Here is a 72,089-nt window from a genome sequence, read left to right as displayed (position 1 = left end):
CTTCTTTGTGAAGAAATATATTGATTTCAAATACAAATACACTTAAAATGATGTCATCAAAATGCTGGACTTTTTGATAGACAACATATTTGTTGATATTCAATAGAAAGTTGGCATTCCCATGGGTACTTATTGTTCAACCCTATTGGCCGATTTGTTTTTATACTCATATAAAGCGGACTTTAAACAGACATTTCTTAAAGACCAGAACATAAAAGGTATCTTTTTTAAAATCAGATATATTTATGATGTCCTGTCACTTAATAAACCACTTTTCAGCGAGTGCTTGCATCGAAAATATCTCAGTGAACACAAGATTAATGATACTATAGGGAAACTGTCTTTTATATCTTGATATTTTCTTCACTATTGACACAGATAGAAGAATTCAAACTAGTATATTGAATTACAAATGTGTCAATTTCATCTTTCAAAATGTCAACTTCCAAGTTGTCAGCAATAGGATAACTTCTCTCCCACATGGTACGACGTTAACATAACGAAAAGAGAGACGAAAGATACCAGACGGACAGTAAAACTCATAAATCGAACATAAAATGCGATGTCACGACTAAAAAAAAGAAAAATACAAACAGACAATAATACTACACTAGACACAACAAAAACTGGGAGTGGTAAGTTAGTTGCTCCAGAAGGGTAAGCAGATCCTGCTCCACATGTGGAACCCGTCGTGTTCATGTTGTTACAACCCCGTTTAATAGTCTAATTCGGTAGGTCACATTCGTGAAAAGGGAACAGGATTGTAGTTACGACACAAGGAACATATTCAATACATCTGTGAAACGGATATATTACATAACGGTCAACCAACTCGTGATGGCGTCCGTAAATAGTTATCAAAGGTACCAGGATTATAAATTAGTACGCCAGACGCGCGTTTTGTCTACATAAGACTCATCAGTGACGTTCATATCAAAATATTTATAAAGCCAAACAAGTACGAAGTTGAAGATCATTGAGGATCCAAAATTTACGAAGGGATGGTTTCAACTTCACCATTTGAATCTCTTGGTTTACTATCTTCCATGTGAGCAGCAATCCTCTGTCACGGAAATTTTGATAGGAAATATATTCCCGGGAATATCGTATCAATTGGAAGATATACTAGTATATATACTCCGTATGCAGGCGCTGCTGGAATGATACTACATAGAAATGGAAAGTTCACAACTAGTTAGCTGTTTTGGTTTTGTCGAAAAGTTTTGTTTTTTTGACCGACCCTCATTGCTATTTTGGATGTAAGGCATGATATGAGACAGACCTCACTGAATATGTTGTATCCTTTATCTCTATTTCGATAGGAAAACATCTGTATTTCGGAAAGTAAAGTTAAAGGATATTGCTAACTTATTTTCTTTCTTCCTAATAAGTTCCTGCATGAAGTTTGCCTCATAATAATAAAGAAACAAGTCGGCAGGAATAGGGACACAATTGGTTCGCATGGAAATGTCAAGAGTTTGTTGAAAAAACACGTCCTCATAACGTAACAAATATGTTGTTAATCAAGAAATCATGCACGGATCTTGATAATGTCAGTTTCAAACAATTTTTGTTTGAATCTGAGTGATTCTTTATAAAGTAGGTTTGCTCCCTCCCTTAGACAAGATACTTGTATCTACGTTGACCATTCTTTTTTTATGAAGCAAAGCAATACCAACTCTTTCAATTTGTCTTTTAGGTTGGAATGAGGAATAATTGTGTAAAGTTCAGAAAATACAAATGTTTCAATACTATTGCAAGAGTCTTAGATTGTATATACTCTAAAAGGTCTTTATATATTTTTTTAGTACGGAGTGTCTATTCGTCCGGCTAACCGGACGAATAGTTAAAAATCTCTATTCGTCCGGCCATTCGTCTGCGGATGCGCAAATTTTTAATAGCAACAAAAATGTCATGTGACGCGGAAAGCGTCCCGGATGAGGTGTCGGATAATACATGCGCGTATGCAATGGACGTTTTGAGAAGTGGAGATCGTGATTTATATTTAAAGATGTCATAGAGAAAACCAGTGAGAATGTGATTGCTTTAAAGAAATGTTTATAGGAGTGATTCCAGAACAATAGCGTATACATGTTACTAGTATAACTGTGAGGAATAAGCCTGAAATCAAAGTGGAATTGATGATTTACCTCCGTTTACCTTATGGAGGCAAAACGCATTTGGAAAAAATACTATATTAAACTTGCTTGGATGCATTATTTTCAATTTATATTACAACGGAGATCTATGAAAATACTGATATGCCTGGACTGGGAATGAGACACCAGGGTTGGGGTATCCCCCTTTTTTCTGTTGTATCTAATATACATTTTTTCTAAAAAAAATCTTAACGAAAACACAACCCTATTTTTGGGGACAGGTAACACATGCCTGTCCTTTTCTCTTATTTCCTATGAATTAAAATTCGTCGAACAATTTAAATGAAGAATCGTGCATAATCATATGAGGGGCCTTACTTTAACCAAACTTCATAGAAACAATAAATTCGGGATCTTTTGGAATCATAGATGAAGCCAATAATGATTGGCCCGACTATTTACCTTACAGAAAATTCATAGACAGAACAACAAAAGAAAAAACCATTACCCCCCCCCCCCCCCCCAAAATAAATACCCAAAATCCTTTAGAATATTAGAATTAAAAAAATCTGAATCAAATGTATAGTTTATTTATTTTATTATTTTTTTATTAGAATGAGTTCTTTTTCATAAAACGATGTTAGACAATATATTTCAAAACAACTCGTGCTTTATTTAAAACCTTTAAAACACGATGATATATCTTCATCATTATATTTTTGGCCGAACAAATAGCGAAAAACCGTAAAAATGCCGGATGAATAGACATTTTTGACTATTTGTCCGGCTAGCCGGACGAATAGCCACTGCCTTTTTAGTATCCACTTCTGATTCACAGCACCTTTAAATTATGCAGTTTTACAATAAATGTGAAGCCCTGCTTTGATTGTTGATAAAATAGATGTTAATAAATTAGAAAGAGTTACGTGGAGCACTTGAAAGACCCAGCAGCAATATACCGTTGTTTGTAAGGGCACGTATGAAGTTTAGATATCCAATACAGTGAGGGAAAGGTCAAGTTTTTTTTATCTTTGGTAAAATTTCCGAAGAACATAAAACAGACCTATGATAATCCAGGATTTCCTCTTTGGTACTTGTCGTGAGGGTATGTGTTGAGTTTTAAGTGAACACCTATAATTCATTTATTAAGCAGTTTATGTAATAAGATTTACATACAAAAACAATGTTTTGGCGCTTTATTTTCCAGGGACAACGACATGTTTGTGATGGAAGTAGAACAATAGTTATCAAAGGTACCAGGATTATTATTTAGTACACCAGACGCGCGTTTCGTCTACATAAGACTCATAAGTGACGCTCATATCAAAATATTTATAAAGCCAAACAAGTACAAATTTGAAGAGCAATGAGGACCCAACATTCCAAAATATTGTGCCAAATACGGCTAAGGTAATCAATGACTGGGATAAGAAAGTCCTTAGTGTCTTGCAACATTTGAGTCTTTAAAGTTGACGTAACATGGGGATAAGACCTATCCAGTTTCTTCATTCTGATTTGTATCAACCTTGCAGCCTTTAAGTTAAAAATACTAGTAATGTAATATGCTTGTGCTCGTTCTTAATATACGATTTTTTTTTTAAAGATGTTCTCCCTACAGAAAAACTGCATGAATTTACACTATACATAAATTTTTACGGCCACCATCATGAATTGGTTGACTGATACGTTGTGTAAATATTCACTCACTTGTGACAGGTTTTCGCGGTCTTATATCTTCAAATAGCAGATCGGTCTCTGTATTGTTATCGATTTTGACATTTTGATTGTGTGTGGATTTACATGGCGGGTATAAAAGAGGGACGAAAGATACCAAAGGGACAGTCAAACTCATAAATCTAAAACAAACTGACAACGCCATGGCTAAAAATGAAAAGGACAAACAAACAAGAGCACACACGACACAACATAAAAAACTAAAGAATAAACAACACGAACCCCACCAAAAAACTAGGGGTAATCTCAGGTGCTCCGGAAGGGTAAGCAGATCCTGCTCCACATGTGGCACCCGTCGTGTTGCTTATGTAATATCAAATACGGTAAATAGTCTAATTCGGTAGGTCATATTCATGAAAGGGAAGGGGATTGTAGTTACGATTCCATAACGGTCAACCAACTCGTGATGGCGTCTGTAAAATTAACGAAGGGATGATTTCAACTTCACCATTTGGAACTCTCGGTTTAATAGCTTCCTTGTGAGCAGCAAACTTCTATCGAGAAAATCATGATAGGAAATGCAAGCACGGGAATATCGTATCAATTGGGAGATATATACCCCGTATGCAGGTGCTGCTGGAATGTTGCTACTTAGAAATGGAAAGTTCACAATTGGAAAGCTGAAATCATCTCTTTTGTCGTAAAGTTTTGTTTTCAACCGACCCTCATTGTCAATTTCTATATGCAAGTCAAGATATTAGGCCGACTTAACTGTAGTATCCTTTATCTCTAGCTCGATTGGATAGATGCGTTCCACATAGTCACCAAATTTTGAATTATTTAGTGAAAGAACATCAAAAGCATATATAGGTATCGATTAACTAATCCAAAATTGGTACAACTTTCGGATTTTTTGGATATTAATGCTCTTCAACGTAACTGATTTGGCTTTCCAACTATTTTTATTCTAGGGCCACCGATGAGTGTTATGTACACGAAATTCACGAACTTTCGCGAGTAGACAAATAACGCGAATAGTAATCGTCGCAATTAGTATAACTTAGATCTTTCCTTATTAAACAACATCAAGTAAATCAAAAAGTCGCGAAATTGAATAGCCGCAAAGTGGATTAGAAAGGGAGAAACGCCTTTTAAAAATCAGGGGATTCCTTCAGTTTGTGTTTTTACCTTGTATTTTACCGAATTGAAAAGATCGGAAAACTAATGTTTGCCTAAATGTGCTCCTTTCGACCTTAGAACATGTATATTTGAACATCAAGGAAGGTATAGAAAACATAATAAACGTATTTAACGTTTCGTTCAACGGTTGATATTTACCGTTTATCAAAAAGAGTTCAAACAGTCTTCATATTGTGTCGAGCAGCTGATATGATATTTAACACTATTAATTTGACGTACGTGTTTTTTTAATAATATAAAAATTATTTGTATTTGTTTCAAGACTGGGATTACATGTTAAATTCAGTTCTTCTTTGTATAGGAGACCAGAAAATCTCGTTGGTTTTGTAGGTATTTAATCTTGTCTAAATTTTTTGGTCATTTGTTATTTTGTTACACATGATGAGTCGAGAATCTTTTCGTCTTGTTTGTAAGCTTGTCCATCCTAGTTCATTTATCTTGTTCGTGTTGCTTGATAAGTCTTTAGTTTTCTATGTTGTTTTTGTCATGTTTTTTTTTTCTAAGCGGAATTGTCAGTTTGTTGTCTACTTATGCTTTAGGTTATTCCTTGTGTATCTTTTGCCTCTTTTTGTTGACATGTGATCTATTTTTATGTCTGTTGGTTATATATCTTGCATTTCACTTTTATATATTTTCGCCTCATTTTAGTGACACTTGGTCTAATGCTATGTCTGTTGGTTAAATATCGTGCATCTCGTACTTTTTCGAATTTAGTCATGTCGTTTTGCTGGTATGGGTCTAATACTGTCGTGGAGTATTCATTTTGTGGTCTTACTTATATTTTAAATGCATGCTCTTTGGTGGCTTTTGAGCTAATGTGAAAGTTTCGATGTAAGAAAGCCAAGGCTTCAGGTGGTGTTGTTAATGTGTTATCCCCAATTCCGATCATTTGCAATGGTGCAGTTCAGGTATTAAGTCGATGTTCCGTGAAGCTTGTAGGCCCACTTCATTACATTTTGTTCTTGTGACTGTGATGATGAAGCATTTTTATGGTGGAAGTGCATTTTCCACAGTATTTCCAATTTTGATGAAACTTATCACACGTCCGGTCAAACATTATGAGATCTTTGGTAACCCAGATTTGTTTTCCGTCAATCGATTTATGACTTTTGAACAGCGAAATACTACTGTTGCCTTTATTTGGTCGGTTCGGATCAAAATTTTGAACAGAACAGCAAGTATATTCGACATCACCAAGTCATGGTATGAAATTTAATGAGAGCTTAGCGGCGAGAATGTTTTTTTTTGTAATATATATTTTTATTATTTTCATATCATTTTCAAATCTCATCTACAAATAAAGATGCACAAACAAATTATTCTGCTATAAATCCTAAACATATAGTTAACCATACTTGTTATAAATTATAAAATACAAAGTCAGTAACAGAATACAGAGTACATCTGCATTGAGCTCTATTTCTTAATAATATTATCAATGCTTGACCATTTTTCTTTTAATCTTATTGCTTTACTGGTAGAGCACAAGTTCATAGAGACCAGCGGCGAGAATGTTAGGCACGGGAAGATGTGAAGTTTTTGTATTTCTTATACACATTGCAGATGGTTCGTATATTATACTCAGTCATAATTATTCTCAGAATAATTGTATGAAACAACAAAAAAAAGATATCTTACCAACGCGGATGTAGTAACAACTGACTGTTAACCATATCAGGAGGGACAATTGTAATTACAACTGATTCGTGAACATTACAGCCAATCGATATATCTACAATAAGATATAATTATGATGAAAATGAACACTTCTGTGAGATATAATATTAAATCATGTTGATGACACATTGTCCATATATAGATTCATTAAGAAATGAGGCAAGAATTATTGACATGATCAATCCTAATATTGTATAACGTTTTATTTGTTTGTCCGTTATTACACGAGAATTACCACTCGTTTGATGGTGGGGATACCAGCAACTTTATTAATGTCATACATAAAACATAGTATGATTATATGTTAAATTGCGTTAGAACAACATCTATTGGTCTATTTCAAACAAGAATAATGTCCAAAAACATATGTTTTTCATATTCTAAACTCATATGGTTGATGTCTGCCATCAAAGTGATCTCGAAATTTAACAAAGGCAATTAAGGGCTAGTATTAAATCACATACAATTTTGTAATAATTAGTGTCAGTCATATATGGTTTGACAAAAGTACTTCCTTAGTACTTAATTTATTATGAAAGTGTCTGTATTCCCTTTTCTACATGCTGACGTAAAGATGAGGTTAAAACGGACAATCATGATAAAAACATATTCCTTATATACACAAAACTTAATGATTGTTCACCATTACATTGAATAACCATAAAAATAGGTCCGCATTTATATTGCATGGCTGTGAAAGGTCAGACTATGCATGATTCAACTTTTGTACAAATGATTATAAGTTACAGAAACTGGTCACTAAAATATAAAATCGTAAAGTCGTTTATAATGTCCCTTATGGTTTCGATAGTCCACAAAGCAACACACAGAAAAAAAACAATAAGTATCATGTACTTCACTCAATATAGTTGAGAACTCAGATGTTCCTGAAAAGTAGACAATTCCTGCTTCAGTGGCAGACACCGTGTGACTCTTGTTAAAGTAATATTTAACTATAAGTCATATCAAATTATTGTTTAGACATGGATTTGTTTATCTATTGGGCGTATATCCCACACCTCATATATAATATATGCTACAATAGATATTACCAAATTCAGAATCATCTGGTCATGTAAATGTTCTGGCGTATAAAATTATAATCCTGGTACCTTTGAAAACTATTTACACCACTGAGTCGATGCTACTGCTGGTAGACGTTTCGTCCCCGAGGGTATCACCAGCCCAGTAGTCAGCACTTCGGTGTTGACATGAATTTCAATAATATGGTCATTTAAGTGAATTTCCTGTTGACAAAACTTTTTTATTTTTCGTAAAAATATAAGGATTTTCTTATCCCAGGAATAGTATTTGGCATAACTTTTTGGAGTTTTGGGTCCTCAAATGCTCTGCAACTTTGTACTTGTTTTGGCTTTATAACTATTTAGATCTGAGTGTCACTGGTGAGTCTTATGAAGACAAAACGCGCGTCTGGCGTATCAAATTATGATCCAGGTACCTTTGAAAACTATTCTAACAATGCACCTGGTCAAAATGTTCCCATGTAAAAAGAAAACAAAGTTTTTCAGAACAAAGAATTAACAAAACGTTGCCTTTGATAACTATTTACCGTTCGAAAAAGAAAAAACAGACATTGAAAAATAAAATAGGTCAAAACAAAACACTTAAAACTAAGGAAAGGTTACATCGTAAATATGAGAATTTGAGTCAAATAAATGCACATGAACTTGACAGATAATGTAGTTATACCTCGTCAGTAGCTTTCTTGTGTCTTTTTTTTTAATTGAATAGAGGGTTTTTCATTTTAGTTTTTCTGTAAGGTTTTGTAATCATTTCAACTAACTGGAGAGTCGTTATCTATTAGATAGAAATTTACTAAGTAATCTTGCAAAAACGTTTACAGTGATAAGTGGTATTTGGTGAAGTCACAATAGATGAAAAGAAGACGGGAATTTGACAACGTCGGGCGGAGTATTTTCTTGATTATACAGATATATTCTATAAATATCAACCAAAGGAATGAAGTGTCCGTTAAATCTTAGAAGATGAGGGATCCGAAAATCGACATCGATAGAATTACTTCAACTTTATTATTTGCAAACCTTTCGATAACTAGCTCCCTTGTAAGCACTAATTCTTATAAAGGCAAATCGCGCGACAGTCATGGAAAAGTATAAGAAATAGGAGACATACATGTATACTCAGGCGCTGGAACAAAGTGGGACAATTTACAATGGGTAAATTGAAATCATCTCCTTTGTTGTAAACTTAAGCTCTAAAAAAAAAAAAAAAAAAAAAAAACAAACGGAAAGTCCCTAATCTAAACCGACCTCGTTTGTCATTTATTTAGATGCAAATCCTGGAATGAAGCAGATCTGAATGTTTCGGTTGTATCTTTTATTCAAAGTCCAAAGCATTACATAGATGCGATCAACGTAAATACATGTATAGTCGTACCAACTTGAAATTATCGTTTATGGCAGCTTCTTTTCATTTTTCTGTGGAGTCTGCCTCATATAATGACAAAGGAACAAGTAGGCATTAAGTGGAGCACGATTGAACCAATATAAGAGGAATGTCGATTTGCTCTTTGAAATACATGGGTAAAAAAGTCATATGTTTTATAATGTTGCACGATGAAAGGGACATAGATTGTATGTTCTTTAACATATCTCTGGAATTTTTTGTATCTTTATACAAGTCATGCACCTCTATGGAAAAGTTAGTCTTACAGTAACTCTGAAGCCCAGTTTTCATTGTTGAAATAGATATCGTTGTAAATAATTTAGAAAGATATTACGTTAAGCAGATATATATAAAGTTTAACTATTATAGAAAAACAGAAACTGTAAATATGAAAATTATCATCAATAGTCTGTTGCAAAGAGTTAATTTAAGTGGCGGTTCCAATAATCCTCTCGCATAGAATGATTCCATTTATTTTATCTATTGCATAATTCTTGGTATGATGATTTTGAGGGGATGGAATTGGTAACAATATGTGTTGTTTTCTTTGCAGCAGAGAATTTTATCACTTAAAGAAAGCACTAAGACGAATAAGTTATTGGTTATCTTTCGCTTTTAGTTTTACTTTAGCGATTTTGATTTGTCACAAGAAGGAATTGACACACTGAGTATGTCCCTTATCTGATAGAATTTATTGAGAAGAAAGTACTAGAACTTCCAGAACATTCTTGCTTGGTGATAATAATTCCACAGTTAATAAAAAGGTCTATAAAATACTGCTATCTTGAATCAAATGCGAAGAGACATGTTATTCAGATGTCATCATGAAGGTATCAAATGCACAAAAAAACCTTCAAAGACTTGTTTTTTACTATGTTAACAACTTAGTTGATATTAAATATCTCTTTATGCATATCTAAAATACTTCCAATTACAACAACAAAAATTTATAATCCCACTTTTTCAGTTTGTTTTTACGCAGTTGTAAAAAACTGTCTGTGAAAATGAGAAGCTATGAAGTATTTGAAAATGGTATCTTGGTCTTGAATACCAATTAATCAATTCAAAAGCTGTTTTCTTAAATGATTTAAATGCTAAATGTCGTATGTAAATTGCGCAGAACTATCTAAGCTTCGTCCATAAATAAAACAGCCAATGGAAGCTTTATCTCAAATGTTTCATTTATATAACAAAACGTAAATGTCATGTTAATTAAAGTTAAGAATTATTTGAAATATGTGTACTGTTACGAGTTTCTTCTTTTCTTTTAAGTGGATATTGCACTTAAAGAAAACACAAGCTTTTCTAAGTTGTTATTCGTTTCATATAGTTTCCTATTTCATAATAGTTACCTTCTCATTGAATATTGTTTGTACCTAATTGCGACTTACACGAATGACAATTGATTTGAACTACCAAGTGACGTCCCTCACTGAATACACGTTATGAAATACTATGAGGATTAATTTCGTTTTATTGCTGTAGTAGATTATTGTCGAAGTACACCGCTCGTAAAATCAAATCAGTTATAGCAAAAAGTTCAGGCTAAGAAAAACGTGGACAGCATGACAAAATATTTATCAAAACTGGAAAGCGACAAGACTAAAAAATCAGGACGTCTTCTAAATGGAAAAAGTTGACCCCTTTGGGTGGTGTCATCGTGTAAAATGAAAAGATAGCAATCTTTCTTATTATATTATTACTGAGAGATGATCGCTTCGATCTTTTTATCGCCCTATAACGAGGGTCTATGTTTATGACAACAGATGAAATTGATACCTTTGACATAATCAATTTGAATTGAACTTTCAATGGACCATGTAATTGGTATCATTTGTACCTGTACTTACACACAGGTAACACAAGACAGTTTAGGTTGGTTTTGTTGTTAAATTGACGAGATAATCAGTCCTACTCAGTTCATAGTACTGTATAGTACTTAAAATAGAAAGAAATGTATGACTATTTGTACTTTTCAGTGTGTAGATTGGTTTTGTTTTTAAATTCAAGTTGACAATACAATCATCCCAGTGCTTAGTTTATAGTACTGTATAGTACTTATGAACAGAGAGAAAATGTGTTTGTACTTTTCAGTTTAAGTTGGTTTTGTTTTTAAATTGACGACATAATCAGTCCTGTACTGAGTTCATAGTACTGTATAATACTTATATAGAGAAACAAATATATGACCGTTTGTACTTTTTAACACGCAATGTTACACTTATGTATCCGGGATTTTGGTTGATAGTTTGTCACTTGTACCGATGTTTATATGTCATACTGACAAAGCAAATTAGCACTGTCATTAATATTATGAAAACTGACATTTATAATTTACTTTAAAATGTTTCAAATATTCGTCATCATACATAATTCATCATGTGAATTTCTGACCGGAAATTTGGTCAATTTAATCATACAATGTAAAACTTTCAAAAATTGTTTCGTTTATTTTGTTTCAAATGGGATAGACCTGCATGAATATATTACATGTGTGATACACGTTTGCATGTTTTAATACTAATTTGAGACGGGTACAAGATTATTTTTACAACTAATTATTTCGTATTGATAGCAAATGAAACAAACATTTTCTATTTTGACATAATCCGGAATAATTTATTTCTAGCTTGTATATTCAGTTACACGGGTACTCTCTTATTGAAATGCAAATCAAAGTAATGAGTTGGAAGGATGCAAAGAAGAAACATTAATTAATTCCCTTATACCTGCAATATGCGTGGCATTATCACGGGATAATACTATTGCGAATATGCATTTCATACCGAGGTTTCTTAGGGCACATAATACCTAAACAACAAAAACTTCCTTTTGATACAAAATATGCTTTTAGTAATCCAATTAAAAGAAATATAATTGAAAATCTGGAAAACAGAATCTATTCAATGCATTGAATTTGATATGAAATGAAATGAAAGATTTTTTTTCAATGTAAGATTGCACGGGGTATCTTCTTTCTTAGGAAATATTAGATTTATAATTTCAATATATTCTGGATAAAGCTGGTATATATATCTGTCAGTGTTTAGACGCATAGTACTCAATTAAAAATTTATCATGTTCGATAAAAAAAAGGGATATATTGTGTCATTTTGGTTTTTTGTGGATAGTTGTCTCATTGGCAATCATACCACATCTTCTTTTTTATATTATATGCTATTTATTTTATTCATCCATACGAACTTATACATTTTCATAAACACACTAAATTAAAAAAAAAAGATCATAGATATATTACGGGAATTCAATGCATAATTAAACATATTTACTGTAAAAAAAATAAAACGCGATATGTTCATATGTTTTTCAACCGTGTATTATTGACCCTCTAAACTGAATTTTCAGTCTAATGGCAAAAGAAAATGGAAATCACACCCATATATATTGAAATATTTTAAAGGTGAAATAATATATGGTTGGTCATGTATTATGGCCTTGTTAGTCGTACCTGTACTTGCCTTGTCCCACCCACATTTCTCACTTAATGATTTAAGCTCCGTATTAATGAACAACCACCAGCAGGGACCGTATTGTGACTTTTGATATAGAGGATTAGATCATGTTGTGTTGAAACGCTTCATTATTCAATTTCACATGTAATACACATAAGACCATTTTAATGAAGATTAAATATGTTATTACACAGATTTTGGTTTGAAAATATTTGCGGTTCGTAATTGGGAAGGAATTCGTATTGATTGCATCCAATATGCATGTGTTCAAATTATAGAACCTCTTGTTTAACAACTCTTTGAGGTCTCTGTATAGGAAAGGCAACTTGTACACTCATTTCCCAGTTTCCCACAGGAAGTCCAAACTTTCCCGCCTTCCATCCCAAGCAGTTCGCTCACTGTTGTTACTCCTACTTTTAATTTATTGATATTTTTTTCTCGTTCTGAATCAGAATATTTGTTATTTCAACCAAGGGCCGTTGATGGGCAGCATGACATGTACACATGAAACAAGATTTGTAACAGAAAAAAAACATTTTTTTTAAGCATTTAAATTAAATATTAAAAGTATATAAACAGAATATGAATAAAATATTTGCCACTGAATTTTAAGCAAGCAACAACTTCATCCAATCAATCAAGGAATTGTATATTTAAATATACATTTCCTTGAATCAATCAATCGATCAATCAAGGGGTATAATCAGAACATCAAGCTATTTCTAATGTTCAACACACAGGCGGCGGCCAGGGGCAACATGGTTTCCAGTCACTAATGTCATAATACACATTTCCAAAGCTGTGAAAATGCATAGTGACAACAAGACAAAAATCTGTCATCCCGTATCGTGCTGAGAGCCTATGAATAATGACCATTCCGTCCAGGCTCCCAGAGAATTATTTCAGCATGTCAATTTAGTAAATGTCAGGTTGCATAGCTATGTGTTTAATAACATATCCATCATACTTTGGAATGGATAACAACAATGACTGTATATATCTCTTTCAACAGGTCGCATGGATTTTGTTGATATCTAAAATTAAAATTAATATCGTCTGAGAACCGAGACTCACCGTATCAACGCCTCATCTTGGTTTCATTAGTATCACTCTGCAAATAGGAATTGCATAATTCACAACTTCTTGGCTATAACTTTAGACAAATATGCTGGAATGTCAGAAACCATGAAAATTTTGTGCATAAATGCTAGTGTATAATTGTTTGTCATATATAATATATTTGTCAAATATGACAAATCACAGTATAAAAGATTATGTTTACAGTCATTTTTTATCAATGGTTTCCAATATTCATTGTTTGAATTTTCTTAGCTAAGGAACTAAACTTGATCTGTATAATTCTGGCCAGACTACTTCATTATTTGATGTGGCGGATACTTTTGTATAATATTCATAACCAAAATGGTTTAGAATGTATATATATTGGCACTCACACCACATATTCTTATATCTATATAAGATTGTTTATCAGTATTTTCAATTCAGTATATAGTTGTATGTAACAAATGAAAAATTCCTCATATGTTACAAAAATGTTTATCGACAACTATTTACTATATAACATATGTACTCAATCTCGTGTCCCTCCTCCTTAGTCAGCCTTTGGAACAAATTAAAACCCTGCCTCCCGCAACATCCCCACAAAAAGGCCATTAGAACTTTAAACATTATATTGCAACCCCCTTTTCATGCTTTTCATAATTCTGTTTGTCGTAGATTCTTAAATAATCTTAATTTAATTTAAAACTCGGTAAAGATGTTTAGTTCATTTAACGCCGATCAATACCGTGTTAATTTCGTGAACGATCTAGGTTGTCTGTAGATAGGTAATTGAAGATTCAATACATTATTTGCTTGGATGCTTTATGTATACATTGACACGCGAACAGCTGGAAATAAGTCTAAACTTTCTGAGGGATTGAAAAATTGAAACCCTTTATTTGACAATGATGCTTTGTCTGTAATTTTATTACTAATTTGTTTCAGTACAAATTTGCAATTCGTTCGTCCCTCATATATTTCGTTAGACATACATATGTATATTATATATATCCGAAACGTTTACCCAAACTGTTAAATATCAACTTCTTGTATATATATATATATAAGTACGTCTGAAACCAGTGACAACTCTACAACAGATTTATCCATCGGATCACTAGCAGTGATGGTGATACATGGCCGCTGTGTACATTCTGTTATACAACTCGTCTAAACATCAACCCAACAATGTTAGATCTGTAAATTTGTTTTCGCAAATTTTTCAAGTTGTTCTTCCCTCATATATATATATACAAGGTTAACAAGAATATATAGTTAATATACATGTATATATGTAGGCAGTTGAGGTTCTCGTTTTATGATTTCAATCTATTAGGATTTTTTTTAAATAATAAAGGCACCGAAAATGTGCTAATGAAAAGCGTGCAAGGTTTTCCTCATATTTTCCCAAAATAATTAGATATTCTGAACTTAGATGTACTATATACAGACATTTATTAACCAACTTACTACAATATGTATAGAAATGCCCATGCTTTATAAAGGGAAAATTTCAACATCTGGTCATTATGAACGGAAAAATTGCTACAGCCAGTCATTACGAAATCTCAGTCATGCATTACGAAATATCAGTCATGCATTACGAAATCACACCCGTGCATTACGAAATCACAGTCATGCATTATGAACAGATGAAACGGGACATCGATTAAATCAAAATGTCGTTTATTTCTTTAAATAAGTGTGACATTTTTTTATTTTTTTTTAAACTTAATATCATAAAAACAAGTTTAAATGATGTTCATTCACATTGTTTTGTAACGACTTGAAACGGAAATATTTCACAGCCTTTTTCGAGTACGACTTTCGATTATTATCACTGTTTCATTTCCGTTGTTCAATCCTCAGATTGCAGACTATAGAATAGTTAAACTGTCTGATTTATTCTTCCCAGCTACTTTTTATTTGCTAGATGAAATGAATTTTAATAGCATAAAATTAAGTACTTGGATGAGAAATCAGAAATTACATCTGACAGTCACAATGTTGACCAAAATTCCATGCGAAATTGAATGCGAAAAGACAAGTAGAAGTTCAGCTATGAAAACAATTTCCTGTATCTTCTTCACGGTAAGTTTCCTACTCTTTGTTTAATCGAAGAATTAAAACAATTTAATAAAAATGTTATGAAACGGGCTTTTCTGTATTGGTCCTGTTGTAGTTTGTGGATAGCTGTATAATATTTTGGATCCGAGACTCGAAGACTGTTCTTGAATGAAGATGCCTTTATAGTTGGTTAATAAAAGTATCAATATATGGACTTTTTCATATTGGCCCTGTAACATGCCCTTGATATTAATAATGGCCTCGGACAGTTGTAATGGCCCTCGGCGTTGCCTCAGGGCCATTACAACCATCCTTGGCCATTATTAACACCTCGGGCATGTTACAGGGCCAATATGAAAAAGTCCATACATTAATACTATAGTTATGAGTATTTTGATTTGTATGTATACAGAGTTATAATATAATCTTTGGTTTTTTTTACTTTGGTTTTTACAATGGTAAGAAAAATTATCATGATATTTTGGTACATGCATATGTTCACATTTTTGTGAATATCATAAAAGCAAATGATCTGGAAGAGAACATTTTATGTCATTTGAAAGATGTTTAATAAAAAATGTCACAGTGCCTCAGAAAACTTAAGAAATCTTCAGAAACTGTATTCTGCATTTTTTGTATTACATATTATTCGTCCGACTTACAGCAATACGATTCAGTCTATGACCTTAAAGTAACATTTTCAACCGACGGTTATACTAATAGATGTCGGATATTCCAATGGCCCGTTTTACGAAATTTCAGGGTTAAGTTATAATAGCTAGGTTAATTTCTAGAGTTCCCAACTCATTTATTTATCATGTCCTCCTGTCATTAAATTATCAAAATTTCAAAAAATAAACCTGATTTGCTGTTTTTTCTGATTCTCATGTGTATGAGAACTTTCATAACAAGTTTAACTTTTAACACAACTCCTTAACTTTTAATGCAAGTGCGTACCACTTTAGCACATGAAAATATGTAATAATGAGTGTAATCTTGAAAAAAACTGTTGCTGTAAGTTGATATATACCGTACGCTTGTTTTAACCGTGTTCATTTACATGGAAATGAATTACATAACAATAATGCATATGTATTCTATAAGACTTTAACGTGTGAAATTTCATGCGAATTATCAAGTTTTAAGATAAACATTTATAAAAAATAATACATTGTTATTGATTCAAGAATTTTTATTTATTTTACATGCAGACCATATTTCTTTTTATTCAATGCAGTGTCGAGTCACATATTTATCTTCAAAATCTATATTTGAAGTCTTATCAAACATGACCTTCGTCATGAATGAGAACAATTAAATGCATTGACACTGCAATTGCAGGTTTTAACGTCTTAGTTATAAAGATATGGAAGCTTCTTCACTATAACAGCATGACATTTACTTTGAAATTATAAAAAAAAGTAAATAGCATTATCGAAATTTAACTTGTTCAAATTGATTTCACTTGTCAAAAAAGATATCTTAAAATCAATTTTCTGTGTCAGCATGTTTCTGTGTATTTTGAAAGTCTTAAGCCGGATGTCAGACATATTTCATTTCACTTATATTAGTAAATTATTAGAATTTATTTCTATCCCAGCAGCTGTCATCCGCTTTGACCGGTGACTAAAGGTTGCTGATAAAATACAGTCCCTTTTGAGTCTATAGAATATTATAATCAAAACCCATATCCACATGACTGCAAATACACAAATAATTAATTTCCTTTTAGAGATGTTAAATAAGTTCTATAATATAAATCACGGTTGTATAAATGTTGTCGGGCTTGTCAACGGCAATACAATTCCCTTCAAAAGACACATCGATGTATTAACCAATTCGATGATTTCTTCAAGTTATGAAGTAAAATCAATCCCACATAATATAAACTTCATATCTAATAAAGAGAGAAAATATCAGACGCTGATTAGATTTATTTGCCTTTTTTGTGTTTGTTGTAATATGAATATTTATTTCATATTTGAAATATTAACTATGACGTTATTTTAATTACAGATTTTATCAAAAGTGTATTTTAGTATATACAATTACTGTATCCTTTACTCATGGTTTTAAATATCAAACTTTTGTATTCCCTTTACTAAATCGTGTACATATAGGATCAACTTGACAGACGTTTCCTTATTGTTATCTAACAAATATATAGCTAGCATTTCAGACGAAGAAAAATATGGATTTCGATGGACGCCACTTTGAATTTTCCGTCTTCCCATAGAAATGTTAATATTATTACGTTATCATGAACCTGGCAAGAATGATCTTCCTCCAACCAAGGAGGTTATATTACCTCCTTGCTCCAACTTTCTACCTTGATTAAAACAAATTAAACGTTGGTACTATAGTTATATATCCTCACTAAAATAAAAACAGTGTCTTGCATTAGTTTTAACATGTTTTCTTTTTCTATCATTGTTTTCTTAGACTTCTAGTTCAATAGCCCCTATTGAATATTCCCCCCTTTTTTTTAAACTATAAAAATAAAAAAAAAATAAAATACTAATTAAAAAGTTATGCTTAAAACTTCCTTTTTTGTCTTTCTTTTTATGAAGTGTCCAAATGCTAGATAAAAAAATACATGAAATACAAATTACCATACTTGTGTTATTATTGTCCCCACTCCTGCTTCAATATATGACATGCAATAATGGTAATATTTCTATTGAGGCATATTATTTGTTTGTTCTGGTGCTGACCAAATCGTAGCTCTCCATATTAGATATGACACTCGTTACGCTCTTCATTAGAGATGATGTCAAATGCCATTAGAATTCGGCGAAAACAGACGACTTCGCGTAGTAATCAAATTTGTCACAAATTGAAATTTCCCCCATTGTCAGCTGCTAAAACTATCAGGAAATGGGGATAAAGAATGAGGATTTTTCCCTCCTTATGTCCTGATGAGCTCAGTAATTGAAAATTGATGTCAGGTGCCGAAGGCGCTTTATAATTTTTTTTCTTCTTTCTTCTCAAGTTGCTAGATCTTGAGACGTTATTAATTTGTATAAAATTACGATGCCCAGTTTTTACCATTAGAATCTTAGCGCGACAGTTGACGCTTGTATCTGTTGTTTTACCAACTGCTGTTAAGGCAGAATGTTACAAAAATAATTTTGAGAATTAATGCCTTTAGCATCCGTTTAGAAAGTTGAAAAAGCAACTTGAAGAATTGTAATCAGTATCGATACGCTGATTGGATAAATGAAGGAATCTATATTCATAAGAACCGATGCGTGATTCATTGCAGTAACACTCTGTCACACGAATGCATTCAATGTGGTTGGCTAGTACCTATGATGATACACAGTGTTACATTTCGTTGTAGATATCAGCTGATTTGACGGTGTATCAATTGACATATTCTCCGCTCGATGTTCCGCCTTCCTATACACATATAATATCTACATTGGAAAATAGAGAAATGGATCGTAAAACATGAAGATAATTAGCGCCACAAAGCATCACCGATCATTATTTAGAAACTAATCAAAACTGCTTCACTGGACTAATTTGTGAAATAGCCTTAGGAGGAGATACAGGGCCGCATCAAGTCCACGTGTGTATTTTAATGTATAGGTTCATTGGTTTAATTTCAACGAAGCGTACAGGATCAACCATTGTAATAAAATACGAAGAAGATTTAGTCACCCAGATTTAAATATTTCATTGTTGTCTTTCGTGTGTGACGGTCTTATTTTTCACAACGAAATGTTACCGATAGAATGTGACCAAACTTAAAATAATGGTGTAAACAAATATACTTGGATTTATTTACAAAAATACTTTTAATGCACTGAAACCAAAGTAAATGATGGAGGTTTATATATTGACATTGTGGAATATTTACCCTTTATTTCTGTTATTTATAACTGTGGGTGAGTACAAACAGCATCTTTTATTACAATGTCATGTTTTATTTACATCGTGCACTCGCTTGACATTTCTTTCAAAGGAACAATGCTAATTAGAATTTAATTACATGTAATTAAATTTCACAGGCCGTTATCCCTCTGATGAATTATTAATGTTTATTTTTATTAAAACAAAAGATAGCGATGATGTAGTCATGAAGAAAAATTACTATAAAGCAAAACTTTATAAAAAAAAAATTGTACACAGTTCACTTCTGATAATAAATTATTCATATTTTAATATCTAGAAATGAAGTTGAAATATTAACTAAACAATCCCAGTCATAAATTACAAGAACATAAGTGTGTATTTTTTTTACAAATAATATCAAAAGCAATTTATTTTGTCGGTAACATGGCCTGGATAATAAATATACAATATCATATCGTACTGATAATTACGACAAAGACTATTTATATAAAGATGAAAACTTGACTGCTCAATGCAATACGTTTATTTTTTCAAACGTTTTTATTATAGTTATCAATCGTAAAAGTAATCTTAAAATTCTGTAATCTTTTCAAACCTGTGATTGATTTTATGTGTGAATTTGTTTAAGCAGGCGAAAATATTAAATTAAGCTGTATAAGTATCAACATTCTTTTAAAGATCTAAAGTATTTTGAGAACTAAAACTATTTGTTATTGAATTTTGTCAAATATTTACATCTCAATTCAAAACCGATCCTGCTTAAAAGACTTTCAGCAAAAACTGTCTTCTCCACAAATATGACAGTGCAATGTTTTGTGTTCCTTTTCCCGAAGACAATGCAATGAACATCTGCGCCCAAGTCTAATGACAATTTATCAAAGATTTTATTGGTGGCTTTGACAAGATGAAGACAGTTTTTTGAAAGGCTGTTTTATATTTTCATTTTATACGAAGACATATACTTGATCGATTTTAGTAATTGTATCACGTAGCATCATACTGTGGTAAATCAATAAAAAACAATAGATAGAATTAAATGAGATTTCCATCTTTGATATATCAAGTCTTTTCCAGCTAGTCTTGTGCTACCATAAGCACGCCATCATAAATATACAAACATGCATACTCATTAACATGGGCATCTGTGCCATTAAAAAGTACTCCCTTAGTTCAGTTCAGCTGAAAAATCTATGAAGTTTTAAGGCATAAAAACTATAAAAACCATAAGGGAGTAAGATATGCAGACAGATAAATATAAATTGCATGAGTTGGTACCAATGTTTTATTTATAATTTGCACACCCAATTGAATATCTAATAATGTGGAAATTTCTTTCTATATATGTGTTGATGGCCAAAAATTGAACTTTAAAAGTTTGACCTGAGACAAGTTGTTCATGATCAGATCAATATATTTGAAGAAAATTAGCTGAATTTCCTCAAGCAATTTTTCCTAAAATTATTTCTTCTATGCTTGAAGGCACAGACCGGCCAAGACATTTTTGTCAATTAAGTAAGAGTGATTGAATTCATTATCACTTTAAAGGATGATCTAATTTGATTATCAGCATTGATGTAATCTTATTATCTTGTCATCGTTCTCCCCATATGGTCCCGTCATCAGGAGTACTCGATTGCTATTCTGTGTAAAATATAAACGTTTCTCTCCCTGTAAATAAATAATAGACAGGTTTTTTCACACCAATAACAAGTGTAGAATATATATACATCTCACTTTATGTAAAATTACTTCCCAATGGAAATGTAATTGAATTTTTATCCATTACATTTGTATGTATTGCCAGGAGGGAACTTCGCACTGGATTGTAGATATACATCAGTAACCTTTGCATTACAGTATGTTTTCTCCTTGGTTAATATGCATATATTTGGTGTTAATTGAATTTCTTGTCGAAGTGATCAGTAGATAGGCGTGAAAATTGTTTAAATATTAACCCATTCTCAAGTAACAAAGATAGCAATGTTTAAACATATTTTTGAAAGATTGTATCATTCAATGTACTTATGAAATTGGCTAGTTTTAAAGAAAATCTTCCCACAATTGTTTTTAAACAAAACGTCATATAAAAAACCACAGAGGATAATTCTTTTAAACTCCTGTGTCATATTTGATAGTATCGTAACACAAACGATACGGGTTTGTTCATGACAAAAACTTAGCTTTAGTAAGTGTATATCTGATCGTTTTTAAACAAAAATAATGAACAATCTTCTATCTATTTTAACACCGCTGCCAATCAGATACAATCTTAAAACTTGTTATATCACGGCCGACACTCGGCTAACCGAGAGATAGGTCGGTTAATCTATATTGAGTATGCGGCTATATCGGCGGTGGGTCTGTTAATCGGGTTGGTTATACGTCTGTTAAGAGTAAAACTCACAATTTAATGTTAAACTCTGTTAAATATACAGATTTTTGGCATATTATGAGAATCACATAAAAAAAACAAAAGTGTCTGACAAAATGATATCTATCATAGAACATTTTCCACCAGTAAAAAAAATGCATAGCCTACGCAATTTTAAGTAAAACGAAAAGGCGTCGCGCAAGTATGTGTTTTTTATGCTTGTACGCATAGCAATATTTTGGATAAATGGCTAAAAAACATTTTTTAGATATGATTTAAAGGACACAAAATAGTACTTTGGTTCTAAAAAATTAATTGTCATTGATAAATATTTCATAATTGTTATATAAGTTGAGTTATACCACATTTTAATGAATATTAGGGGAATACAGTCTGTTAATGGGTTGGACAATTTAAATCGTGTCAGTTAAGAGTTATTTAGCCAAGACAATAGTCTTACTACTTGAGTTTATATTTTCACATTGAAAAAATGAGATGTACTTGTGACGAAAAAATTACAATACGGTGCAACAGTATTCTTATAGAAAGAGCACTTTTATATAATTTTTTTTTCTTTGCATTTCATTAAAAGGGTGTGTCACTTCAATATAGCGTTATATGGACTGATTGGCCGCTCGAATTCGCATGAATTTATTATTTACGCCAAGTTATCAATCAGCCGTAGTTTTTGGTCTGTTCAAAGTCTGTAACATCTATTAATCTGTCATGTGTTGCAATGCAGCTGGTTAAATTCAATGCGTTTTCTTTGAAATACTAAGGCTTTTCTACCTCAGGAATAGATTACCTTATGCCGGCGTCACACATTGGCGTATAGACCGGCACCAATCGTACAGAGAAAATTGAAAAAGTCGGTATACGTTAGTTGCACGCCATAGGAACGCTTAAGCAATCGTTCAAAGCGGGTTGCATAAGTTTGAAGTACTTCGAAATACAAAGGTAACATTGAGAAAAGAAATGGGGAATGTGTCAAAGCGACAACAACCCGACCATAGAGCAGGCAACAGACAAAGGCCACCAATGGGTCTTCAATGTAGAGAGAAACTCCCACATCCGTAGGCGTCCTTCAGCTGGCCCCTTACAAAATATGTATACTAGTACAGTGATAATGGGCGTCATAATAAACTTCGAATTATACACAAGAAACTAAAATTAAAAATCATATATAAGACTAGCTAAGGTCACAGGCTCCTGACTTGGGACAGGCGCAAAATTGCGGAGGGGATAAACATGTTTATGAGACATCAACCCTCCCCCTATACCTCTAGCCACTGAAGGAAAGTAAATATGCTTGATGAACGCTACAATCCGAGTAAATTTGTATGCAGCATAAAAAACATACAACATACGCCAACATACGTTTCTTGAACGCCGGATAAACGCTTAGCCTTAGGTACGCTTCTAGTACGCCCAATACACGCTTAAAGCTCGTTTTGCACACGTTACAAATATGATTGACAGGTTAAATGCATCCAAAATTACTAGCATATTGGCAGCGTAAATGATTTTTAACACGCCGGAGCTATACGCTGATGTGTGACGCCGGTATTAGTTGTATTTCCTCAATGCTTGTCAGCTTCGTTTTTGGCCTTTTAAACATTTTTTTTTCGAGCGTCACTGATGAGTTTTTCGTAGACGAAACGCGTGTCTGCCGTAAATATAAGGCGTAAATATCAAAATTTCAATCCTGGTATCTATGAGGAGTTTATTTCCGGTATGTATTTTCCTTTGTACCGAGTCATCATTCTCATTTTCTGCCGCATAAGGAAATGTCTGTACCAAGCTTTAAACCGTGGTTCTAAACAAGAAATTGACATTAGTAAGTTTTTTTTTATATTTGTGTTGGGTACTGATTTAATGTGTAACAAAAAGAGAATTTTATATTCCTGTAAATCTCGTAAATCACAATAAATGCATAATATTAATTTTATTTTTCGAGTAATGATGTATTCCTATGATATCGTAAGTCATTTAGCCGACTCGCAGTTCGCAAACGTGCTTGTTTTTCTATCGAGTGACCTTCAAGGTAGTGTTTGTTTGCATTATAAACATATTTTAGTTCATTTGATAAAAAAAAATCAAAAGTGAAAACTAAATTATGCATATGTTACACATGGTCTTATAATATTAAACGTTTAATTTGAGTTTTCCGCGATGTACGATCACTACAAAGTAACTACCAATCGATTTATCAGTACTGTATGAAAACGTTTGGAAACTTACTGTGATGATACAGTGGATGTAATATCAGATGCATCAATGGCAACATATAAACTTATGTTTCATTGTTCATGTTTTGTTTCCATATATTCTAGCTACTAATCTTGAGCCTATCCCTTTATACAGATAACACCCCATATAGCAATTAAATTATACTTGTAATGTCATTCATTACTCTTAACAGACCAATTAACAGACCGGGTTTTATACATCCGACCCATTAACAGACCATATTTTTATCAAAAATTGATTTATGTCACCAAAATACAGTTTTTCCTGTAGATTTTTCACTTATTGATGTTAATATGGTAAACAAACATAATGCCTGTCTTTTTTCGATGTTCAAAAGATTGCATGCTATTAAACTCAACCAACTTGTCATTTTTGTGTACATTTTGTGTGTGTAAAATGTGTATAAATTTACTGATGAGTAACTCGCCTTTTCATTTTATAGATCGTTTATTGAAGCTAGAAAAAAAAAAAAATACACCACTGGATTCAGTACTCCAAATCATTTTGTCAGACATGAATAGTTTTTATGATATAAATATAATTAAAAGGTTATACAATGAAACATAGTGACCTTGCACTGATTTTCACGATAACACCTGATTAACAGACTTTAGCCAACCCGATTAACAGACCCACCGCCGATATAGCCGCATACTCAATATAGATTAACCGACCTATCTCTCGGTTAGCCGGGTGTCGGCCGTGTATATGATTCTTAAATTACAATGCGCTTAAACAGTTTATTTATTCCCGGTTAAAACAATAATTTATGGCAGCTTTAGTTATGTTTACTTATCGAAGGGATCAACTGTTCGGGTTGTTCAGGTGGTTTTCATTATATTCCAACTATTTAGACCATTTCCCTAATCTTCCAATGGTCAGTATGTGGTCTTACAATCAGATCAGCAGGTCCATGGGTTTTAATAGTTTTATGATCTCGCGAAATACTATGAATTTAGAATGTCATTAAATAGCTTCAGTAGTCGCTATAAACCTCATTTCGTAGATAAAGTAAGACATTTATTGAATATCTCATTATTAAATACAGATTCTATAGATGTTCATAGGAGGATAAAGAAGTTTGGAGACTGAGTTCAGACAGTTTGCATTTTAAATGTATCAAACATTTTAATAATCTCATGAATCAAATGAAATGTGGCGTAAGACATTAATAATAATACATATTTGAGTAATGTATTTATTTATTGTTATTGATGAAGTTCAACCGAGACCACCAAACTTTTGTCAATCCTATGCTAAAGTTATCAAAATATTTGCTGGAAGGTATATTAATCATATTTTTGGTTAAAATGTAGCGGTGGTGAAGTGAAACGAAATATAAGTCTTGGAAAATTGGTATAACACATTGTAGATACAGCATTAAAAGGGAAAGTTAAACAGTTTTGGCAATTATTTTTAACCTCAAAGAAATATTTTACTTCCATGAGAAAATAGGATTTTAATAGCAGAGTTGACCTCACGGTGGTTTTTAGTGTAATGACGCTAATTTAAAACGACTCGAGCGTTTACCACATCTAGTTTGGACTGGAGACTGAAATAGACTATATCCAAGTGAAATCTTAATTTATCTCAAATGTTAAATAATTAAATAGGATAATAATTAAAATGACTTCTGGCTTTTATATTTTTTAGACGTAGGCAAAATTTACATTTACACACGAGATTGACCTGAAAGTTCTCCATTAAACAGTGAAAATAATGACTAGCAATAGGAAATGAATAAGTTAATAATATCGACCCGAGTAAAATGGAAATGTATTGACATTCTGCACATTTCCAATTAAAATTTCATTCTCGTATAAAGAGATGTAAATTTAATTATCTTCCATATAACAGCAAGTTTACCTTGCGAACTTATGACATTAAATTGTTTTGGTTTGCTGGTGTAGCTTATTGATGTTTTCTGTTCGTACATTCTGATACGAGGTTAATCATTTTCTTCTTTGTTTTCATGGCACTTGATATTCCTCAGTCATTTTGAGACATCGTCTGATCAATCGATGTGATTTTCATTGATGCGAATGGACATATAGTATGTCGGTTTGGTTCGTTATTGTTAATTTCAGCTGGCCATGCATACACTAGACCAACAAAGAATCATTTTACCTGACTCTATAATCCTTTCTAATGCGTTTTTGATTAAGAAATTTCCGATATTTCTGCCTACAAAAGTTAATGCCATATTGGCTTTCCAATGTCAGTCAGTCATAGATTTCCTTGGCCAGGAATTAAATTTATGAGTCAAATCTTTGCGAAGCTGCTCAGAAATAATCGAGGATTTCATTGCTTGCAAAGAAAACATATGTGAACTTTTTCCTCAAATTTTAACCTTCAGAATATTTTTTGAAAATATAGTGTTATTGGCCATGTTAACGTTGAGGCAAGTAAATTATTTTCAATGTGTAACAAGGATTATGAGAAAACCTTAACCTCCTATCCCCACGCTATGTTTTTGCAGTGTAAACATATTGTCAACAAGACAATCATATAACGTCTCATTGGTTGTCTGACAGTCTTAAGATAATGTTATTTTTGGTTTTGAAAAACATATATGCAGGGCCAGAATTCATAACAGTAAGCATGTGCGATAAAACACGTTTTTGAGATTTATCCAGATGAAAAACAAATACTATTTTGTTTGCATTCTTAATACACACGTGTACATGAATATTTTTTAAATCTAATAGATTAACTCTTAACTGATATTGTACTTATTTTCCGTCAAAAAAGCTTTCTTTATTGTTCCAATATCAAAATTGTACGTATATTTTGATGTAGAAACTTTAATTACATCTAAAAGATTTGATTATTTTCAATTTAAATCGACAAGAACACAGCTTAGTGACACATTTGCTATCTTATATTCACTTAAAACAGGACAAAGTAATGCTTATTGCTTTCATTTTGACTAGACACTCTTAACAAAGGTGTCTATTGAAATGCACTACAGGAATCAATGTGCAGAGATGCCGTATTGTAATGGCCCTTATCCACACTTTTACAACTACGAATGTGAAATTTAGGTTTTCATATGAATGATTTATGAAGGGTAAATGGCAATGTGACAACAATACAGTATCAACAGCAATGAAAGACTTATGTTAATACTACCGAAAATGTTAAAGATGGTAGATATTTAAGGAGATAGGGTACGAGTGTCACTCAACTGTTCACAAAAGACCAAAAATACTTAGAGTAAATATTAAGGCATCACGACTGATGTCAGACCTCTAGATGTCTATTTTCGATTGACTTGTTTTTCGGTTGCTGTCGCTTTTGTCTTGCATCTCCTATATTCACATTCTAGAATAGAATAGAATATATGAAGTCGACATTATTTATGTCTTCCATTTCATTGTGCTTCTAAGATGAAAAACAGCAGTAAAAGCTCGTTGTTTCTTTTACTTTACGTATAGGATTATTTGTAAATGATACTTCATATTTTTACCGCAAGAAAAAAAGCTATTTTGTTTTAACTTATCATGTGGCCCAATTTGCGGTTTATGAGCTAATTGACGATTCAGGTTGCATGCAGAGTTCATTTGGTTACTGAATATGCTTATTAAGCATGTCGATATAAACATGGAATCTCTTTTCCAACATGAACCACAGATCAATACGAAAGACAATAATGGTGTCACTTTTGTCATTATCAACGTCTCACTGCTTTGAGACTATCGTCAATGTAAGCTGTCACATTGTACATGTCTTTGTTTGCTTTGGAGATATTTATTTTACTATTGCCTTCTTCCAGCGATTACTATTCCATTAACTTTTTGTCGATGTTTTCTTTCCTTGTCAGTAAGACAAACATTCCGATGGAGTAATATGTAAAAACTAGAAAAATAATATTTTTATTGGCGACAATATGTTGACATGATAGTGTCAAGTCTCTGTTGATTCTAAGAAATTGTCTTAACAGTGAGCGGTTTTTGGATGTCGTGTTAAGAATAAATGCAAACAAAGTTTATTTACACATTGCGAGGTAATCTCAATTAAGTCTTGATCAGTTTGCTAATCCTATGTATTAAAATACCATGTGGAAAATCAATAACTCACTGTGAATTTCCAAAGGGAGATAAAAAAAATATTTTTCAATCAATTATTCAGATGAAAATAAAACATTTCAGGTGTTATCGCTTCGGATTTAACTAGTTTTCTTCTAAGAAATAGCAGCGTTGCTATAGAAATCGATGTCGTAAAAACAAACATACTTCTTTACTTAAAAAAATGTTTAAATATACTTTTGTCACGAAGTGACGATGAGGTAATGAAATTTATAAAAATAGCAATCTTCGTCTGAAATAACTCCATATTAATACACCTTACAAAAATAGCTAGGCATTCCCATGGGGAAAATTTGAATTAAACAAATTATATATCCGTCACGCAAAGGACAGGTAAAATGTAAGGTTAAGTCATGTAAGTGTTCAGCTTCCTGGTTTGAAATAAAAAAGTAGGAAAGAAACAGAAATGAAAAGATGACCATTCGTTTGTTTATGCACACGAATGAAATCTTTTGTTGGAAGAACCGTTGTTCTGGGTGACTGTTCCAAATAATGTTTTCTATAGCCTTACATTTTTCTCCGGATAATCAATTTAGAACACACGAAATGGCCAAAGTGTACAAAAGAAGAAAACATCTGTTTGATATTGAGGTTAGATAACTGAAAGTTAATAAGGAATATCCACACAAACGTCACAATTGTGCCATGATGAATTCCTAAACTTCACAGATTTTTTTCTTTTAAAATCCTAGGTTGGAATACAATAGACACATACCTGACCCATGTTAACATTAACACAATCCGTGTTAATGAACAACATCTGGTGGTCACACCTGTGGTTAATATGAATCATGGTCAGGTGAAATCATCAATGACTCTGTGTTATAAAAGGGGGGAATTACGTAAAGAAAAAAAACCACCCAAATAGACAGAATGAAAATATAACGTTTTCGAAGTTTAAAATGATTTGTCATAAATTTAAACAAATGTCGTTGTATTAGTCTGATGATGAAAGTTCGTCAATCATAAAAAAGGTCGGAAAACAAGTGTTACACGTTATTGAAGCACTGCACTTTAATTTAGTTTACCTGCTTACCCTTCCGGTGTTCACTGGCGATTTTTGATCTTGTACATTGTACCTGTTTGTATATATTTTGATTTCTTGTTATCTTTGTGCTGTCCATTCTTCATCGCCCGCTTCGCATCTTTTTTTTTTTTTTTACTTTTCTGAATTAAATTTGCTATAACAATGGTTTTAGCCATAACTTGATTAATCTTAAAACGTGAAAGTGTTTATAAATTACGAGAGTATAAATGACACATATCAGAGATGTCATCATCAAGTTGATGTAACAATATGTCAACTCTATTGACACAATTCTCCCAGGATACACATCAGACAATTATGAATGGTATCTAAAGTAGATTTTTTTTGTGCTTTTAATCATAGTGAAAATGAATTATATTTATACTAATGTTTATGCATGTTTAATAATACAATAGCAGTTCCATGCTGGACGAATTTAGATATCTTTATAGTTAATTTAGTCTGCGATGGATCGGATTCCTGAGATTAAAACGCAAAGGTTAACGGCCATTGTCCTATCAGTATGAAGAAATAGAACGTCATTTTTTAGAAAAGCCCAGTGAATTCGAGCAGATATACATGTTAATAGCTTTCCTCAGTTATGTTAATACAGTTATTAAGAAAGTAGTAGAGATAATTAGTAAAAAACATATTTACACATTTCACCAGGATTAACTTGGCATTTATTTATAATTCGCACAGTAATATTTTTATACCATAATCCAAGCATTCTTGATAAAATTGGCCGGCTGTTTGATGTTTGTTTTATTTGATATTGTGGAAATGAAAAACAAATATCAGACTAAGCATCTAGAATTATAAGATAATTTGATTGTATCTGAAAGACGAATTTTTCTTGTAATTATACCTTTCCTAACATGTGTTACTCACTTAGAGTAATATTTGTTTTTACGCGAAGTCATTACCAAGAAGCACCATGAATGCTTTTTCAATAATGTTCTGATTTAAAAAGTGTGATATGGATAAATGGAAGATTTCTATAGTGATGTACGTTCTCTTTGCACAAAAATAAGCAATTAATATAAACAACTAGGAACAGTTTATCTAACGGGAAATGAATCTGATAGGCTTTTCAGTATACAATTGATAAAATATCGGACTCCCCAAGACTTCGCGATAGTTATGAATTTTGGTAGAGTCTGACTGCCCTTTGTGGCATAATGGGTTACGATACAAACTCATAAAAAATGGGCTAGGGAAAAAATTTTATGAGGTAATTAGTGATATGTATAACTTAACAGAATCTTCTATTAAAATTGATAATAAAATTTCTAAATCCTTCATATTGGAAAGAGGTGTTAAGCAAGGGGATAGTTTAAGCCCTACTATTTTTAATTGTTTTATTAATGATATACATCAGATTTTTGACAATACTTGTAAACCTTTAGTCCTTCAAAAATCTGAATTGTCCAGCTTAAGTTTTGCAGACGATTTGGTAATAATGTCAAGTTCACATATAGGACTGCAGAATGCAATAAATAAACTAGAGAAGTACTGCTATGACTGGCAATTAACAGTTAATACTAAAAAAACTAAAGTTATGACGTTTCAGAATAAATTTTCTCCCACCCCTGTGGTATGCTATAAAAACATCCAATTAAATGAGACTAAAGAATACAATTTTTTAGGAAACATTATTAACTATAAGGGTAATTTTAAAAATGCTATCCAAGAACTATCAAAAAAGGGATTGAAGGTCCTATTTGCTTTAAAAAGTAGATTTTCTAACTTTCAATCCATCCCTGTTAATTTATCATGCAAACTTTTTGATGTCTTAATAAGACCTGTTTTATTATATAATAGTGAGGTATGGTTTATGGAAGATTATTTATCCATGTTTAAATCTTTGAAACGTTCAGAACAACATGGTTCTGTTTGTGATACTTTGTCGTTAGAAGATAAATTTTGCTATGAAATGATTCATAATAAATACTGTAAATCTGTCCTAGGGCTTAGGAAAACTGCATGTAATATTTCAGCCAAAACAGAACTGGGCAGATTTTCTATGGCTTCATTTATTAAACCACAAGTTATGCTATATTTCTGTAGATTTCATACCCATGATATTAATCCTCTGTTAAAAGAAGCCTATGAATTAAATAAGTCCCTGCATAATGATGGTTTTCATAGTTGGTATACATTTGCTCTAAATATTTTTAAAGAGACTGGATTAAATGCTAAAGATTTTGAAACTTGTGATAAACCATACAATAAAATTAAATATTCCTTAAAGATGAAGTTTAAACAGGTATCACATGAATTTTATACAAAAAAGTCTTGAATAAACTTTCTTCTATAACAGACAGTTCGAAATTATTTCTATATGGTCAAATAAAAACTGAGATAAAAATTGAAAATTATTTATTAAAAGAATCAAATTTTAAAACCAGACAATTAATTTCTAAATTAAGGGTTAGTGACCATAACCTAGAAGTTGAAGTGGGAAGATATAAAAATGTACCCAGAGATCAAAGGTTATGTAAACTTTGTAATAAAATTGATGATGAATACCATTTTTTACTATACTGCAAACTAAACTCAACTTTAAGAGATTGCTTATTTTTAAAGATTAATAATTTAAATCCTGATTTTACAAATTATCAACCACTTTTAAAGCTAAAACAACTTTTAATTCCTAAATCTGAGCTTTTGACAGAAATTGGTGACTTTATAAAGCAATCATTAGAATTGCGAAAATGAGGTCCATGTCCATCAAAGGCTACATTAATTACCATTTATAACTATGTTTTTTTTTATGTTTATATTTGTAATTCTTCACTGTCTGTATTAAATGTTGTATTTGTGTTTGCTTGACCCATATGGGTGTATTTTTGCAAATAAAATTATTATTATTATAAATATGTTCCTGACACAACCAACGCAATCTACATTCATTACCTAACCTTATGACATAAAGTGTTGATTAACTTACATTGTGATAGTGAACCTGATTGACTTTTAATCTCTACGTATTTGCATAAATTAATAATAAGAACATTGTTATAAATAGTAAGAAAACGAAATATTTATGTTATCTATCAAATTATCGCGTAATCGAACTCATGAGATTTGGTTTTAATTAACTTCAATTCTCTACGGGACGTTACAATGACGGGATGGACGTGTGAGGTTTACATAATGTGACGTCTACTATTTATATGTAATCGGTTCCACCTGCTTTATCTTAGCTAATTATTTAGTATTCATTTATTTATAATTTATACAAACAAAAAATATGTTCGAATTGTAACAACATCACGCAATGAAATTTGCCTTGTCATCAACTTGGTAGATACCCCCAACCACTTCGTCCAATATTATGAGTTTAAGTCTTTTTAACTAATTTATATAGTTTGTGCTTAAGTTTTGCTGCTGCACAACTTTCCCAGGTTACAAGAGGGTTGGGCACTCGCAACCATGTTCTTCTCCGCGTTGGTTCTCGTATGATGCTGTAAATGTTTTTTTTTTGTTTATTATTTTTGTGTAGTTTGTTCTTGTGTTTTGCTGGTGGGAGTGGTTCTCCCCATGACACAAGTTAGAAGGGGATGGATATTCGTTTACATGCATAACCCCGCCGTTTTATGTATTCGTCTGTCTAAAGTCAGGTGCCTGTACTCATTTTTTTGTCTTTTGTCGCTGTATATCATAATAATTTTTCATTTGTTATTTTGTAAACAAATCAAGCCGTTTGTTTTCGTTTCATTTGCATTGTTTTCACTTTTTGATATGTCGGAGCCTTTTATAGATTCAGTTGCTCTGCGGAATGGGTTTCTTTCTGCTCATCCTCAAAGGTCGTACGGTTATACCAAAGTTATGATCCTCGGACTTGGAAAATTCATGCAAATAATTAGTTTCCCCACACTTATTGATAATTCTTATAAAGTTAACAAGTTATAGCACAAGTACGGATTTGGTTCCAAATCATTATGATTTTTTTTACCGGTAGTGGACTGTGTATTGTGCAATTTTCTTAGAATGCTTGTTTTATATATAGTCTTTGGGATAGAATTAAAAATTAGAAGATTTACGGCATATGTGTAACAGCAACACAACAGCCCAAACATATCGAAATTTATCATATTTTATTTTTTCCTTGAAAATAAAAATGTATCGATAAAAATATATCATAATTTTTAGGGTTATAATTCTAGGATACTAAATTGTTGATGTAATGATTATTCGTATTTTTTTCTTATGTCTGAATAGCTTTAGATACAACTCTGATAAAGCATTCATTGCAACGAATTATCATTCACGTTTTCAACATGCTTCAGTCTATAGAAACCAATTTGTATTAGGATTTAGTCGTTCTAATATTGACACATTTTTGTCTTCAACTTTAACCCGGAGGCAATAACTCATAAGAGGTAGTGTGTGTGCTTATCGAGATTCTGCAAAGCTAATCAAGCATAATGCAACTTTTATGGATTGTCTAATACCAATTCGTCCAAGACGATATTTGCCTTTGTTGGTTATATTTCAGAAAGATAAAAATTAATCATTAAGGCTGATACGGAAGCCTGTACTTTAAATTCAGTACTGAAAACATACTCTTAATTTGCATTTAATTTTGTGATTTAAACAAAATAACGAAATCTAGTCTAAAATTGTATTTTAATAACAAGTATACAGGTTCTAGTTTTCGATTCTGTGAAACAGATGTACGCATTTACCAAAGTCTTGTCAACAGAACGTCTGTTTGTTGTTTTTCAAAATACAACTGTGTAAACGTTTTTAAGACTGGCAAACTTGCTTGCAATTAAGTCTTAATATAAAGTTAATTCCCTAAATGATATGTTAAAATGAGACTTCTGACACAAAATCAATAGTGATACGCATTAAGTTGCACATATACAAAATTAAGTAATTTCAATTTGTTTAAACTGCTATTATGAGCCATTTCAGTCAAAAGAGTTCATTAAACATTCAACATGATTGCTCTATAAAAAGATAACATCTGTACTGTTACTCCTGTAATTACTTCGACCACAAGTAAACATTTGTAACCTCTCGAGAATGATCAGTAAATAAACACTCATTTACCACTTTATGTCTGTTCTTTACTGATACCCTAGTGTACGTACAGCTCTTGGACGGGATATATCGTAAGCGAAATTGCAGTTTGGTCTTTACAGAAAAGTGCTTACACCATTGATAAGTGCCTCATACAGATTATAATGCTGCTGTAAATGTGCGAGTGTTTAGGTTACAAGTACTTGTCACTTTTCCAGAGTAATTGAGATGGTCCACTTCACGCTCCTCTTTCGAATACCGTTTTCTAAAAACTGACGAGTCTGCTCTCATTAACCAATATTCTGTTCGTGTCAGATGTTCCAATATTACAATTATAACAGTACATAACACATGTGTTATTTCACAACGAGTCCATAATTATATTACATACATGGTTTACTTTACATTAAATTAAGTTCATTTATACATTATATATGATACGCGTTTTTATAGGATTTGAGATATGCTACAAGAAAAGTGAAAAAAAATATACACGGGATGACATTAATGGGTCGATTTCATTTTAAACATGCGGGCTTTTCTTCTCCATTGTACTGTTATTCATCTATTCATTAAAAATTATATACTTTGACGACAGTGAGGTCAATATAGAATTCTAAACAATACTTTATAATTTTTCCCTTCGCATCTAATTGTTTTGCTTAAAATGTCCACCTTAAAGTTTTTAATTGCATTTGTGACAACACTGCAGGTGGTCATCGAATATTCAACGTAAAAACAAATAGGCGAAATATTAACAACCCCACGTACCTATCCTATTTTTTGAAAATAGAAAAACTTTTAACACAAATAATTTTGTGTTTGGCCTGATGTAAAAAGAAGAGGAAACCGTTGTCTTTGATGGTTCAATTTGACCATAATTTAGATCATTTAAGCGGATAAATATGTATCATTACACGTCCATTTTCTTTTCCGACTTAGTCATTGCACTGCTCTAATGGTGTGGAGTAATTTGCTCATAGAATTATTTCGATCAGTCTTAATTTTTCCAAAGCAGATATTCAATTTATGAAAGACGAGCTGTGAATCTAGCCGATCACATACTTGTAATTATTTTAATGACCCTTCGATAGGCTGGTTCGGTCGGAAGTAAATTGAAAAGCAAGATTCCTTGATAACCGTATAACTTTCATTGCACCATGATTCATGACAAGACTTCGTTTTTCCCAAATCGATACGCAATCTTCAAGTGTCAGGTAGTCCAAGATTGCCTGTCAGTTTAAGATTTCCAAAATATTATACGTCAACATATCATATTAACGAGCGCACTTATCTGTCAGAAAACAATATCAATTTTATAAAGAGAACAATCAAATCCTACAAAACATATGAAAGTACAAATGGATTAAATGGCTTTGCGTTGACGCATGTTATATATAGTTAGTTGGTACCAGATTATCTCTTGAAATTTACACAATTACCTGTAATCCTGTTTATATTGATCTATATCTATATTATTTTGCCAAATTTCAGTCTTTTTGCCAATTTCAATCAATTTAGCATTAAAGGTTAAAACTACAAAACTTTTTCTCACAAATTGAACTGGCATGCAATATTGCAAGCCTGGTATTTATGATAAGTTTATTCACAGGTTTTTAACTGCCCAAAATGTTTTATACGTTAAACGAAATGTTTTATTTTATTGCTACACTGTGTCAATAGAAACATTCAAATTTTCCAATATCAAATGCAAACATAAATGAACTGCTGTAATTATGTCCATCAATGACTTTACTGGTCATTTTATTCTCAGTATGTGGGGATGTAGTAATAACCGGACAGGGTTGATACAGAAATGCAAGTGTCACTAACAGAACACAATTCAATTGACAACGCTATAAATATTTATGTTATTTTTCCTGACAAAGTGTAGTGGTCATCCATGTATATGTTTATCCAATAATGGACCTTATATAAAATAGAGATATTAATGTCAGCTACAGCGGAGAACGCGATTGACAAATGTAATGGTTTTATGTAGGTCTCCTAATACATCACATTAATATTTGGTACATTCGGATACTTTCTTGTTTTATCAGCAAATGTTCTTGTCATTCCAAATTGTTAGAGCAAAAGAAGTAAATATTGGTATTGAAGTAATGTGTTGAAAGGGAGACATGATAATGACCTGTTTGTAAGTGACCAACGTGTGAACTTCTGATTGATTTCCCATGCAACTCTACGAATAATGTGCTTCCGTTTTGTTGCGGTCGTTTTGCCGAATTAACAAAATCTTGTTGTGCAGACACTATGATAAACAGCATGAGATAATCTCTCAAACTGACAACGTTTTTCATTTATCTGTTTGAAACTGCACTCAAAGTTTCTGTAGATTGATTTTAGATCGTACATATCTACAAGCAGCTTTCCAATTATCTACCAAAATCAGTTATTGATTCGATAAGGTGAAGACTTTTTGAAAGGGTTATCAGAAGAGTTGTGTAGAAGGAATTCTACCATGAACGTTCCTCTACGGGAAAAGAGTTGTTCTGTAAATTCAAATAGTTTAACGATAACATTCCACAATAACGACATTTAAGTATACGTTTCGGGTTATTTTTTTCTGTTTATAAATGTGCTCTGAAAACTTTCTGTTTTAATTACATTATCGCTCAAAACTATATCAAAGTACCCTGTCATAAGTTTGCCATATTTTGCCTATCTGTCCGTGTTGGCTCACCTTATTTCATTTGATGTGGTTGCACTATCGCTGCTTATTTCTTATGTTTGTTTGCTTAGTTGTTCATCTAGTATCCATAAAAAAAAATAAAGGTTAATTGCATAGGTTAATTTTTTGTTATCCAAACATAATTTTGTGCAGAAGAAATGTATGTCACTAAATTTGTACATTTGGTATGTATAGGAAAGCCATATACAAAGTAAAAGTCTGTTGGGGTTGTTCTGTGTTTGTAACGGGAGCAAGTTGACATGGAATGATATCACATTATACGGATGACATAATAGTTAATTGCATTCTATTAATCCTAATTGCTAAAGCCTGCAGACCATGAAACTTAATTTCACAAGAGACCATTAAATTTGCGGACAACAAGGTTCTATTTTTGTGATATATAGAGGACTTCGACAGGGAAAATAGCTTGTTACGCCAAACCATATTACTCATAGTCTTATGTTCGAATCATTGGAACTGCTGTTTTAAGGAGTATAAATCCCGTCATGATTTAAAATGAGTTAATAAAATTCTTTGGCTTCAACACATCAGTCTTCTCCATGTTATTCTAAATGATTTACCACCGACTGTATCTTGTGATCTTACATTTACTATGTAGAAAAACCTGTACATTGATGGCATAGCACATCAATATAACATAATGCCTTGCTTTATCTTTAGATTATCGATAATTCTAATTATATATAGGAATCAATAAAAGAAGCTTCTCCGGGGATGAAATATTAATGAACCCATAGAAACTTATTCATATACATTCTTCAAGTGAACAGATTTTCTTCAAACCACGTAATTAGAAAATAATTCTGTCCCGATCGCTATAGTGTGAGTTACTCTTGGAATCCATGCTATTGATATCTTCTTGGTCAGATACAGAATACAAATTAGTGGATACGTTTTATAAAATATTTATAAGATTAATGTTGATGATAACGCACACAAAATAGTTTGTTATTAAAGTAGCAATTGTATTTGAACCAGGGTTATCAGCGATGAAAATGACAAAATTGCTAAATTATTCTCCCATAAAATGCATGATTTAATAGCTATTAGAAAAACATGTCTTTTAATATCCGCTTGTAAAAAGACCTACATGAAAGGCTTAATGTGAATACCACTATTAAATTGCTTTTTAAAATGATAGGACTGATGTAATGTAAAGATAATATTCATAGTTTTCGGTGCAACCTACTTCTTTGAAGAAATAAATGTTTGACTGGATCAGAAGTCAGAGTTGTTACTATATACACACATAACTTTACTTATGTCAAAACGAAAAATGTGTGTGTTTAGTGTTACTTTATTTAAAATAATAAGGTATAGATAGGTAGGGGGCATTGTTTTTTTATGTTAATTCATTGTTAAACCCTTAGTATAAAGGTGTCTCCCTCCTATTCCTTCTTTAAAAAAAACGCTATTCTTTCTATTCCCACATGCAAATAACAATAGATGTTTTGATAAATAATTTGTAGAAATTAGCAATGCCCTTTTAGCGCAATATTTTAGCCCGTTTTAATGAATATAATAAATAATGAATAAACAATGTCAATAGAATCAAGACAGCAATATTCAAAAAAAAGCATGTCCATTAAAATACAACACTAAAAGACTAAATGGTTGAATAGATTTTAAAAGTCCGTTCTAACCTGGAATGTCCCAGAGAACATACGTAATGGACTCTGAATAAACCCCCTGCATGCGTAATAACATTCATAACATTGTAGTAGGAACTGTCTTGTCTATGTATAAACTGTAAGATTGGAAATTTCAGTACTATGGGTAAACTCTATTCTCCAGTATTATTTGTTTTGGCTTGATAGTTAGTTGAGGCTAGTAAGACCGTCAAAAGTGTCAAACTTGTCCGAGGTTAGAATCAATGATTGTTTTGCGAGAGGTGAACCCACAAACTCATTTTGAGATTACTTACTGTAGATGTCTTCATATGGATTATTATAAAATGCTGCAACTTTGTCATGTATCCCGTATCATATATATACAGTACACTTGTTATCCCGTATCATATATATACAGTACACTTGTTTTTTTTGTTGGTTGTGAGCCAAGGCTCCATTTTGAAGACCGTATTTTGACCTATAATGGTTTACTGTTACAAATTGTGACTTTGATGAGACAGTTGTCTCAATGGCACTCATACCACATCTTCTTCATATCTACTTATGAATAATGCAGATGTGTGATTTTTTGATAATAAAGCAACTGCCCGAAAAAAAACCAATAAAACAAAAAGCATGTATACATTGTAATTCTTGGAGACATATTTTTTTCTCATTTAATTGATTTGTTTGTATGGAATGTCGATTAAAGAAAATTTATGCCAAAAAGGCGTGAAGCAGAATCTTAGACTATAGTTATCCTAGATCATTTTGCGTTATTTAATATGTCCAAAATAATTTAACCCGCAATGTGACAGAGATTGAAATGTTACACGAAGACGTTCAACATTAACTTTATAATGTGTCTGGTGACAAAAGAAATAAAGAATTATTTGACTTTAATTACACACAGTAATGACTTATTCACTTTGGCGACATTGGCAGAAGATCTATATACCAATTCTGGTCGATGTCTCAGCGGTAGAGCGCTTTGTTACTCTTTGACGTCTAAATAAGGGGAAATAGTATGTCAGGCAGAATTTATCAATGTTTCAATGGTAATGTTTCTATGAAAGACACTGACAACCTTTCAATAAAAGTACGCCGTATCAAAGGCTTCATAATTGTTTTGAGTGTTATGTATGTAATTTTACTTTGATTAAGTCAAAAACGTACGCAAGAACATTACAAATTACAGGAACCGGCAGTTTTTACGATAAATCCGGCTTTTTGTTGTTTGCAAAATAGTCTGAAAATAAAGTCTTTGTTCTTGTACAGCTCAAATTGTATTGGGATTTTTAAAATACATAGTACAACAAAAGTTACAGTGTAGTTAGTTTTAATACCTTTTAATATCTTGGCTAGTAAATTACGATTCATGGTAAACTTTTAATAAAAATAACTTCCAGTGTGAAGTTTGATATAATTTATGACTAATATATAGAACAGATAGTTTCAAATATTATATATCTTTCTTTCGCACTCCCCTCCATCCCCTAACGTGTACATATTATAAGTTCACTATTTAGCGTAAGATCGCGAAAAATACTTTATCATTATATAATACAATTTTCCTTATGATAAAATGCATAACAACTGCGTCCAAAAAATATGTTAATGACACTTGGATTTGCGTGTTTGTACATGCAGTGTAACAGTAATCAGGGAAACATAATCAGAAGCTAGGATGTGTTAATTGAGATTTGTCTTGGAATTATCTTGCAATCATTATCTGGGATTAGAAATTACTCTTCTGTCAACAGCGCAGACTCATGAGAATATATCTGTCCTAACTTGTAAAGTAATGCCGGATGGTATCAGTCTGTTCAACATCATTCACTATTAAATGCTGTTGCTTTTATGTCGAGTATTGGAACTCAGAATGTTATCTCTACTTTCCCTTAATAAGCAAAGGTGAAAGTGGTAAAAATGTTGAAACAAGGCACATGATTTTCCCATACTCGTACTGTTACTTTTTGTTTTACTATTTAAAAAAAATCGGGTGTGAGAATGATATATGTAAGTACCTGCTAGAGTACCTTTCATCACTTTAGAAAGAAAAAAATATGGTGGTTCTAAATCATAGTCATTCACAAAAACTCTTCACACTTTTTAACAATTAAAAGAAACGTGTTCTTTTAAGCATTTCGCCTTTCAAAAGAATTTTAGAATGACAAGAATATATAAAACATAGTTTATATCACTTGACGACATAAAAATACATTAGTATACAAGTTTTTTCTGCACTTCCCTACAGTACCATTAAGTTATTTTATTTAACATAACTTGCATGGCGTCGAGAATGTTGCCAAAGTTACAGGATGTCAGCCTGTCAGCTGTGATTTCACTTATGATCTTTGAAGTCTATTTCACACACGAAAAAAATGCATCCACATAAAGACGTCAGTAGATCGTGTAATTATTGCTATTGTATAGAGCATTAGATGAAACAGTTATTGGTTTCGCTTCGTTAAAATCCTTATTTATAATCATACAAAACGAAATCTGACATTTAAATACCATCTTTTGCACTGAGTAACTGTCCTTGTCTGCAGCTTTAACACGTAAATGAAACCAAATCCCAAAATATCCCATAAAATGCATCCATGATGAAAAATTATTGCAATAAATCTTTCATGATTATATTTTTATCTTCTCAGATCGCTTTTTAAATATAATCAGCCTTATACAACCTATGCTAGAATCAATCATATTTAAGTTTTTGTCAACACTTTCTACCAAAAGTATTTTAAGAAATGTGGTGCGATACTTTTACTTGACATTTTAAGCAGTAATGGTAATTTGTCATGCTTAACTTCTTTTATTTCTATTATTCAATAATATATATTTTCAAATATTTTCACAAGCAATCCGTTCATTTGTCTTATATAAATCCATTTTTCATTTAATTTCCCATACAACTTTCTGAAAAGTTATCAATAATTTGGATGCATATGTCTAGATTAGATGTAAATAAAGGGTAACCTGCTAACATGTCAAGATATCTTTTATTTTATTTTCAGCAACGGCGTGTGTATTCCCCGAGGACATTCGAGGACGATGGTACCAAAGTCGTTATGGCGAGCTAGAAATATCACACAACGAAATTACAAGAAAGGGAACGTGTGCTCAAAATGAAGACAACAAATACCTCTTATACAATAGGTAAGATAAGTCGAAAATTCTAAGATAAGAGAAGCAAGGAGAGTTAGTATCAGGGGATAGAATCGACAGTATCTATACTTTTTACATTATCAAGGGGATTTAGTATCAGGGGAAAGAATCGACAGTATCTATACCTTTTACATTATTAAACATCTGTTGGCAGTAACCTTGTACCGTTTTATGGGTAATAAACTGCACATGGACATTATGACTGAAATCCAAAATAAATTCTCAACACACCGAATAATAATAAACTTGGAGTATTTCAAAAGCCTGTTCGATATTATCATTGTCGTAGACACAGTTGTCGAATACAAAGCACTTTAGGTTGTTGCCATTATTATCTTTATAGGGGACAGTTTTGTTGCTTTCTACCATAAACATTGGTCTCAATATAAGTTTTGATCTGTTTGGTTTGTTTATATGTAAATATTATATTCCTCTTGTATGTAATGTGTCTGAGTTTTCAAATTAAGTTGAAATAAAAAAAGGTTTTCAAATTGACCTTCGAATCACTTTTTGTTTACAAATTTCGAAAACATATATAAAAATAAGAAGATGTGGTATGATTGCCATTGAGACAACTCTCCACCAGAGACCATATAACGTATGTTATCAAAATAGATGAAAGGTTATATGAATACAATATTTAAATCGAAACTATGGATTTTCAAAATCGTTGTCTGACTATAATACACCTATATGTTTTGTATTATGTCTGACTATAATACGTTTGTTTTGTATTAAGATTATCCATAAATGTACATGTCTAAATTTAATTTAGATGCTTGATTTATTTATAATACAATTAGGTAAATTTACATAAATATTGAATCAAAGGATAAATCCAAATCAAAATAAATTTATACAAACGAATTATGGTATTTCTGAGGTAATAAGTTGATTAAGCTCGTGTCATATTTACTTATTGATGTTGGTGTTTCGACAAAGGATTAAATTTGTTGACTGTATAATACGAATTTATTTTTCTACAACTGTTATAGCTTCTGTTTGTTTTATTATAACTTGTCAGCGATTAAAGTAAGGGTTTATTGCAAGGAAAGCACATTAAGATGGATAATGAAATCCAAATATTGGAATGTGTAGAAATATAACAAACAACAGAGGAACCTGGCATCTGTTTTAATATTAAATACTAAACAATATTACCATCGATCAATGGTGTTCCTGTGATGTGTTTGATTTTTAATAAACGATGCATATGTTTTTGTGATAAATAGGTTCTGGTCGACAGGCTTTCACACGGAAGTTTAATTTATTTCCCATTTCTATTGTCCGGTATAGAGCTAATTAAATGGATGGCCAATTGACTTTCTGAACCCAGAACTTTATTTTTTGTTGGTCTTTGTAAATTAGTACGGAAATGTTTATTCATTATTCAGTGCATCTCAGTTCATCCTTAATTATCCTATAAATGAGAACATTTGTATCTATTTGAGAGTTAAATTAGTGCCAAATTATACCAGCTAACTAAAATTTCAAAATGAACCATACTTATTTCTTTTGACTGCTGTGTTTCACGAACTTAATTGTCATAACAAGAATTCCTTCGAAAAGGAGTATTAAATTCGGTAAGGTCCTTAAATGGCCCCCTTTTTTTAGCGTAAATTTTAAATTAGGATTTATTGACCAATATTACAAAAATTATAGCTACTAAAGTGACTAGATAGGAAACGAGAAATTTTGTTGAAAATTTACGTTCCTGCGTTTTATCATGACGTCACAAGTTGTACTTATACTGATTTTCTACGAAAAAATCAATGAAAAGGGCTAAATTTCCATAGATTATTGGACAGGAAACATAGAGCGCATACGGTTTCCTGGTCCTCAATTTGGTTAAAATCCAGCCAATTTTGTAAAATTTCACAAAAATCTCTGATCTTGACCGTTTTGGGATGTAAAAATCAACGTGTTAAAATTAAACTTTGACAAAAATAGTTTTATTTCACTTTCTCGCATGTCTTTTAGTCAACTTAAAACAGTTTTTGTCTTGTAATGACAATGAACTTTATAATCGGGGCCAAATTAGGAACTTACTCCTTTCATTTAGCGAGTTTCTCACAACAAGAAATTTTAACATGATGTTGTATGCTATTATGAAGAACGAAAATGTTGGGCTTTAAGTGACCCAATCACTAAAAATAAAAAATGAAAATGTTTCGTTTTGCTCAGTTTATTACCACGACTTTCACTTTAACAGATGTTGCAAAACAAAACATAACCAAAATAACTTTTTTTTTCAGATCAAGAAATTGTTATAAGTGTTTAGTTATAACAAGATGGCATAAAAATATATTACAGTATAAAGAAAGTGAGTATACAGACATAAAAACTATATATTTATTCAACGTTCAGTTCCATTAAGACCGCATCTTATTTTTTTAAGATTTCAAAAAATCTTTTACAATTCATATGAGTAACCATCTCTATATTCCTATTGTCACAGCTGTTATATGATACTTTATTACCATGAACTGAGGCGCCATATTGGAATTAATTCGGTTTAGATTGACAGCTAAAAATATCGAGTTTGCTCTTTTTAGAACTCGTATAGGTGATGAAATTGAATATTAATTTCAACATCTGCCAAAAGATTGTTTTATATTTGTACAAAGTTTCAGCTATTTTTAATCTTCCAAGTTAATTCTAAAATATTTTTTGTAACAATTTATGACTGGCATTTATTTTTTACAACCATATTGATATATTTCGAGAAAAAAATTTGTAGGGTCAAATCACCTTTTTAAACAATTAATTTTCATCGTACTATTGAAATATGAAAGAGCTAGAGAAAATGTCTTTTCTGTGGTACTCTTCTTTGTCACGTTGATTGCAGAGACACTTCAACGTCTCAAAGGAATCCTAACAGACGTTCTTGGCACATAATAGAAATGGCTGTTTTCAAATTATAAAATGCACAACAAACCCCACAGGGCTTAAACAAAAGGAGATTGTTATAGAAACCTATTGTTACTGTAGACCAGATAATACACGAAGGTATACGAATGTATGCAGCAATGATAGTCTTGTCAATGTCATATGTCGAAAGGCAAACAACAATTTGTCATTGTAGTGGGATTCAGATAAATACAGTAATCCCATGAATCAAGGCATATGTAAAGACATCATTTAATTTATTCCTCGTGATGATTCCAAGGAATCAATATTTTCCCCGGAGTCAGTTTACCAAGTAGTAGAATTTTATCCAATTAGACATTGTAAGATGATGATATTTCATTTACGAACTCACTGCTGGGATTCAATTTTATACAAAGATTTGTGTAAATTTAGACTTTAGTCTGTAGAAAATTGACTTACGGAATGAAATTTTCTTAATAAATAAACTGGTTGTTATTTTTGATTGTCTGCGAGACTGACATGGAAACATGTTTAAAGTTTGATGTTTTCTGTCGTCTGCTCAAGCCAGGTTGACAGGGAAACATGGTTGTAGTTTGATACCTCCCGGCTGTATCAGTTTCATGGAAGCGTCAATTATATCGATTTTAAACACAGGATATCAGCAGTAAAATGATGAAAATTTAACTGTTTTATGATAGTTTAATATTGTACTGAAGATCAAAACGAATATGTTTAAAATAAAAGCCTCTAATCTTCAGTTTTCAAAAGATAATTACAAAACGCAGCTGCTTTGAACCATATCAAAATGTCCTTGAATATAAAGAGCTGTCAAATTTGATATCTTATTTCTTTTTTATGAAATCATGACACATTTAAGTGTTCTGGTATTTTCAGAAGTTTATACATAATTTTCGTGCACATGCCTTTCTATCTCGTTGTATGCATACATGCAATCACTTATAATTGTCAAGCATAAAACAGTCATTATTAGTAATACAGGGACGGCTTCATAAATCAGCGTGCCATCATAATGGTTGATGCTAGCGTTTATAGCATTTTAAGTTAGTAGCTGAAGTGTTAACAGTACTGACACAACTGCTTTTTATCAATTCCAGGTTATTGTCTAGTAGAAAATGATATAAATGCTTTATGTGAGAGAATACATGGCGAAGCAGAATTACATACAGTAGTACGAAGTAAGTATCATGTTATGAAGTGTCTAAGTGTCTGTGAATCACAATTGTTTTAGGTAGACACAGTTGTTTACCATCTTTCCATCATTCACTTCCACTAAAGGTTTTGATAGCTGTGTTAGATATTGATAAAGAACGATATGGGGCATATACCAATGAGGCAGCAAACCGACGACGAATTAACATAGAAAAGACTTGTTATTTTGTTGCTGCTTATTTTAGTACAGTCGAGTATGACAGTGGCATACGACGGACTATTAAACATTCAGCGTTGAGTGTTCCTGATGAAGGCGAATAGAGAAAGAGCCTCGAACGCATTTTTTACACATTATCCACAAAGACCTTCAATTTATTTGCAACATACACATGCAGAAACACTCATATTTTTGATTTATTTTTGTAACAGGCTTTAACTGACTTACTGAACAGTATCCAATTATTTTCTGGTTGTCTTGATTTTTCTAGTCTTGAATTATTGATAGATTCCAGTCGTGCTTTTGTTACAACTTATTAAATTTTCCTGCGCTAAGTGTCAATCATATCTTAAACCTATCATGTGGAACTTTAATCGCTAATAAACTAGCACTAAGTGAAACTTAAATTCTATTTGTCCATCTGACATTGGTAGATATATTTTGCCTTGATCAATACTGATATTACAATTTTCTATACGTTTTAATATCTGTAATTGTTTTTAGTCCAGGCATGTCATATGCTTCAAAACAAATATCATCGAATATTCAAACTGTGTAATACTCATGCAGGTGCATATGTTAAATGGTGTTAACTATAAATGTATGTTTTATTATTGAAAACTAGTATTGTAATATTATTCAGCAATGCATCGTCATGGTCTCTTATTCAAAGTGACTTTGTTGGTCTGCATAAACTGAACATTACAACAATCGCTTTACTTGAAAAAAAACCATGACAGTTCAAATCATGAGGCAGAAACGTAAAATAAAAAATGATCATTAAACTGAAACTATGCCAATAGCATAACGAACAATATCGTTGCATAACTCCTTTGATAATATATTCAATATCGAGCATAAAATGAATAAAATCTGCACAGAACAACGATAAATACAAGATAATGTCACCATTTGGAGAGAGAAAAAAACTAGGTTGAACTTCCTGGCAATTTGCGTTCAAATCGTCATATTGTTGACACTATACCATAGCAAAAAGCGAACAGTTTATATTATTTATAAGTGACATTTTAACGCCTCAGTGATTTATTCGATCGAAATCTCTATACTGTTACAATGATCTAAAACAGTCAGCTTATCTCTGAATTAATATTCATAGCATGATTTTAGACAGGCTTTATTCAACTGCTAACAACTTTAAATCCTTATTTTTAACGCTATATCTCTGCAGATAATAAATGGAATTATAAAATCTGGTATTAAAAGCTAACGTTTGTCTTTGTGTAATTGAGAATACTAATTTAAAAACAGTGACTTTATATTGCAATAATATTGATTTGAAATTTTAATATGTTTTTTTCTGATTTATAATACCAGTGATTAAAACTAAAAGCGGAAAGGTACATGATTGAAATTTTAAAAAGCACTCCGAGCATAGTTAAAACATTTCAATTATTTTAGTACTGTGAAATTATATTACTCTCATTTTCCAGTGGTATTTCAAATTTCTACCCGGTCGACACCCTATTGCAGAACGTACTTATCGTATTTATTTTTATATATAATTGGTTCTAGTCCCGGACTCCTGAAAGAGGGACAAAAGATACTAGAGGGACATTCAAACTCATAGATCGAACATGCATGCATGTAATAATTGCTACTAGACGTAAAACAAATAACAATCTATCAATCAATCGTTAGTTTATTAATCAAAGCACATGTAATACACAATTTCAAATATATTGTTATATAAATTTTATCATGGAAGTATTATATATCAATATAATACTTCCATGGTTTTATATAGGTTAAAACAAGTTTTTTTTCTGTTCATAATGTATGGCAGACGTTTTAACTGCTTGTGTCACATCATTTACATAACTATATTATTTTCTTATAGTTCCAAGTATACCAGTTGCCTGTCCATTCCAAGGATATTATTCCTTCAAATATTCCAACAGTACAACACATAATAGACAATGTGAGAATCCATTGTCAGAGATAAGAGCATGTGCAGATGATTCCAAATTTAAATTTATTTACCGGAAGTGTCCAGGAATGCCGGAAACAAGTAATAAAGGTAAAATAAGCGAGAGAGAAAAAGACTGTAGAAAAAAACTGATTAAATAGTTTTGATTTGTGTGACATTTTGTTTTAGTAATAATATCTTTCAAAACTAAAGTTTTAATCAAATGTCAAATGAATTTTTGACATTAAAAAGAGTAATGAAAATTGCCCTTGTCATGTTGAATATTAAAAGGTTTTGTCGAAATGGAGCTTGCTTGGAAATTGAATTTGCATTTTAATAAACAAAGTGTTTGAACAGTTGCCATGACTAATTTCAATTAGAATATGAAATATGTGAGAGGAATTACAATAAAATTTAATTTCTATTTTAATATCCATTAACATATAGTTTTGATGTTTCGGTCTTTTTGGGGTGTTATTAACTATTTTGAACGGTTAATAGATGATTTCAACTGCGGGTTTCGGCTAATAATCTTGATATACATATATTTCAGAGTTAGACTTTCAGTGTTTAGCAACCTGGGAAAGTGGAGAGAAATTTTTGTATGGGAAGTTCCAAAGTCCACAACTGACTTCCAGGGAGCAAATGTATCGATGCTTCGTATGTATATCATGATAGATTATAAATAAAATATGTGATTATCAGACATTTGAGGCAACACTTACAATAATATCACTCTTTCAATTTGCCGGTATTTTGAACAGATAAAACAATGACTTTTTTGGTAAACTTTATTTGAAGTAATTATTCTCACACATTTATATTGATCCTATATATAAATTTGCGAATCAGTATGTAGTATCTTCATGCACATCTATTCAATCGGTCGTAGATTAAGATTAACTACTTAATTATCGTCCGTCTTTATTAATACCAGTGCTGACATGGTTAGTTCGACATAAGTTTGGACAGTATGACTGATGATGTGTACGTTGCAGCAAATTCTTATCATGTGTAAAACGCCCTTTTCACTGAGTTTGGAAATCATTGCTTTTTAACAAGACACTGAAATTCCCCTCATTGTCTCTCAACCATGCCCGTTAGTCATTAATTCATGAAATAGAAAGAGCACTATATGACAAAAGGAGTTTCCATTAAAATTCTACCTGGTTCCAACACAAACCTACAACATATGAAGATACAGGACAAATTCGACAAAACCCATTACTGACCGTCTGACGAACCATAAACAAATTTAGCGGGTTCAGCTACTTGACATGCTTTGAATTCGCGTTCATATTTTCAAACCAATTTCAGTATGACGTCCGTTTTCACTGAACTAGTACACATTTTTGTTTAGGGGACAGCTGAACCCCGCCTCCGGATGTGTTACAGACCTATTGGTGGCCTTAGGCTGTTATGTGCTTTTTGTTCGTGTTGTCTCTTTTACACATTCCAATTTCCATTCTCGATTTTATTCAAATCAAAAGAGAATCAGTTTATTCTGTTAAAAATACCGTGTTATACACAACCCCAAGTGTACAACGTCATATAGTCTGCTGCTGAGTATTAATCTTCTTTCAACAAAATCGATTTATTTTTCTTGTTTTGAGAAAAACGATCAACAGATCGCATAAACAACATTATGTTCCTATTGCATATTATAGCCTTGCTTAATTGTTGATTGAAATGTTTAATTGATGTCACTGATCGGAATTTCCAACTGTACTTTTGTCAAATGGTGCTAAGTGGCAAAAAGCAGATTTGCTGAAAGTAAATCAATGTAAAAGAAGCCATCGGTTTGCAATGGATAGCTCATCAATAATGAGGGGAAATCCATGCAGCTTGGTTTTTTTTGGTGTGAATTTGATACAACATTTAATTTATTTTCTATTTTTGCAATCGTTCGTCTCGCCGAGCCTTTTTTGTACTACAATGAAACAGTTGTTATTTGAGTAGAAAAGAAAATCTGGAGGTGGTTGAGGACATTGCTTTATCAGGATTATCCTGTATTTATGAGTCACGATAAGTCGTGCTGGGTGATCTATTGATCCTACTTAGTATCAATAAAACATAGATTATCATATTACGCAATTGTGTCCTAATTAGGAAAAATCTTGAAATATACAGTTTTATAGATGATATAAGGAAGAGATTAAGGAAAGTCTAAGTAGCCAACCAGTTGTTCCATGCTTACATTAATTCTAATAATTTCACCTTGGATAAGCTCTGCTTAAAATTTTGATCATAGTTGTGTAACAAGATATTGCAACTGATCGTTTGTATTATGTATGTGAGGAAATCGATCTTGGTCCTCATTCGTTGATCATTAAGGCATCATTAAAATTATACAGGAATATCTCTCTTCTCGAGGGTTGACAAATGTCTTCATGTATAGTGAAAGCTTTGGTATTCCTATCTTTTACAATTTTTCAAATATTCGTAATCCGTTTTCTCTAATACACATGAAGATAAAAAAAAGTCTTCCTAAGGGTAACAATGGTATGTAACAGGATAAACAGAGTGTAAGCAGTATTTGATCAGAGACATGGCATAGCAATGTATAGAAAAGAGGTCGCTATGGTTTATCAATTTTAATCTATTTTTGGTTAAAGGTTCGTTAGACTATAATGTTCTCATATATTACTTAAGATGTTTATTTGTGTGTTTTTTTTTTCTCACTGTATCGTCTCTTTGTGCACTGAAAAATCTCTGCCATTTAGCAGTTCATTGAAAATTCACAATTAATCATTACGGGCGTCATCAAATGTTAAGCGATATGTTGTATTTGTTTCTGAAATTATTTAAAATGTTTCGGTCTGTCCTTTGCTCTTTGAATTTGTCTTTAAAATTCGCTGCTGTTTAGTTTGATAGCAAAATTTGAATGTCATGACATTTTAACAAAATGCCATCAAAAGCCAGCGGATTGTTGCAGTCAGAGTGAATATTTAACACGAATAACCTTGTCGAAAATTAGAAAAATTACATAATATTTTGATGGGTTAAACTGATTGAAGGTACAAGATTTGGTATTCAAAGAGAAATTAATTGAATTGAGGATAATTACACCTGCGCCATGTTGAATAATACAAACTAGGACAACTTGACACGGCAAATCTTATCTGAAAATCGACACGAAGGACAGAAAATAAATTTCAATCAGTAAAATCTTAAGATATTAAATGCCAGAATCCTTTCTGGAAATAACTATCTTTAATGATACATGAAGCCGAACATCCCCATCATTACTCATTAAAGAAACTGTTAAACAAACTGATTTTCTAGGCTTTCTACTGTCTTTTCCTCCAGCTATTTTCACAAAGAAAATGTATTCGCAATTTGATCTGCAAAACAACCTCTTGGCAAATTTAGTTTGACGGAAAATAACTAATTGTACGGCAAATGAATACTTTAGCTAGCAGTTACAATTATTTTCATTTCAGATGCATAATTTCTTCAGTATGTCCGGAGATATGTCGATTTCAGCCGACGCCACTTGTCAAGGTCTTCAAAGCCCAACGGTTGGAGTTTCTACAATGAAATTAGACAAAGGTAATTCTTCATATGGTTCACACCTATTTGTAGCTTGTCTATTTCAAATAATTACATTGTCAGGTAACTATCAAATTAAGTTTTGGGAAAGTGATAATCTTTTACATTGTAAGTGTTAGGTATTACATTACATGTCAGGGTGAACTAGCGTGACTATAAGAGAACGTAACCTTTAAATTACAAAGTGTTGAATGTCTCTCATCATAATTTTTTTTAGAGTCTGTTAAAAAAAAAAAGATTCAATTTACATCAGAACTAGTTCAACGTTTCTTTTTTCATATACAAGCTTTTCTGTAAAGCATTACCAGCTGATGAAATAAATCACACTTCATACTTAATAATTTGTGCAACCATGCAATAGTAATTACATATATTACAAGCATTCCAGATGAGAAATTGAAATTGCACTGAAAGTCATTTAATACAGACATTTTCTGCATAAAGAATGATAATTTCAAGGCCATTATTTATTTTTTTACAATATTATATAATAATACAAAATTTGATTACACATTTGTTATATACTTCACTATTAAACGTTATTTTATACTTAAATCTATTAATTTTATAATAGAAGTTGCATGTACGATTCAACAGGAAAAGGGGAAGTGTTTAGTACTTAAAAATCTTAGTTTTCCCGAGCGTTTACCTAGACAATTTTGTAACTGTATGAAGTCATGGAATCAGTGAACGGTTTTTCCTTGCAGATGCTTTTTACTTCCTATTTCTAATTATCTTGATCAGTATATTTTTTATGAAACTATTTTGACTGTCTACAGTAATTTTTTTCCAAATCGAGAACGCATACCTTATACCTGTTAACATATTTCTTTGGTTTGTTACAGAACCAGATGATCATCGGTGGCCATTACAACGATGTTCCTTTCCAAAATTCTTCATCCATCACAAACGATGGCGTGATCTGTCTGGGCAGTATGTCCTGGAGGTGGAATCACAGATGTTTAGGATCAAGGACAAACATGCCCAAGAGACGATCATATTTGACGCAGACGAACATCGATCCGACACTTGGATGATGTTGAGATGTATAAATGATATAGATAAAACACTCAATTCTCAAGTTCAAGAATTCATTGTACACGCAACAGATGACAAATGGTATGTTTATTTTACTGTTTCAACATTGCCATATAATTGGGAGGTTCACTTTGAATAGACATTCTTCTTAAAATGTCCTGTACCAAGTCAGGAATAAGGCAGTTTTTATCATATATTCCGTTTCTATGTATGTGAGCGTTTGAATGTGTTGCTGTAACATCGTTTCTGTTGTTCCGTTGTTTTCTTCTTATAGTTGAAGTGTTTCCCTCGGTTTTAGTTTGTAAACCGGGTTTGTTTTCTCCTAATCAATTTCTGAACAGCTGTATACTAATGTGGCCTTTAATATATTTTTTTTTTTATTTCTTTTGGAAATTTTCGTTACAACAAAGATATGACTGTAACATGTTGGTAAGTCTTTTAAGTGAAAAACATTCAAAGTTTATGCATTTATTTCACTTAACAGGTAGCCATTCTTTGTATGTCGCTATATGTATATTTTTACATTTATATGGTTATATTTCTTGACATTTGCTTTAACGCAAAAACTATTTTTGGCATGTTGTATATCATTGATTTTCATTGTTTAGTGGCTTCCATGTTTCCTGAAGCATTTGCTGTAAAAAAACATATTATTCCGGTTTGGACACAATGAGTATCATATTTTCTCATTTACCATACAAATGTAATCAAGTGTACAAAAGGAAAGTAGAGCTGGTATATTTGAAACATTGTTTATTTTTACACATGAAGGGCTTTACTAATAATTTGCGAACAAACACACTTTTAAAGGAAATGATACTAGCGTTTATCTGTTTTCACTTTCTTTATGGTAAGCTCCTTAATTACGAGAAGGCTTTTCTGGATTATTTACGACCGAAATGGTTTAGAAATAAAAAGTTGCTGTTGGTCATAGATATTCATCCTGGAATCGACCTTTTTAGTCTACAAATACAGGTGTACAGATAACAAAGAGCGATAGTAAACTTTAAGTAAACGTTTATGGTCTTCTGATATTCTGATGTTCAAATAACTGTTCAAATAGATTTTAAATTTCATTCCACAAAAATCAACGTATAGGATTGTAAAAATACTAAACGTTGAAGCTTAAATTGCAGGATACAAACACAATTTTAGCAGTGTGTATGAATATGAAAATATATATATGTACTAGCTACGAAACAGAACAAAACTCATAGGTAACCATTATGCGTTTTGGTATCAATTGTTTCATAATGGGATTGAACTACTTGCTACTTTGTTTTGTATTTATCTATTTTTAGCACATCGAAATACAGATGTCTTCGACTGAAAAAGCGCCACAACAAAGTTATTGAACTACACATAGGTAAGAATTATGTTTTTGTTCTTTCGTTTTTAAATTTGACAGTGAATTTGAAAATTAGTAATTTAGTCCCTTTACCACACATATATATCCAATACAGAAATAAAAAAATTGTGGTATGATTTCCAATGAGACAATTTTACACAAGAGACCAAATGACGTAGATGTAAGAAACTATATGTCTGGGCCTTCAGCAATACAATAAGCAAATCCATATTTCAAAGCAACGTATCACATTAATTCTTTTAGATTTATCTTCAGTTTGAAACTTTTTTTATGAAAATATGCTCCAAATGTATTACAGGAGAAGCAGTTGATGATAGATTCAGTGTTTGCAGTGATTCACAATTCCTAAATGCTTTGAAGTTTATTATTATTCGTAAGTTGTTTATTATTTTTACTTATTATATTTCCAAATTCTTCAAAGTTCCTTTTTATATAGATTATCCGATTGTTTCATGTTAATATTTTAATGCTTATCTTTTCACGAAAGATAATACTCCATGAGCGAATTGTTATGTTTATTTTTTATTCCACGTGAATTGGTAAATACATGAATACTTAATGCTGTAGTCATATTGGTATCATTTGATCTAGACTATCTGCTGAATTATGCACAGTTTCTTTAAATCAAACAAGCATTGTTGTCTAAGGGTGTAATTGATATTTTCTCTTATCGAATTTCAGAGAATCATAAGCACATGAAGCCGACATCTTGCCCACAAAAAGGATCATTTAGATTTGCTGACAAAGCCTCGGATTGTGAAGGTCAATTTATCAGTGGATGTAGAATGAGCGATGAAATAGAGATACAACATTATTGTCCAAAAACCAGTAGACGTTCAGGTAGCAAAAGTTTAATTTTAGGTAACATTACGAATAAAATTGATTTTGGTAAAGATCAGGAAAGATTTTTTAAAGGTATTTTGGGAGGGTGTAATATGCTTTAAATCAGCAAATGTATTTTTAAAATGAACATTTCCGTTTCTTTCATGTAGTAATTCTTGTATTTTTGGAATTCTGTAAAGGTAAAAACAGCTTTCTTTATCTGATTTTTCTGTTTTCGATTTAAGAAATACCTTGATGCATGCAGTTTCGATTCATTTATAATTTATCAAATAACATATGATCTAGTATTCATGATCTGAACTCAGTTGTTAATTACAAATTCAACCATTTTCAGCTTTAATGTACATTTACATGCATAATGAATGTACAATTTTAGAATCGAATACTTTGATCAATTAGTCTCTTATCAAATAAATAAACTTCAAAGAATGCAAAAGCCTTGTACTTTTATTTTGAGCCAAGTGAACAAAAACTTTACAAACCACTATTAAGCACAAACCTCCTCAGAATATGTTCAGATCGTTCTTTTACAAGCTCTTTATTGAATTAAACTGATGAGGACTGGATTAAATGAAACAGTTATGTTTGTATAATGTTCCTATAATTTGGTATCAATTGAACAGAAACAAAACCCATGTGAATTAGACATGGAATTTGTCATTTTGTTATTTATATCATCGCATACTCTTTAACATACAATGTAGTAATAATTGCTGGTTGTTGTTCACTGAGTTATACTCAATAACTTTTTTTATTTGTAGTGGACATATACCAATGTCTAGTAAGCTGGCAGGAAGACAATGTCCGATTTGTTATTGCACACCATCCTAGTCGAAAATCTGCAAAGTGTTTGGTAAGTTTTCTTAATGATTTCAAAATTCAAAGTTGTTAATGTGAATATTTAATGGTGACTTGTGTATTCTAAGAATGTTTTGAACAATGACACAAAGCGGTGGTGCTGGTGTGTGCGTATGTTTATCGCTTGAAAAAGGGGGCAGTGAAAATATTTAGAAATCATTTAAAAAAATATGTGGATCATCTTCCTAATCCAAAGCTCTGATAACTTACAGGCCTTCTGATTTTTAGTACTTCTAGGATTAAAAAATATGTTCTCTAGGTCGACTAGAGGTATGAGATCCTTTTTGAAAAAAAATATATGTACAAATTTATTGTTTGTCTTAAATGAAGTTTTTAATATAATCGTTATGTAATCCGATGGTGATATTTCACAAGCTTCGATATTTTTACTGTTTGGAGCTATTCATTACATTTGGCGAAACAATACAGCATGACAACTATTTCCTTTTATATAATAACAGAAATGAGTCACATGTTTATATAACATATAGTTATGTAGCCATGTTTTTTTTCCTCAGGCTTATGTTGAATCGGCTGATGGAATCGATGTACATGAAGACGAATTTTGTAGAGATAGACTTTCTGTCATCACAAGCAGGAAAATTAATTATGCCTTGTTTAAGCCAGCAGGTATGCAATTTAAGTTTCTTCAAACATTTCCTTTCCTTATTTAGAACTAATGAGAAGAAAATGAACTCTTTAGATTATATAAACTTATTGTAATGTTCTAATCAAGCCTCACAGTGGTGATGATGTTGTCATTACTTTCATTAGTTGTCACAAGACATGTCTTTTTTACTAATTTACTGTCTTTGATACTAACTCTTTTCCAACCAATTATCCTCTTTATCCACAGGTGATTTTTGAAAGAAGTTTGTTATTGTCGTAATTTTTAACATAATTGCATTGTCGCGTTCGATATTCTGATTCAGAGTTGTAGTTTCCAGCAATGTAATTAGTATTTGCTTCAGATTAAACGTCAAATTTTGGTATTTATTACGAGTATCTATGTAAGGATATCAATAGTATAATGAAACCTGAAACAAAACAAAAATATGTTATTATGCCAAAGCCCAAAACTCAATAATAAATTCAAAGGTAATGACATTTTATGAATCTTTAGTTCTGTTTTTTTTTATTCCATGAGCTCATTATTGGTTGTGGTGTATAGTGAATCATTCTAATGCATTCTGTTTTCCTATTTGATTAATCGTTCCAGTAAATTCGTATACGTCGAAATCATCAAAAGTACATTAAAATGTACCTGAATATAGGTTCAAGAATATCTGAAAGTATTTTTGTGTGTTTCAGATGGATGTGGAAATTTATTGCCACCGGTGGGAAGTGCAGCACCCAATGGATACACATCAGATCGTGATAATAATAACAATGAGTATCCAGACAAAACAAAACATAATCCTGCTAGTGGTATCATAGACGCCGGGTCAAATCATAGCTCCACACAAACAATTAGTTTGGTCTGGCTTTTCTCACTGACGATACTGTCCAAAGTTATCCAGAGCATTAGGTGATATACATAAGTTATCAATATTCTATGGATCAACAGTGCTCAAGTGCTTATGATGGAAAAGAGAACCGGTTGTGTTGTGACTGGATATTAAACTGACATTAAAGCTTGCCATGAACTATTTAATGGTCAAAACAGTAACGTCTGTTACTTAAGATGACATCAGGTTAACCTTGGTGACATTTAAATAGCCTTTTTAAGGTATTGTGATAGCAACATTTATCATTTTCATAGTCCCGATATTTTTGTTTACTTTTGTGGTGCTATTTATAGATGTGTTGGATCTCAGCCACTACAATTCCATTACTCGACTTTCGTTTAAGAAGGTACAACAACGAAATACAAGGTTGATCATTTTGATTGCATCATGTAAAGCCGAGTACATTTCTGAGTCAAAAAACATTGTTGACTGGTCAATATAATATCTGTCAAACGTGGTAAATTATTCATAAACGAACCCATGATAAAATTCTTAATATGAACACAATTATTACGTATGTAGTGAATTACCTTCAGTAATATCTTCTTTTCAAGTTTAAACGAATAATGTTAAAACTTGCTCACAACACATATGTAAGCATTACAATGGACCTCATTTTATCAAACCAGATCCAGTTGCTTATGTATTCACTGTTTTCTTGTGCAAAGCTGCACGAGGGTTCTAGTCTATGTGAAATACTCAGAATAGTTATATTATTGTTCCCTACACCAGCAGGGTTTATCATTGTTCATTGGCTTATGAATTTCATTCACTTTAATTTCAGTCTTCACAGCGTGTTTATTTTGTTTTTACGAATTAGAAGTATTCATTTTTTTACCGAAAGTCTGCGTAAGATGTTTTCTATATTGCATTTCAAATAAAGCATTTGATAAAAACAAAAATACTCGAATATAAACAAATGTTTTTTTCAAAGAGCATATTACTCGTTATCACATCGACATTTGAAGATTTTAATCGAATGTAAATTATGATATTTCATAAAACCTTATCACCTAGGATAGACATATCCACTATCATTTTGTTTTACCATTGCAAACATTAGTTTATGATGTTGTCATTCCAATTGCTTTGGTAAAACCTTCCCAAATGTTACTGTGTTCCGTGTATGTACTTACATGTACCATTGCAGGGTATTTTTTGTTGGTGTCTAAAGATACCAATATTGTTTAAAAGAATGTCTTAGTAATTTATAGTTTATTGTGATGAAATATTCTTTAAGAATAAGTGATGATCCAAGTAGTGCTGATAAATGAGAGTTGTAGATGTTTGAAGGAGAGAGTGTGTTTATGGTTGTGTTTGTTAGTGTTTCTGTGTGTTAATTGCGTTATTTCTTGCCATGAATGAAAGAAAGGTATGACTATTTATAAGTGCGTTCATAAGTATGTTTTTCATTATTTTGCTACAACGTACTCTAAACAAGGAAAGGAGCATAATATATATATACATTAAAAGTACTTAAATACTCATGATCAGGCATAATATATTTGTATAGTTACGTTTTACGAGTATTTTTTAAAACACCAACTGTCTTATAATTGTTACCAATTAAAAATAAGAAGATTTATATGAACTATTGTAGTTTTCAGTTTACTTCCACATATATGATCTTATATGGTATACATTTCACAGTTAATATTTATGGTTTAAATCTATTGTCTCATAAAGTGTGATATAAGACTTCGTTTGGTGAAATTAAGTGGGATTTTTTTAATTTTTATTGCCGAAACAGAGGCTCTGGATATTTATTAGTCAGCCATTTTGGATTTGTATACAAATGTGGTTTTTGTGTAAAAACATAAACTTTGGGTATATAATATGTTTATTTCACAGCCTTTGTTTCGAATATTAAGACAATGTAGTATGTATGAATATACTACATATGCTTGTTAAATTGTTTTAACCAAAGAATGGCGTATGTATGTGTATGCTTCAGATGGTTTTTCAGTCATTTACGATTAGGAATGTAAATAAAGTATGTCTGTTTTGTCAGTGAAAATAAGATTTGTGTAAAAAAATAAAGATTTAAATTGAATAAAATGTATTTATTTGCCACATACTAGCCTAGAGCTCCAGAAAAAAATACTATTGCTCCACCTCTCTGTTGATTCGTGCTGTGTTTGACATCAAAACAAAATGTTTAAAGAACAACTTATCCGAGGAAAAGTTCAATTTGTAACATTCAATAATAGTGCATTTTCGACAATATGTAGTGGAACAATCAAAAACTAGATGCAGACGACAATAACACATCCAAGAGAAGAAACAGTAAAAGACAAGTAACAGTACCTGCACCAACCAGTATAAAGATAGTAAAGATTGAGCAGCACAAACAGTATAACAAAAATAGTGAGAGTTAATAGTTCTTTTAAAAATAGCTTCATCAGCTGTTTTGCTGACCTGTATCAAATCGGAATTTGTCAGTTGTTATCAAATAGTTCGTTTCTATCTATTGCACTTTTGTGTTTCTGTTGTTCTGTTGTTTTTCTCTTATAGTTGATGTGTTTCCCTCGGTTTTAGTTTGTAACCCGATAAATCTCTCAATTGATTTATGACTTTTGAACAGCGGTATACCACTATTGCCTTTTTTTAACTTTAACTGATTATTGTCTGCATACAAAGAAAGACATGATTCGAACTACACCAAATGAAACATATTCATTGGCGTCCGTCAACTCTTGAAAGCTTAAACATAATCATTAAGAACACGTGGTTTAGCAGTTGCCTAAAATCATCCACCCCTATATAGGAATCATAATTGCATTGGAAAATGATAGAAAAAGTGATGTACACTTAGTGTGGATGATGAGGCATTTAAATGAAGTAATTAAAGTCATCATTCTTTTCATAAAGTTTATTTCATAGATGTATTACCGATAGAGACATACGCTGCACCTATATCATAACATTAGATGTATGATACCATCATAACTTGTATGAAACTGCCGGTTGTACGTGAATAGTCAATATAGTACAGAAACCAACAAAATACTCTTGCAATGTTGTTTAGGTGATATAAATTAAAATAATGTTGGTATACGAAGCTTTAAAAGTTATGAATACATTTTACGGAAACAAAAAAAACCTGAATTTTATTCCAAAATGGTTTTGTGTAAAAGTATGACATTTAAGGCATATTCATCAAGGAGACAGTTAAATAATGTCCAAAACCCGTTAAGCAACTAGCAGGTTAAAAAAACAAGTTACAGACACAAATTTATAGAATTGCATGACAAAACAGGAGAAAACGAAAAGTATCTCATGTTCTAAAACTTTGTCCTCTGATAAAGAATCCATTATGTTGGTATGCCGGTTGACCTTTAAATCTATTCTAAACTAGAAAGTAAACACATCATGGATATGATTCAAGCTGAATTTTATCTGTTCCCATTGGACTGTATGAGATAACTTTTAATTTTTTAATATGATATTCAACAGACAAACGTTCGGAAGATGCATACTAAGTTGATCACTGTAGCTTATGAGAATTTAAAAAAAATGAACGTCAAGGCTTACTGGAGTACCAGCATTACGTTTTAATTTTTTCATTGTGATATTTCTATGTCTTTGTCATAAATAATATCTGCGCGAGTCTTTCTTGACAGTCATGAAGTAATCTCACTTTTCATTCTTCCGCCTCTATATATGGATTTCTGTCTTCAAGAAGCGAATTTTAACAGTAATTTCATGACAGTAATAGACATGAAAAAGAATCTAATTTATTTCAAGATTGGCATTTTAATAAGTTAGATGAAATTTCCATATTTAATCCGATGGGACCAAATATGATTATACGGTCAGATTGTCATCCTGATTATATCTTAAACTGATAAATCAATTAAATATCATTATCACCATCTCGTGTATTGTCAACATAAAAATCTTAAGAAATGATAAATCGTTGTTTGAGATATTAAATCATATCCTGGAAATCTAGACAGATTTATGTGTATATAATACGTTTTTATGTCACACTCTATATAAACATTAATTTATTTTGGATTTATGTTATATATCTTTAGTGAGCTAGCAAAACAGTTATGACTGGAATATTTTAATCCTTTACGGTTACCTTTTTTTAACTTGTAAGGTATTTTATAGTCTGTTTAGTTCTATTATATCTATGCCACTGGACGTTAAGATTGAAATAAACAATTAATTTCCCCATAGGCGACAATGGTAGCCTTTTTCGAGATACAGACTTTAGAAAGTTGATTTTCTTAACGAAACCTTGCTAGAATCAAAGAAAAGTTATTATGACAGTATTTTTTGGTCCAAAAAATATAGGTTCGCGTTGCTTTTCTTAGCGTATTTTGTACTTATCTCCCATGCCTATCAATTTTGCCCTTAAAAATACGTGTCTTGTCCTAGCGTTGAAAAGTCATCTCAGTGCCTTTAGGGCTACGGAATAATTTTTATTTTGCCTTTTGTATAAAGCAGAGTGCACGAAGTCTCTAATAATAAAAAACAACGGGCGCACATATCGACCAATCAGGATAAGTCATACTCTTAATTCTGAATACCATGTTATGCTCATAAAATGGCTGCGCCCATAAAATCTAATGGTGTATTGTAACCTATACGGCATTTAATACTTTCTTGTATCGTGCAATTCATAGTGCGTTAGATGCACAAATATATATGCCACAAATAAATCATCTTTAAAATGTTCTGGCAATCCTCTCTGAATTTTTACAATTTTTTATCGGAGGTGACCCCAGTCGAAAAATGTGAAGAAAAAAAATCTGTTTTTTTGAGTAAATGCGGTACTGCTAAAAAGGGCCTGAAGATAATGCCCACTTTCTCCAATGATTCTTTATATATCATCAAGTACTGATTATATTGATACCAAAACCAATCCAATATGTAACTACTACGGTGAATTTCGAACAACAGTTTTAAATGAAACCATTTTCGTAAAAAAGTACATTTTTGAAACAGACTATAGCATTTCAAAATATGAAATATGTGTAAAAATTTGTGTTTTAACATCGATAACTGTTTGTTAACTACAAAATGGCATGCCTATTCTTATTCTTTTATTTGTAATTCGTGTGAACATTTCAATGTTCGAAGGGGATCATTTTCGTACATTTTCGCTGAATTTGATAATTTCGATAACAGCATTTGGGTCGAGATTGTTATGTTTAAAAATCGATTTATATTCACAAACTCTAGATGTGTACTTGCTCTTTTCGAACAAATCAACAGAACTTCAGAAAATGACATATTCGCTCCACAGTAAGTCAAAAGTCGAGCCCACCCTTGTTTCTAAGGTAAAACGCAATACAAATATGAAACAGACTATAGCTTAAAAACTAGATAATCAATATTTCATTTGTCACCAAAAAATACGGTTTCACATCAAATGTCAAGTAAAATGGCTGTTTTTGACACTTTTTGAGCACTATGATAAAGAAATGTCGATGCTGTATAGATTGAAATAAACAATTAATTTCCCCATAGGCGACAATGGTAGCCTTTTTCGAGATACAGACTTTAGAAAGTTGATTTTCTTAACGAAACCTTGCTAGAATCAAAGAAAAGTTATTATGACAGTATTTTTTGGTCCAAAAAATATAGGTTCGCGTTGCTTTTCTTAGCGTATTTTGTACTTATCTCCCATGCCTATCAATTTTGCCCTTAAAAATACGTGTCTTGTCCTAGCGTTGAAAAGTCATCTCAGTGCCTTTAGGGCTACGGAATAATTTTTATTTTGCCTTTTGTATAAAGCAGAGTGCACGAAGTCTCTAATAATAAAAAACAACGGGCGCACATATCGACCAATCAGGATAAGTCATACTCTTAATTCTGAATACCATGTTATGCTCATAAAATGGCTGCGCCCATAAAATCTAATGGTGTATTGTAACCTATAGAAACCAACAATCAACCAATTTATATATTTTATTCCTAAATGTTTTTATAATATTTTAATCCGGTAGATATTCGTCTATTGACAGTTTTTTAATGATAGGAAAACTAATTGTGCAATGCTTACAGAAACTTGTATACATGTTAATCACTCCTCATTAAATATGCTTAAATACAGCTACTTCAAAATTCATTTCTTTCGTAAATGTTAACTTTTAACGGGATTGTTTATTTTAAATTATGTCAAACATACGGGTAACGAATTGTGATGTGATAATGATTCAAATACTTGCATTTCTTCCCTTTTTTTAACTTCCAAATGGTGTTTTTTTTCCACAATTATTGATGGAACAACATTTCGAGATAAAGGCGTTAAGTTAACATGCAGAACCCCTGTCCTACGATAAATTTCACCTGAAACCTGAGACCATAAAATACGAACAGAATCGTGCGTTTGGCGTATACAATTTAAATTCTGGTATATGTGACAAGTTTATTTAAACCAATAAAAGATTCAAAGCTTATCAATAAAAAAAGTTGAAATTCTTACTTGAAAAAATGTTTTTTTTATATTTTAAAACCAACAACAAATATAAAAAAAGCTTATGCATTAGTACTTAAACTAATACATGAAATTTGGAAAACAAATATTCCTTTTTTCTAATTATGAATGGAAATGAATTTTGAATATCGGTTCTAACATCTGCAGGGTGTTTGTTCTTATCAGAGCTTAATATATATAATCGTACAGCTATCAGTACATTGCCAAGATATTTTTTTACCGTATATAATTAATATGGCATAACATCCTAATGAGTTCATTAGCATCGCCATCCAAACAGCCGGAATCTGCCAGGGCCATATGATGTCTGTTCTGTCCAATTAAATTTTTCTACTTCACCAATGCATAACAATTAAGTTGGGTATTGTGAAAATGCCGTTTAGTGCTACTGGCATTAATGTTAAACCAACTTCTCCTCGTCGTCTGTGCGAAGTTCGCAGCTGCTCACACCGAATTTCATTAAGATAATTTATAAAATCCCTTCCACAAAAAATAAAGACAGCCCGAGTTTTTTTCACACAAGTTTGAATAAGGCCATCGCTAAAACATATAAACTAGAGACTGAAAGTGTATCACATTCTGCACCAAAAAAGACTCTTGGCTAGTCTCCATAGAGAATGAATCGGTAAAAAATAAATAGCCTGGTATCTTTCATAAGTTATTAAACTTTAAATATTTTTCTGAGTAACAGCTGATGATTAAGAGAAAAAAGAATAACTTCGGATAATTTCCTGTTGGTGCTACGCTCCTTTTAAAATTTCATTCCTACAAAGTTCTGTTCCAATTGGAAGGGCTTGGTATTCAAATTAGGAGATCTATGTGACACTTTAGCAAGACATTGGGTAGTCTGTAGTTTCTGATTATCATCATTGCACAGTGTCAATCACCGTTTTTCCTTGGCAATATGTTTTGCTTAATTTTTTGTTTCTGTCTGCTGATTATTAAAAGTTATTCGTCTGTTTGTCTTGACTATATATATATCTGTTTATTTGGCCTGTGTATTTTTATTTATTTGTGTTTTTTCATGCGGATCCTGTTATGCTTTTAATTTTTCTTAATGTCCGCTTGATTTTTGATTGTACCGAAACTAAACAAAATAATAAAATTATAAAGGAACTTATACAAAACTTATTCCAGCAGATATTGGTTCATGATTTAAGGAAGGGTTTGGATGAAAACTAATTGAATTTATTATCACCATGTTCTTCTGGTCAGCAATAAAAGGGTCACATTGATAGACAACATAGTATATATAGACTATGATTGATTTGAAAATAAGTTAAAAAGGAGAAAAATGCTTCTGATTATGATCCCCTTGGTATTGTAAACAATGAACTAGTTATATAGTTCTAAGTCAAAGCACCGACATATCGAATCCCCAGCCCATTAGGTGGAAACTGTAAAAATAACCGTATTGGTGGGTGTAGTTGAGAACTTGGTTAGAAAACTCATCATAAATACCAATCTAACAGCGCGAACAGGGCCAACATAAACTGGACATTATACCTAAATAGATTTAGGCGGAGCGTAAGTGTTTTTAAATTAAGTCTTTTTTCCCTCATGACAAATATGTTGCTGCTCCCTCAAACACAAAAAAAAAGTTTTATACTACAAATACATCAGTGGATTACACGACACTAATGACTTTGTATTCACACAGAAAACCTAGGATGTCAACATATACACCTACATCTTTCCCACAACATTTTTGTTAAAAGAATTACAAATCCGTTCACATCTCATTTTTAATAGATTTTCTTAGCCGTGTTTGACAAAACCTTTCGTAATGTTGGGTCCTTAACGCTATACAAATGTTTGTTAAGCCGGTATCTATGAAGAGTTTATTTGGTATAAATAAAATTATATTTAGTATCAAAACTGAACAAACACAAAATCCATATACAGAACTACGTAAAGGAGACTAGTCAAGATTTTCGACTATACAACTGCCTTTACTATCATTCTTTGTACAGTATAAAGCTGCCCTTTAGTAAATAATACTCAACAAGCGTTGTCAATCTGATGCTGATTCTTCAAACTCCCTTACTCAACATTCCGGCGAATGTTAATATTTTTATAGACCATACATTCATTTGGGAATAAAATCAAGTATATTAATGTCAGTAGAAGGTATATTTTATACCTTGATTATTGTATTGAAAGATAGACGGCTGTTAACTAGGATCAACGACAACCTGGACGATTTTCGTTTCCCTATTTTCAACTTTCCATTTCTCAGTAGTCGGCAATAAGAAGTCTTACAAACATGGATATGTCTAATTGGAAAGAAGCAGGAGTTTCAGGGGTTGATAAAGGACATCCAACACATTATTCTTGAGAAGTTAAGTTTATAAAGCTTGGTCTTCAGATGAGACGACGATTAGAGATGTCTTGCACGTTCAGCGGAATCGCTTGTGACAAAATTGCATTGTCGTATTCATGATACCTAATTAATATGAAATGAGGAATGTCACTGATGTCCACTTGGTAGTTCTATAACGTTTTAAAATATAAAAGATGTAAAAGAAGAACAAAATCGACCAAATAGAATCAATATTTATTTCTGACGACCATATTATATTGTTCGCCTAAACAAAACAACTGAAGAAATTATTATATTTGACATTCCATATACACCGGTATTAGGTTTGCATAGTTTTGTCAATAAAAGTTGTTCTAAGTGAGATTTTGGAAATGAAATAGTTGAAGGAGAGATACTAAACAACGATTATAGGCATCTTCTCCTTTTGCCTTATCACACTTTGTCCTTCTTCCTCATCTTTTAACATCATCTTGGATTAGGCATGCACTAAATAAATGTGAGCAGAGCGTTAATGAGGTTAATGTGAGATAAAAAAAAAAAAAAAAAGACATTTAGAGGCATATTGCCATGGAAATGATCGAACATACCCAATCTTACCATAAATATCATAATTATGAAAAAGCATGAAAAATCTATGCAGTTAACCGTGTTATTTCACTTAGAACAGAAACAAACACATGACAAAAAACTGAAAAGTATTGATGGATATACTATTCATTAGGTATCATCAGAACTTGTATAGCGATGTCACTAAGTAATCATTGGACAAACTGATATGTCAGGAACTACAAAAGATTTCTTATTTCGCTGCCACAAATGATTAGATAGTCAATGTATAATATCCCATGTAAATCTAGGTATACGGACGAGATCAATCAGGCCAATATTGTCTTGTACGGTCACTAATGATCAGAGTTAATCAGCGTCACGAACCAGCTTTCTTTAAGCTGGCTATGTGCATATAAACTGTCTGTTACACGGGTAATTTATACGATACATTTGGTCGAGGTTTCAGTTGACGTGGATGTTCTAAGCTTTCAAAAATCAAACGAGATTATGAGCGCTCACATTTACATAAGTACTAAATACAATTTTACGGATGGTGTCAAGATGATGGGAGAATTCATTTACATACGACCCCCACTAAATCAATATGGTATTTAAATTTGGTTAACAATGTATAGATATGCTGCATGATAATTGTTCTATGTATACCATACATACATGTAGGTGTATGTTTGATAGAAGATTTGTTACTGAAAAAAAACATTACAAATGCATTGTATTTTTAATTGCAATATTTTATTGTGTGAAAAAGAATATTGTTTTAAAGATAAAAAAAAACAAAAAAAAACATAATCATTAACAATTTTTGGATTGTTATATTCGACGAGCTTTTGAATTTTTATATCCATCGAAGGGAATTATAGAAAAGCTTTGTTTTTACATGTGGAGAATGATCCAAGGATAAGCAATAACTGGGACTTTGATCAACACCGTAATATATTTACAAGTTAGAAATTTAATAAACGGTTTATTTTTCGTAACAATTTGCAGTTTAATATATGTAAAAACATTCTGCAAAATTTATTAAACGGTTCTAGCTAAAAAAAAAATCCCAAATAGTAAGCGTGGAGGGGGAGGCGGACGAACAATATATCGACGGACAAGGATAAACATACTTACCTAGATATAAACTATGGTTGTTCAACCCCTTCACATACACAGTCTCCGTCGTATAAAGTACAACTTTTCGGAATATGGGGTTTTAATGCCGAGTACCTATCTCCGTACATGATTTGGCTTTTCAAAAGTTTTGATATGAACACCATTGAGGATATTTATGTAGACAAGTCTAGACAAAGAAATATAAAGAATAAGTATTAGATAACTTCGCTAGATTCTACAATACCATACACTGACCGTAGGACAGGTGATCGAAATATAATTTAACATGTAGTTTTAAAAGAGTTATGATTTTACAAATGACTGATCAGTTCAGTTAGACACAACAGTAGTTTACCGATGTTGAAGAATTGTTTTGCAACATCTTCAAACTGTTTTTATTATCTTACCATTGACGAGTCGAATAGCCTAACAAGTTATAAACCTGGTATCTTTGAAGGATTTTTGTTAGAAATAAATATGAATTTATTAATGATATCAGAAGTAAAACAAGCACAAAACGTCTAGATCAGTCGAAAAATAATATACACAAATAACCATTATATTTCTCTGTTTCTACAATCCGACATATTAAACTTAAGATATAGTTAAGTGCATATAACGAACCCTCTTTGAGAAAGATCATTTGATCGAAAAGATTTGCATTGATATATTGATCTGTGAAGTCTTTGATGACATATAAACGAAAGCAAGGAACAATTTCCGGAAAAGGTGTCGGAACATTAACACGGGATGGACATTCTTCAGATAGAAAAAAAAATACAAATTAAACGATTAAAGCGACCAATGGACTTTGCAAATTAATGTTCGCATCTTTAGGTTGTTTTGTTCCGTCATCGCTGGTATATGATTTTGTATAACTGAAATGCATACATTGTATTCAATGAACTACAAAATACAACACCAAGCTTGTAAAATCAGGTCAAAGCTCTCACTCAGATCTATAAGTACGTAATGATAAATTATCCTTGCTTATATATAAAAAAAGACAGTATGACGATAGCCATTTAACAATGTCTGAACATAACTGGAGCACATAATTGCATTCTAGTAAAAAAAGAAATTTTGGTAATAGGGTTGTATTCCATTGGAGTAATTTGTTGTCGTCCAGGTAGTTTTCAACTTTCCAAACCATAAATATATTGACAATCGAAAAGATAAAGCCTCATTTGGGTTCCTTGAATTAAAAAAAATGTTATGAATCTACCAAATAACATTTTGCAAAACTGGAAAAACACAACCTACGTACACTTATTTGAGGTCTTTCATGAGTCAATATTTTACCGAAAAAGATATTTAGCTGCAAGACGTATTTAACAAAGATGTTATATGTGTTATATATATTTTTTAGGTCTATGTCTTTGCACATATATAATTTGTAAAAAACCTACGTGTCAAATGGCAGAGGGGCGTTTTACAAGGTTCTCTCAAGGCAAAATATGCACTCGTTTTTCAACTTTATCATAAAATTTTAAAATGGCCAGAATTAGGTCCTTGAATGGATCCGTTCCACATATAAACTTCTATGTAAATAGAAATATCTTCATAAGAGTAAATTGACTGCTTCGAAACGAACACATTTTGGATATATTGTCAAAATACGATGATTTTGTGCATTTTTCGGACCTAAATGCTAGGGGACCCTTGGCCTCAACCTTGGATCCAAAATGTTTTGTATTTGATATTGAATCACTAGACACAAAAGCAAATCTTGGTCTTGGGTTTCGGCCATAGTAATTTATGCTAAAAGGAGTAGGTTCATTAAGACCCCTTTTTGGCCCCAAAATATAGCAGTTTTGCAAAATTGGTGAAATGTAAACTTAAAGCGACTGGCGTACTAAATTATAATCCTGGTACCTTTGATAACTATTTAAGCTATTTATTGGAAAGTAGAATACTTCTGGTGCATTATTATGGGCTGTTTTTTTACAATACAACGCACATATATCGGGTACTATCATGCTAAGTTACTGAAATCTTCAAAATTTTAACATTTGTGTTAAATATTTAACGGTTTCGGTCCAAAATTATAGTGGCAAAATTTGTTTTCATTCTTGATATTTAAATGTAAGTTGTATTTGATGATTATACGTAACAAATATAAAGGATAAGAATGAACACATCTGAAAAGTGACATATTATGGCATATTTCATAGATTTTTTATCAAACTTGAATTTGAACGTCTATAATGACTAAATCAGTGAAATCTTTCACCTAAAGTTATTGAATCGACTGAAGTAGACACTTAGGTGTCTAACAAGTGTCGAAAATCTTTCATGAGATGAACCTGAAATTTGAGGCCAAAATCGGCCCTTACCGGATATACTCCTTTGTTAGAATTATTGAAAATTTTACCAAAACTGATGTTGCAATTCAATAACGAATACTTAAAAGATTCAATACTTTTTCTTTTTTGTTATGATGTATACAAATGAAATAATTTGGAATTAATAGTAATATCATAGCTTTTTTTATGTGAAACGTGTAGTATTATGGTCTGATTAAAAAGCATCGATACCTTAGGTTATTAAGGTATTCCTTTAAGTTATATTTACAGTGCAAATGAGATGCAAGTGGTTTCAACTGTTGGAGTGAAGGATTTTTAGCGTCGTCGATTGGGCTATTCTAATACTGTCCTTTTTGTAATATATATGTAGCTCTTCAACCGTTTCGGTTCTTGTACATCCCTGTATTTCAAAAAATAAGCTGTGAGCGTTCGTGCTGAAGGTAAATCAAGAAAAGCGCTTTGGACGCATGAAATATATGTTGTTTTCATTTTTTACAGCACTTGGGCGTTGCAGCTGCTGGTGGACTATCTGTCCCAGAAGGTATCATCAGCTCAATGATTTAAAACAATCCTTGCTAGAATTGTCCGTTTTTAAATTTTTAAATATGAAGGGAATTCTAGTTTCAACTCCAACAGGCAAACTTGATCTTAGACGGATTTAGTTATTTTTAGGTCCTGTTTTGGTCCTATGGTTCTTCAACTGTTTCGGATCTAATACATCCCTGTCTTTCAAATACTTGGCTTTGAACATTCCTGATAACGATGAATCAAGACATGCGCATTGGACACATGATATTCATAACGTTTTGTATTTTTTTTTAACACTTGAGTGCTACCGTTGATGGTGAAGCATCAGTTAACGGGGTTATCATCAGCACAGTAGTCAGGAATTAAGAAAAACAAACCTTTTAAAAATTGTTCGAAAATAGATTTGGAAAATAAAACGAAACTCAGGTTTCAATCCCCCTCAGGCGAAATTGACCTTCAATGGGTTTCGCTTAAAAAATAATTATGATATTTTTGGTCATAAGTACTTATAGTTTTAAAGGCAAATGCATCTTATTATATTAACGACCTCCCTTTCATTACTCTATTGGTTGCAGATTATTACATATTCTTCTTTATTAACCCTGTCATAGAGGTATTTCATTTAATACCAACGAATACCATTTAAAATAATTAACAAACCAATGTGTGTCAGTGGGTTAGAATATAAAGACTTCGCTCATTATTTTCTTGAATGCGATTTTTATTCATAAGCACATGAAAGCCTGAATTAATCTAAACTTCCTGTAGGTAATTTCAAAAATATACTTATATGTTTGGCAATGATGCTTTGTCCGAAGATTTATACCTTTAAAATTATCAAATTGGTTCAATCCGTTGTGTGTATTTCCTGTGCTAAGATGGATTAGTATGCTATGTTGTAAAGACAGTGAATTTGATAAAGACCAGACAGTAGAAAAAGATCAAATCTATTTCAAAATCTGTGTTGAAGATTTTAACCAATGAAAGAATGGACTTAATCTAAGACGTTGGCGATATTCTCAAACTGCACGGGAGGCCTGACATTTTAACTAGACAATAAACCTTGTAGCTTCAAAAAAGACATGAATGAAAATTTACGAACACTTTTATGTCCAGTATTTTCTAATTAACGGACTTAACAATTACCATAAAACGCTATCTATGGAGAGAAAAACAAATTGACCATTTTGATCATCACCGGTCACATCTGGCTAAAAAGGCGAGATATTTCACACTAATAGTTTCGTATCAATCGTTCGAAGGCTTCTTGTCATTAAATTATAATGATGTCTGTATCCAGCTCGTCAACAAAAACCGTATTGCTTATAAAAGGGAATTATTTTTGTAGGGCTTCATTAACGAGATCTTATAACAAATGGAACAGTCATTTTGATGGCTTTTGAATAAGTCTTTAGGGTGCCTCTTCAGAAAATGAATTCACGTCTTATAAGTTTTCAAATATCTTAAAATGTACAAAGCGGTTCAACTTGTAGACAGATAATTGTCATTTGTGTTACTAAATATCAGAAGATTTTTTTTATAAGAAACCATTTTGCCATCATGGATTTTTATCCTTTGCAGTATATTATATTTGTGCCAATTGAAAGACAATTTAGTTATTTTCGTTAAAATAATTGCGACTGCGTATAA

General features: G+C 31.7%; 1 protein-coding gene across 2 annotated transcripts; it reads left to right on the top strand.

Moving 5' to 3' along the window:
* The first annotated feature begins 18,937 nt into the window (after positions 1-18,937).
* Positions 18,938-59,218, top strand: LOC139494720 (uncharacterized). Of its 2 annotated transcripts, none has more exons than XM_071282934.1 (14): positions 18,938-19,572; positions 41,657-41,798; positions 44,063-44,130; positions 45,794-45,874; positions 47,924-48,103; positions 48,546-48,652; positions 51,436-51,544; positions 52,390-52,663; positions 53,884-53,948; positions 54,250-54,324; positions 54,633-54,791; positions 55,556-55,647; positions 56,171-56,282; positions 56,964-59,218. In XM_071282934.1, exons 1-14 carry the CDS (start codon positions 19,506-19,508, stop codon positions 57,182-57,184), a joined length of 1,752 nt encoding a protein of 583 aa, XP_071139035.1. In that variant the 5' UTR covers positions 18,938-19,505; the 3' UTR covers positions 57,185-59,218. The 2 variants fall into 2 exon arrangements, with proteins under 2 accessions (XP_071139035.1, XP_071139025.1); XM_071282924.1 differs by having other exon boundaries at positions 54,633-54,812.
* Positions 59,219-72,089: the final 12,871 nt, after the last annotated feature.

The sequence above is a fragment of the Mytilus edulis genome, chromosome 1 (assembly GCF_963676685.1).
Source record: "Mytilus edulis chromosome 1, xbMytEdul2.2, whole genome shotgun sequence".
In the NCBI taxonomy this organism is placed as follows: Eukaryota; Metazoa; Mollusca; class Bivalvia; order Mytilida; family Mytilidae; genus Mytilus; species Mytilus edulis.
The sequence above is the reverse complement of the archived record's forward strand: the minus strand, read 5'-3'. Positions and strand labels throughout refer to the sequence as shown.

What these genes read in the sequence shown, in the direction of transcription:
- LOC139494720 (XM_071282924.1), top strand. Translation starts at nt 19,506, where the DNA reads ATGATGGAGGTTTATATATTGACATTGTGGAATATTTACCCTTTATTT. An exon ending in TATATTACAGTATAAAGAAA is followed by an intron (nt 44,131 to 45,793) that starts GTGAGTATACAG and finishes TATCAATTCCAG; the next exon opens with GTTATTGTCTAGTAGAAAAT. An exon ending in GAAAATCTGCAAAGTGTTTG is followed by an intron (nt 55,648 to 56,170) that starts GTAAGTTTTCTT and finishes TTTTTTCCTCAG; the next exon opens with GCTTATGTTGAATCGGCTGA.